The sequence below is a fragment of the Esox lucius genome, chromosome 5 (genome assembly GCF_011004845.1).
Source record: "Esox lucius isolate fEsoLuc1 chromosome 5, fEsoLuc1.pri, whole genome shotgun sequence".
Taxonomy (NCBI): domain Eukaryota; kingdom Metazoa; phylum Chordata; class Actinopteri; order Esociformes; family Esocidae; genus Esox; species Esox lucius.
This window is the reverse complement of record NC_047573.1, coordinates 19,974,398-20,046,486: the sequence shown is the minus strand read 5'-3', so window position 1 is coordinate 20,046,486 and position 72,089 is coordinate 19,974,398. Positions and strand designations below refer to the sequence as shown.

At 42.4% G+C, this 72,089-nt stretch overlaps 1 protein-coding gene across 2 annotated transcripts; it reads right to left on the bottom strand.

The window, feature by feature from the left end:
* Positions 1-34,684: 34,684 nt before the first annotated feature.
* Positions 34,685-57,602, bottom strand: LOC105021166 (sodium- and chloride-dependent GABA transporter 2). 2 transcript variants are annotated; one of them, XM_010888650.3, is made up of 14 exons: positions 57,364-57,602; positions 51,201-51,335; positions 45,865-46,005; positions 45,316-45,406; positions 43,569-43,701; positions 41,273-41,407; positions 40,988-41,091; positions 38,812-38,936; positions 37,783-37,895; positions 37,548-37,685; positions 37,279-37,381; positions 37,000-37,100; positions 35,052-35,222; positions 34,685-34,893 (listed from the first exon to the last, which is right to left on the bottom strand). In XM_010888650.3, the coding sequence occupies exons 1-14, from the start codon at positions 57,545-57,547 to the stop codon at positions 34,774-34,776; spliced, it is 1,794 nt and encodes a 597-aa protein (XP_010886952.1). In that variant the 5' UTR covers positions 57,548-57,602; the 3' UTR covers positions 34,685-34,773. The 2 variants fall into 2 exon arrangements, with proteins under 2 accessions (XP_010886952.1, XP_019901845.1); XM_020046286.2 differs by lacking the exon at positions 57,364-57,602 and adding an exon at positions 52,188-52,273.
* Positions 57,603-72,089: the final 14,487 nt, after the last annotated feature.

Here is a 72,089-nt window from a genome sequence, read left to right as displayed (position 1 = left end):
AGAAGTCCATAGAAGTAAGGAGTGCTAAAGCTGGAAAACAGAGCCATCTGTCACTCACTAATTTCATTCTCTCCATTTTCTCCACATTTAATGGGGTTTTAGAGGGCGCTGAGGATGCACTGGAATGCAAAAAGGGATGAAAAGAAGGTTCTTCCTCACGGCAGGGGTCCTCCAAAAGGATACACACATAAACTAAAGTAGAGAGGGGAGAGGAACCTCTTCCCACACACACAACACACACACAACACACACAACACACAACACACACACAACGCACACACAACACACACACACAACACACACACAACGCACACACAACACACACAACACACACACACAACACACACAACACACACACAACACACACACAACACACACACACAACACACACACAAGCAGACATAAAAAGCTGTGCATGGGAGAGAAAAACAAAGACGCAAACACGAACACACACAGAAACACATACACACACGCACACACACGCACACAGACACAGGCACAAACTAAATCAAGCATGCAAACACAAACACACAAACACACACACACACACACCAATAGAAATAGCTCCTGCATACTGAGGTTGTGGGTTGGAATTAAAACCCAGTGAACGAAAGAGGAGAAAGAAAAAAATATCAATACTAAAATGAAAGAGGCAGAAAAGAAAGAACAAGGTTACGGGATGGGAGGAGCATGGGTGATGAGAAAAGTGGACAAGAATGAAGTGGATGAAAGTGGAAGGACCTTAGTGTTTGACCGAAGGCCATAATGGAGATCTACATGTGTCAGAACCGTGGACAGAAGCGGTACATTTTCTCTAGAACTAATGGCCTGTAGTGTGATGGCCTGTAATGTGATGGCCTGCACTGTGATGGCCTGTACTGTGACGGCCTGTACTGTGATGGCCTGTGCTGTGATGGCCTGTACTGTGATGGCCTGCACTGTGATGGCCTGTACTGTGATGGCCTGCACTGTGATGGCCTGCAATGTGATGGCCTGTACTGTGATGGCCTGTGCTGTGATGGCCTGTACTGTGATGGCCTGTACTGTGATGGCCTGTACTGTGATGACCTGCACTGTGATGGCCTGTACTGTGATGGCACTGTGCATAAATGCCTGTGTATCACTCTCATCTCCATCACACTGTAAATCTATCCCATCTGCGGTTCTGCTCCATGCCTTTGGCCCATTTAGCGGGCTCAGCTTTTGTCTAACGCGGGTTTGGTGTGCGCGTTCTCCCGAGCGGGCCCGGTCGGCGTGTCCTTTCTCCGGGTTGGTGCGAGGCTACGCGCGAGGATGTAAGCTAGCGTGAGTGAGCGAATAATGTTGTTGATGTGTGAGTGAGCCCTGCGCGCCCATGGGCCAGCAGGCTTTTGTGGGGCCTGCTGAAAGGCTCTGTGAAAGGAGCCGCCAGTCTGGTTCCCCCAGCTGAGGGGAGTGAGTTTAGGGGGTCAGCGCGGTCAGGCTGGAGATAAATGTGCCCCATTGTCTGCATTAAGGAGATGCTCTCAGTAGGGAGTCTATAAACCTCGGTGGCTACACTAACACCCGGAGATCTGGAGCTTCCCCCGGGGGGGACCCAGAAGAACCCTCAGCCAGGGAACGGGCCCCAGGTTGACGGAACAACAGGACAGGAGAGCACCCCTAGGCTGGATGGGCTGGTGTAGCGTTGGGGGAACGTGTAGCGGTCGACCTCCTCGGCCACATCCACCGATCCCCTTCTCCTTGGTTCTCCTCCCCTGGACAAGCGGGCCGTAGTGACGGTTCAACCAACAGGCACCTCAGATTGTAACAGTCCCCGAGCCCCTCCCCCAGAAAAGCCCCTGAACACCCCCTGAACACCCCCGGAACACCGACCGTCACAGAATGAGGCCTTTGTTCCAAGGGAACTGGCAAAAGCTTCTCTTTTCCCTTACCGAGGTGATTTGAGGAGGATCGGGGGGGTGGGGTTTAATGAGGTATGTGTCTGCATGTGTGTTGGTGTCCACGCGCATGTGTGTGTGTGTGTGTGTGTGTGTGGGTCTACATGGGGCTTTGAGCTTCGTGGAATGTCCCTTCTCTCGAGACACGAGATGGGCAAACATGAAATCAAAGTGGAAAAGCCCCACAAAGGGGTGCCAGGGGGACGATTAGGGAAGGGGGTACCCCGTCCCCCGGTCCTCCCAGCCGAGCGTCCCCTCATCTCTGGCCCCCAGAAAGCGCCGGGCCTCGCAGCCGCATGAAAAGGGCCCCTATGAGGACTTGGCTGTTCCGCCTGCCTCGGATTAAGGGCCCAAACACACAGGCTGCCAAGCGCGGTACATGCATCTTTTATTTTATCACTCACTCTCTCCATCACAAGCTCGGGGGGGATGGAGGCTTTATCTGGGCATCTATTGTTACTTACAAGCTCAGGGAATTCTCTTTGGCTACAAATGTGTTCATCACATGTATACATATGAACGGGGAGAAACACACGCGCATCCACATCCACCCGAAACACGCGCGCAAAATCGAAGTATTCACAGGCCGTATTCGTGGTCTGGCATTTGCGACCCACGTTTCGCATTCGGAGCACTCGTTGACATTGTCCTCCGTCACAGCAACCACATGAACTGGTCTGCATCTCCTGGATAGCCTCACGGATGCATCTTTCCAGGGGCGTGGTCCTACAATGAACCTCAGGGAGTTCTGACGTCTTGAATGGCTTTTCAGTTTCTTATGGGTCATACATACAGTGGGCGTCATTATGGTCAGCCCCCGCCCGCACACGCGCGCACACACATGCAGGTGCGCAAATACGCACACACTCTCAGCTGTAGCCCGTCCCTGAACGTCTGAAAATAAAGGGATGTCACGCTCCAGATAGGATCGTGTTTTTTTCCAAAGGTAATGATGGCTTCCATGAAGGCTGTCTGCTGCAGGGCATTACGAGAGAGACTGATTCCATAGGTAATACCTGCTTGGTAATACAGACCTTATGAGCAGTGAGGAGAATGCTGGATGGATTGTGCAGTTAGAGCAAGTTAAAAGGAAGGACAGCCAAATCATTACCTTCACTTGGGCTTTTCTCCATGTTGCAAAGAGTGAGACGGAGAGAGAGGAAGCGAGCGAGAGCGTGCATGTGTGTGTGTGTGTGTGTGTGTGCATGGAAAATGAGGCGCTCCTGCTCTGCTGTGTTCCCGCGGTGTGAGTCGCAGCTCAGGGCGCTGATGGGACCCTCCAAAAGGAGTCCGCTGGGGGATTCCGAGGAGCGGCCAAGGTGGCGTCTGCACCCTGAATCTCACCCCCCCCCATAAACGACCATGAAATAATCCTGCCGGCTCTCCAGGAGGGCAAAGGAGCCGGCTTTAAGGTGGCGAGCGGTTTAGACCACAGCGGTCTTTAATGTTCAGAATCAACAACACCGTGCTGACTGTTACAGTGTGTATATGTATATATATAAACACACACCGTGGTCCGACTGCCGCAGTCCCCACCTGGCCTGCGCCTCTGGCTCTGCCAGACGTTTTCCCACCATCACCACCATGAGGTCACTGATGTGGTCATTACACCGTCCCGACATTTGCTGCTCCCCTCTGCCGTTGCCCTTCGGACCCATCCGGGGGGCGCGCTGGGGGGGCGGGGGGGTGGGGGGGGGGGGGTGGGGGGGGGGGGTTGTAGGGGTCACCTTGCACTCCGTGAGACTGATTACCTGTTTATTCCGCAGCACTAACCACGGTGGAGCCAGGGGAAAGACGCCCTGTTGAAAAGACCTTTGTGTTTACTCCACGTTGCCCGTGATGTCACCGTCTGGAGTCGGCGTGATTAATGTCGGAACGCTTTCCAGCCCGCTCGTGGTCCACCCGGGCCGTGCCACAGCACCGTGCTCAACCCTGGAACACGCATTCAGCCTCTGGAGTGAGTGGAGACAAGAATAATCGGAAGAGAGGAGAGGAGAGATGCAAAGGTGGGACGACAGCGAGAAAGAATGGTAGAAACGAGAGAACGGTGAGAGAACGGGAGAAAGAGAAAGGAGGGAGAGAAATACAGGATGAGAGAGGTATCAGTTTAAATACATAAATGTGAGGTAGTAATTAGGAGAGAAGTCACGTTCTAATCAGCGCCAGTTCCTCGGGCCAGATGACCTGCTCCTGTCTGAGGAACATTGTCGGGGGTTCTGTTCCCAGTTGTTACAGTAGGTAATATCACAGAGACCTCATGATGTACTCTTTGGTAATGGTATGACTCATGTATAGGGGGTGTTTGTGTGTGTGTGTGTGTGTGTGCGCCTTTCTGTTTCCGTGTGTGTGTTGACATGGTAGTGAGTAGTTTTTAATGAACTCTTCCAGCTCCAGACCTCACTCAGCTCTTTGGCACCAGGCAACTTACTCCTTCTCTGTCTCTTTCTCACTCTCTTTCTCTCTCACTTTCTGTCTCTCTTTGTCTCTCTTTGTCTTTCCTTTAAATGAATGCTAACCGACATCCAGAGAGCAGTTCATTTTAAAGATTGCTAAAGGATTTCCTCTCTCTTGACGGTTGACAGGATGAGATAGTCATGCTTAGGCCTCATTACGGTGTCAGGGGAGGGAGAGATTTAACTTTTTTTTGTTGGGCTAAGCGAGCGAAGGGGAGAGGCCCGGGCTCAGGGAACATGCTGTCAGGTTGGGAACAGAGACAGAGAGAAAGAGAGGGAGGGAGGAAAAGAAAAACACCTGGAGAAAAGGAAAAAGGAAGAATTAAAGAGAGGAAGAAAGAAAGCTCTAGAAAGAGACAAAGGGTGCAAGAGGATATTTGTTCTGTGATTAGAAAAGCGTGCTCCCTGCTCCTACACTATTTCTTCCCCTAATTAGCAGCCGTTATCAAGAGCAGCAGAGGCCTCTGTTCTTATAGCTGAACAGACCGGCTTTAATTTCATTCTACTTCTGGCTGGAACAGTTTGCAGAAGTGTTGTGCTACTGCAGGGATCTCGTATTGGAAAGCCCTGGATTTACTACTCTGTGTTCAAACATTCACCATTTTTGACTTTTATCTCAGTGGCTATTGGCTTTCACAGCTGTATGGAATTGATATAGCAGTTGTGTAAGATGTTTCTCAGCTCTTTTTCTCTCTTTCTCTTTTTTCTCGCTCCCTCCCTATAGTTCCCGCTCTCTCCTATCCATTGCCTGCCATCTTAGCGAGTGTCCTGATTGTGTCTTCTCCCAACTCTAAGACATCTCCGCCATACCAAATCTCTAAGAAGCGTGAGGCGAGAGGGAAAGAATTTGGCTTAGTCCTGGAATGGCGTGGAGCGAGCCTTTTCTGAGTTTCCTTCAACATTTCATTTTGCGGAGTGCCGTAGTAGATTTACTGTAATCTGCCAGATCAAAGGCAATGAGCTCAATCCTATTCCCATAATCCCGTTTGATGGTGACTTTTGCGTATGTAATAACATGGGGGGAATCAGTTTGAGTTGGTGGGCTGTTTTTCACTGTCTCATTGCTTGCAGTATGTTGACGCATTCATTACTTGATTCATCATTCAGTATTTTTATTCCACTTTAATGGTTTATAAATTGTCCTCCCACTACTTTAGTTCCCACTACTGGTGTTGATGAACCCTGACCGGATCGGATTCCAGTTGTTGATAAATAAGTAAATCACAATTTATAACCAAGGAACTGCTTCTATCCAAACTACAATGCATCTTAAATTGTTTACCACATTTGAGAGAGATTTACTAATCCATTCCTCAGATCCAAACCATGTATGAATTGATTATTTTTCCCTTTTAGCATCAACACATCTGAATAGGCCTGAAATATTTCTAAGCACAATTCTGAGCTAACTGAAAGGACATCTAAAATCAACCCATTGGCAGGCAAGGCACGTCTTATCGTGAACATTCCAGGACTGAAAATAATGCTATTGTATCTGAAAAATGCTGATTTCACCTAACATCCGGTTACTCTTAGCCAGAAGGGGCACTTTGATTCCCTGAAGTTAAAAACAACTGAAGACAGTCAATTAACATTGAGGGTCCTTTCTGGGCATTGTAGGATCACCATACAGTACCCACAGAACACCCACACCATACAGTACCCACAGAACACCCACACCATACAGTACCCACAGAACACCCACACCATACAGTACCCACAGAACACCCACACCATACAGTACCCACAGAACACCCACACCATACAGTACCCACAGAACACCCACACCATACAGTACCCACAGAACACCCACACCATACAGTACCCACAGAGCACCCACACCATACAGTACCTCCATAGCCCCACACCATACAGTACCTCCATAGCCCCACACCATACAGTACCTCCATAGCCCCACACCATACAGTACCTCCATAGCCCCACACCATACAGTACCTCCATAGCCCCACACCATACAGTACCTCCATAGCCCCACACCAATTCCTACAAAGGTTTCTTAGAGTTTCTTCCTTCCTATTCCATTGCATTCCAGTAAAGAGCATGTGACAGATTATAGTGGAGTCGCACAATTTTCATATCATGGAAAATGTCATTATTTTCTATCATTCAAATCAAAAAGGGACATCTTCATACATTCTATATTCATTACACATTAAGTGAAATATTTCAAGCCTTTTTTCTTTCAATCTTGATGATTACAGTATCTCAAAACATTAGAATAAAATATTTACAATACAGAAATGTCAACCTGAGAAGTACGTTCACTGTGTTTCTGCTGTCAGCTTAGTACCCGAGGAATTTAACAAAAAACCAGGGGATTGAAGGAGGGAAGGTTATAGTGTGGTGATGTCAAAGGTCTCCATTCTAAACTTACTGTAATGCGGGATGTGTCACTTTTAAAGAACTCCCCCTTCTGTTCCCGTCAGCTTGGATACAGTAAATCTTGCTCGCTCGTTCTCGCTCCCTCTCTCTGACCTCAAAGCACGCCGAGTGCAGATAATACCAAATGGAGTAGATTCCAGCTGCCTTTCTATCCCATTCCTTTTGTTTGTTTCTGCGTTTCACACAGACGGCTGCATCTCTCATCGTCTGTCGCTCTTGTGTTCTCTGTTTGTCTTGTTCTGGGATCGATCTCTACTTGTCTCCTTCTGACATCTCTTCATCTTTCTTTAGACTCATTCTCTCTCTCTCTTTCTCTCTCTCTCTCTTTCTCTTTCTCTCCCTCTCTCTCTCTCTCCTCTCTCTCCCTCTCTCTCTCTCCCCTCTCTCATTTTCTCTTTCTCTCTCTCTCACTCTCTCTCTCTCTCTCTCTCCTCTCTCTCTCCCTCTCTCTCTCTCCCCTCTCTCATTTTCTCTTTCTCTCTCTCTCTCACTCTCTCTCTCTCTCCCCCTCTCTCTCTCTCTCTCTTTCCCTCTCTCACTTTCCTCTCCCCTTTCCTGTTCCAAGCTACATTCCTGCCTTCTTCTCACAGACACTGTTAAATGCGTGACATTGATCCAGAGATCATATAGGCCTTGAGTTTATCTCCCAGATAAAGTATAGTCCCATGTCATTAAGAGATAAACTCTAGATCATGTAACAAAAACTGCAAACAGCAAACTTTGCTGACTGCCTCCTGTGTCTGCAACATGTTTGTTCACACACACCTCTCAGCTTGGGTCCTATCTGACCAACAACATATTGCAAATATGAACCTACTTCTAACTTCAAACAAAAAGAGAAACTGTCAGCTATACTAGTCTACATTCTGCTCATTGCATTTCTTTTTTTCACCAGACAATTTTGTACAATAATAATAATTCTCTCTTTGAAAATAAAAGCCATTCCCCCTCTTCACACAGAAATGGGAACCAGCCTCATGGCCCATGTCTGATGAATTTGGGGATTTGTGGTTTCTCTGCCTTGATTTCAACATGTTTTCTTTCTTCTCTCCATTCTTCTCCTCTCCTTTTTAATCCGGTCTGTCCAAACCCGAGGGATCTTTCGGTGGAATACATAACTTGGTAGTTACACAGCCCATCTAATACGGCTCATTATTTAATCCTTTCTATTTGTGCTCTGGTTAGAATTCCCTAACTGGTCATGTACAGTGATGGAGGTCTTTGGTTGTTGATGCAAGAGAAGTAACCTGTGGAGTAGAGACCCCCTAGTGGTGACATCCGTTCCTGCAGCTGTACTTCATTGTTTGCTTTTAATTTAGCCACCATGTACTCCTCCCCTGAAAACGGCAAATATGTAGATGGAAATCCATCAAGTCTTGTCAGTGCTAGTAGCATTGCACTCCTCACTGTGCGTAATAGAGGAAAATATTCTATTAAAAAATCACCCTTTTAAATGTTTTGTTCTTACAATAGTGTTAAAATGTGCATTTACACATATGGACCTTTTTGTCTCATGTACTATTCCTGACTATATTCCATTATTAAGATAGTGTTTCACAAGTTGGTCAGAAAAGGTGGTTTGAATACTGCAAGTAACCTTAATGAAAAATGTCCTTTTCTGTTTTAAAAGCAATGAACGAAGACAGAGATTATGTACTTGTGAAATACAGAAGAATGATGGCAAGAAGAGCTGCTTTCTTTAGGTGGGGCCAGACATAAGTCTAAACATGAATATTTATGCAGGATCCTGTTCATATGAGGTGCAGCATACTGCATACTGGGACACAGACAGTGTTAGAAATCAGCCGTTCCGTATTGTGGTTGAAATAAAGATTACGTACCCGGTCATCAAGGAAGAGATTCATTCAGTTATTTATTGCAGGTCTTACAAACTCGAGCTCATCTCACTCAATCTCAAATAAACTTCCGGTCGTACCTCAGCTTTACAGACATCCAAACAGAATACACATCCCAGTACTGTAAGCCTATTGGTTAATTACTGTTGTGCTTTGAATTAACGTGACCTCCTGTGTACGGATAAACAGATGGTCTTTTGTTATTTAAACTTAACAAGCATACAGTTCAACAACAGTATAGATGGAGTGTTGTCTTTTCATCTGAGGTGCGGTATAGTGTATACGGGGACAGAGACAGTATAGATGGAGTGTTGTCTGTTCATATGAGGTGCAATATAGTGTATACGGGGACAGAGACAGTATAGATGGAGTGTTGTCTGTTCATAAGAGGTGCGGTACAGTGTATACGGGGACAGAGACAGTATAGATGGAGTGTTGTCTGTTCATATGAGGTGCAATATAGTGTATACGGGGACGAAGACAGTTTAGATGGAGAGTTGTCTGTTTATATGAGGTGCGGTATAGTGTATACGGGGACAGAGACATTATAGATGGAGTGTTGTCTGTTTATATGGGGCCCGTGAAGCCATAGAAGCCACGAAGAGTGAATGAAATTAGAAAAGCAGGGATATATGGAGGGATAGATGGATGGAGAGAGAGATAAAGGGATTATAGAAGGAGGTTGGGGAAGGTGAGGGAATGATTCCATAACTACTTTATCCTAGACCTGCATCCTCATCCTCTGAAGTAGTTGTCCTTGACTCCTAATTGTGTTGTTTGCTGAACTATTCAAGGATTCTGGTACATTCCGTTTCTAAAGGTATATTGTCGCTACTAAAATCTGTCTTCTCCTCAGGTCGTGTTTTTAAATGTAACATTGCCTCAGGCCGTGGCTTTCAATCTGTCATTGTCTCAGCGTGTCTTTTTGAATGAATGTCCTCATCAGGGGGTGTTTAAAAAGTACCGGGTGACGGAGATTCTCAGTTGCGTGTATTCATGGACACCAGGTTATGATGTTTAACCAATCAGATCACATGATTATTATAAAAACAATTTATTTTCAATTTCTTCCCACTGTTTTCGCAGTAATTTGCAGATGTCTGAATGTATAATGACAGAAACAGTGCCCCTCTGTTGTAGGACGCGTAGCCCATGTAACTGATGCTGTCTGGCCATCTAGAGTATCACATCTAGTCGTCCATACTTCTTAATTGATTATTGTCCTTTAGAATTTACAATTCTTTTAGATATTTTTTGATGTTGCTGTTTACCATTGAGCTGAGCAGGTTGGCAACATGAAGAGGAGGATGGTATTGACCTTCCTCTAGTAATGTATTTTCACGTGACTTTAGCATGGACCACAGGAAGAGTAGCCGCAACAAGAGCATTAGCTAATGCTCAACAAGAACTCGTATCGATTCAATTTGAACTAGGTTGTAGGGAGTTGCACCCTAATATTCGCAGATATATAATATAAGCTATATTGAGGGTAAATGGAGCAGTTTAACACCAGCCAACCATCCATAAACTCCAGTTCCTTCATTGGGTCTGAGTACAAACTATAGTGGAGAACCATAGTGTTAGACGATGTATTAGGCCGAGATTTGATTATGTTGATACTGGAATGGTGCTGAAACAGGAGGCAGCTCTTTGTTTTCTTTCTGGCTTGTGGTAACTACGTGGTTTTAAATCAACATGCCCAGTTGTTTAGTTGTCTGAAAATCGGGCTTGGCTTTCTGTGTAGGACATGTTACATGTCAGTTATAAGCAATATTCTTTATGCACTTCACCAGATAGATTTGCTCTCTGGTTTTCGGTAAAAAAAATTTGCAGTTTAAACTACCCACTGTGTGAATGTTGCCTTCTTCTTGTGTTAACTTATAAAGTTTATAAAACAAAATAAATAATCACAACTCAGGTTGTAACATTACTTTTTTGCTGGCTTGGATCTCAGGTGTTTGTAAACCCCCCCATGCCACTGATCAGCATGTCCACTGTCTGTGAGTCCTCCTCTGACCTCTGAATACACTGAAAAGGGCAGCCTGAATCATCAAACAGAACATTCGATACCAATAGCAGAAGTCTCTCCTCATGCCTCCCTGTCTGGTTAACAGTTTCTTCACACCCTGCCCTCCATACTGAGGGTTGGGACACTCCATCACGGCACAGCGTGTTTGCACACCAATCAAGTTTCTTCTGAGCTGCCGCCATTTTGTTTCGCCCTTTAGCTTTACCAGTATATTTAGCATTTTCTCACGTTGGTTTTGGCCGGTTTTGTTATTTCGGCCGCTGTTAATCGGGCTAGCGTCTAGTTGGGGGACAAAAACGAAGAGAAGAAGTCACTTAAAAGCCACTTAGATTACTATTGTTGATGCCTGGCTGGCCTTGTCACAGGAGACAGGGCTGATTGATGGGTGGGGGAGGGAGGGGGCGGATGGAGTGGTGAAGCGTGTTAGGGTGGAGATAGGGTGTGCCCTCTTACATCAGTGTTTTGGTGCATTCTTTTGGGTGTGTGTGTGGACACAAATGTATCTGTGTGTTTATATGTGAGTGTGTGTTCATGAGGCTTGTGGCCTGTCAGTAGAAAGGAATGATTAATGGGCCAGTCCAACATCGGGGATCAACACACTGGGCCACAAAGCCTGAACATGCTACTCCTCCCTCCATCCGTTCCTCTTTCGCTCCTCTCTCTATAACAGACTTGTTTTTACACCTGCTCTCGCCTTTGGTTGACTCTGCCAAAAAGTGTCTCTCTATCTCTCTCTTTTTCTCCGTCTCTCTCTCTCTCTCTCTCTCTGCGATCCGTGCATCTGTACTGTGGTGAAACGGGGCGGTAGCGGGGAGAATCGGCCCTAATGAAAGCCCAAAAGGAAAGGGGGCTCGAGGGGCGAGGGCAACAGAGCAAAAGTATACAAATGTTTATGTTTGACTTGACAAATCAAGACGTGAGGTAATTGATGATTGATGAGGATTGAGTTGTCAGGGGCGGGGCATGGTGTGTTTGTGTGCGTCTGTGTGTGTGTGTTTGTGTGTGTGTGCACGTGCGCGTCTGTCGGTCTGTGTGTGATCTTAAGGCCGTTCTGTGGTGCAAAGGAAGCCCGAGGGGTCGGAGATCCAGAGCAGATATGGTGTCGACGGTTTGAATGATTGTACTCTCTGAAGACCCCATGAGCTCAGAGCTCCAGGTGTCCTCCTGGGCTGGGCGACTGAGCGGTTGGAGGGGGGTTCAGGGATGTGGGGTTTAGGTGACTGGAGCTGGGTGTGACGAGGGGTCGCTTTCACTGACTGTCCGGTCAGCAGACCTGCCGTGGCAGGTGTCTGGTGTGTTGTAGGAGGGGACAGGGGCGGGTGTCCTGATTGGCTGCTCAGCTGTCTCCTCTAGCCAACTGTCCTGGCACACTGCCACAGGTGGAAACATACGTGTGTGTGTGTGTGTGTGTATTTGTGTTTGGAAACGAGGCTGTGTGATTAATGAGAGCTTCAATTTTCAGAGACAACCATTGCAGGGTGTGACGAAGAAACGCTGTAGACCTTCGTGATTTCTCTCAACATACACACGCGCACACACGCGCTCACACACACGCGCGCGCACACACACACAATCATACACACAGTTCCAGTAAACCAGTACTGACAGTAAAACACCTGTCTTCTGCGTCAATAACAGCTTCAGCTTCATGGTTCTGTGTCTTTGTAAAGACTGCTTTAATACGATTTGCTGAGACCCAGCTTGGTGATTTGTGCCGATAACAGCAGTACAAATGGAGAGAGACCGTTTCGAGGAGTTCATACCAGCCTTCTCCTTCCATCCAGTTCATAAAGTTCCAGCAGAAGAATTAGACCCACTGTGATGGCTATTATTAGTGGTGTAAAACCTAGCCTATGCAAACCAACTCTGACAGGACAAATGAAAGTCATCAAAAGCACATTTGCTTTATCTCTTCCTATTTCTTTAGCTCATTCTCTTCTCTGTTATCTTTGTTTCTCTCTCTCGTCTCTCTGTTTATCTCTCTGTTTCTCTTGTTCTCTCTCTCTTCCTCTCTCTCTCTCTCTTCTGTCTGTATTAGGAAGAAGAGGATTAAAAGTTCTAAAATGCTCTGAAGAGGAAATTGAGAAGCACAGAATTAGTGGACGAGAATATGATCGCCGCTACATGGGGTTTTTACCAAGTTCTTCTGTAGAGCGTCACATCACTGCAGATGTACTCGGCAAAATAACTTTTCCTTCAGATAGAAAGAACCTGCTTTGTCCATTTCCTATCCAAATGAATCATCACATTCTCATGTATAATTTAGAGGGACTGCATCGCAACTGTGTTGACGTTTATAGCCACAGAAGGGGAACAACCATTCACCACCTAGCAACCTCTCGTCTTAAATGTTTTCCTTGCAAAGGGCAAACCTAACTGTTAATGGCCATCGTGTGTTATGAAGTCACTCACTACGTAAACCAACCCGAGAGATGTAAATATAACACATGCTCTCATCTTTGGATAGATGGTATAGGGACACTGTAAGCACTGCACACACACACACGTGCGCACACGTGCACACGCGCACCCACACACACAGACTTCACACAAATAGAAGTGAACACATGCATGAATTCCTGCTCTGCAGTTCTGATGCATTTCGCGTGTCATTCCAATGTGGTGTGGGTGGAGCGACTTCACCAGGCTCCAGACTGGTCTCAACCAGCACCACCAGACCTGGGCCCTGCCTACCTGCCATCTCTGGAAGGCTAAAAGAGACAACTGGGGGAGGTGAGGCTAGCATTGGCGTCATGTGGATATTCCTGGGTACAATGGCAGCCTGTAGGGCTGCTCTGATCTCCTGCTCAACTCTAATGGCCTGGCGTTAGGATTGAGCCTGGACACAGGCAGCTACAGAGGGCTGGGATAGGTCAGCCACAATAGGGAAGGGGAAAAGATAGCAGCTAGCATGGCCTCTTTAGGAAGCATTGTATCCCCTGTTACCCAGGAGAGGGTGGGAAGGAAAATCACACACTGTGTAGAGGATACCTTCCATGATACTCCACCAAACACACCCCCGGTGTGTGTAGTTGAATAGACGCCTGTAAGTCTACGGAGAGAGCAGCAGTAGTGACAGCTGTTGGTCCACTGGGTCTGCAGCGACCATCTCTGCTCTGGTTCTGGCAAATTAGGACAGACAGATGGACAGATAAATAGACAGACAGGCAGGCAGGCAGGCAAAGAGACAGACAGGCAGTGCCCCCTGCCTGTACACTAATCTGACCTAATGCCTTCTCAGGAACTTGATAGTCACTCATGTTACAGGGATACCCTGACAGACAGGCAGACAAACAGAGGATGTTTCACAAAGTATCCCCTATTCTAAACAGTAGTCCACTACCTTTGACCGGAGCCTTATGGCCCAGTTCACTATGTAGGGTATAGGGAACCATTTGGGATGCAGAATTAAAGGATGTATCCCATCCCCCTCCTCAGAGGATCTTGCAGGCCCTTGCGACTGGACGTTCTCCATTTGATCCCTTTTGTTGTTGACCCATTCATCAGGTGTAGTGGTGTACTACTAAGCACACATGGACCCCTCCCACTAACCACCTACAGACCCCTCCCACTACCCACCTACAGAACCCTCCCAATAACCATGTATGGACGTCTCCCACAAACCACCTTCAGACCCCACCCACTAACCACGCATGGACCCCTCCCACTAACTACCTACAGACTTATTCTCTCTATCCCCTAAACCTAACTCTTCACTCTAACCGTATGTCTCTAACTTTATGACTTCTGTCTTAAGTCAAATTGTAACTACTAAGCTAAAAATAGACATTTCACTTGATGGGAGCAAAATGTCCCCAGGGCTTAATGTTCCTTGATTTTTATGTTGAGATATTAAAACCACACACACACACACACACTGAAACAGTTCATGGCATGGAAAGTGTAAGGAGTTCTCCTATACAGCAGATATGTTTTCAGCTGCTCTCATGGTATACATGCTTCAATGTGCCATCGGGTGGGTAACATTTATGTCAGTGAAATAATTATGGTCTTGAAAGTGTATACATCTAAATAAATCTATAGGAAAATGTAATGGTGCGTATCAGATAAATTAAAGGATGCTTTGGAATAATGCAAGGACATTCAAAAGATGTAAAAGAGATGCATGCAAGCATATTATATTTACATAAACTTTAAAAGCTGTCAGTCCTTGTAACGAGAAGGTCACCCATTGAAAGCAGATGGGAATATGAGCTAGCCACATCTGAAATACAGATATATAACTTTGTTATATATAGAAAGGATAGAAAGGATAGAACAAACATGTGTGCAGAAATACACACACACACACACACACACACACACATAGAGAAACACATCCGTAGCACCAAGCTGTCCCACTGTGATAAGCTTGTTGCATTTTCATCAGCACTCTGCTGCTCTGCTCTGATTGAACCATTATCATAAGAAAGACTTCCTACAGCCAGGACACCTCCCTATGGACGCTGATTCATGTTCAAAGTTGGGATTAGTTCATTTCAACCCTCAAATCTCCTCAAACACGGCCGAGGAACAAATATTCAACAGATAGATAATTACCACAGCCTTGGTGGAGCGGAGGGGAGGAGGAGATGTGAAGATATTTTGATACATGCGTTGTGCGCACGTGTTTTTTTTGCGTGTACATGTGTGCGTGCTTCTTTCCATCTTACATGAACGCTCCTCTCTCTCTGCACTTTTTTAAACGGCTAATCACAGCTCCCAGTCATAGCTGGCTGAAAACAGAGGGGGGTAGTAAAACCATGTGTTGACAGAGAAAGAATTCTCAGGATCTGTGGAGGAAATAGAGTCCGTCCAAACCTTTTGTTTTGTCACTGTAATAATATTTCTCTGCATACCTGGGAAGTGTTTATGTGCCATGGACGGCAGACGCTTTGATCCACAGGCAATATACAGTCATGGGTGCCTGTAGAGCCATAGCTAACGAGGGGAAACGCTGATTTGATTCAGGGGGCCCATGGCTTGGCAGGGCCCAATGATTGTAATAATATAAATGTTGTCTATAAGTGAGGGGGCCCAAGGATAAAACTTTTTAGGTGGATCGGGATTCCTGGTGATTGCATGCACACTTTAGACGTATGGCAGCTTCCTGGACTCTCATCTCAGAGAAAAGGGGAGGAGCTACAAACAAGCAGCAAAAGCTGATAGACCACAATAATTTTTCTCCCAGGTGGGGAAAAATGGCCTCCCCTGAAAATACAACCTCTTGATCTGTTTTGTCGTTGGTTTAAAATCCCTCGCTATGACCTTGATCACTTTGTTTGAAGAAGAAACGGTTTATGCAAATCTAACAGATCCAAGCTAAGCCAAATGCCATGCTGGAGTTAGAAGAAGGAATAGATGAGACGAAGAGGATGTGTATGGAATGGGACTGAAGATGAAACAGCACTTCGCTAATCAACACGCCACTGTTGCAAAGACCCATTTCTCCCTTCATCCCTCACTCCCTTCTTCTATTCTGCCCTCAATGAAATGAAAGGGCCTGTATCATGTCAAATCCACAAAGCAGCCCAATTCTCAGGTAGGTAAATTAGAGATTATGTTAATGTAATCCCAAATTACACCCTATCCCCCATGACATGCACTGCTTTCCACAAGGTCTCACACAGTTTGGTCAACTAGGAATTGGCTACCATTTGGGATACAGCCCTGTCACATTTCCCAGGGGTTTAATTTCCCTCACACAGGAGGCGCTTTAGCTAATCAGACTTCTCATTTCGTCTCTTCACAACTTCAAAGTTCATCATATTTTAGACAAAGATCATCTTTACCGACTGTAACTACTTCAGATTTTTTGCCAGGATGAGCAGATAAATCAGTAAAGCTACTTTAATCCCTACATGACTGCATGACATGTACATTCATTGTGCTTTACACTTGTGGTGTCTGTTAGTTTAGCCAAGCACAAGAGACCTATAATTGAGTGAAAGTAATATGCAATAAGTCACTAGTGAATAGAAACTTTGTTTAACAAGTTACATTTCACAGAGAAGGTTAAGACTATGTGAAAGCTTAGAGACTCCATGTGAAAGTTGTGGCTTTGACTCCGGGGAATCAAAGCCACAATGTAACATGCTCTACCAACTGGAAGTACTTACACAAGGTCTCATCACTGTCCGGTATAACAGTAAGGGCTAAGCGTGATCTATTCGCCCTGTTACATATCTGTAGTGTAGTGTTTTGAGCCAAAACAAACATCTTCCCTGTGGTGTACTGCAGTGGTGTTTCACTCCTTCCCATAACCAGCCCCCCCCCCACCCCCCACCCCCACCCACAGCATGCTGGGTTGTGCTCCCTTCCCTGGTTCATTGATTCCAGAGGTTATTAACACATAATCAAGGAAGTAATCACCTTATTAGAAGCCTATTCCTGCTGTTCCAGGGCCAACCCTCTCCTGTCCCAAATCATACCCTGTTCCATATTTAGTGCTTTACTTCAGACCAATGCTCATGAGACTCTGGACAAAACGAGTGCACTATACTGTATGCAGGTAACAGGGCACCATTTGGGACACCCTCCTTATGGTTCTGTCAACCTCATGTTCTTGAATGAGAAAATCACCGTATTACTCTGAGGAAGGATAATTGGTTATATTAACAAATTGTTGGAAGAGGGCTAACTACGACGCTGCAATTAACACAAGAGGGCAGGGGCATGTGATTATCGTTGATTGGTGAAAATGACAATTTAATAAATCCTAGAAATGTTTTGTTCATTAACACAGCATAATCTGCGGGTGATATTATTAATGACGAGTTAATTTCGTAAAAAGGAAATTAATGGAATCCAGTATTATTGTTTAACTGTTATTAAAAGTGGTAGGCTCATGTTTGGTTAACATATTGTCATGTACAGGATTCATATTGACGGTAGTGTGATTCATTAGGAAGAAATATTCCTAGCACTTCAGTGTTTGAAATCATACCATACCAGTACAGTAATATTAATGTCAACCACACATGCAGACACACACACACACACACACACACAAACAACTATCGCCCTTGCCATTGTCTGACCCTCCTTGAGCTGACTTTAAGCAGCTATTGAACAGACCTGGAGAAGAAACAGCCCAGTGCACATGAACAACCTAACCGTTCCCTCTCTCCTCATTGAGGTAAGCCCAGAGGCTTTGAGTTCCCTTTGTATGTCGCTGCACTTTGACACAATGGCCACAAAGAGAGCTCCGTCTCCACCTATCATGCAGCCCGAGAGAAAGGCCGGACCGGGCATTCAACCCACCATTAACCCCTGAGCAAGGCTTTTAGTGGTCAAAGAATGGAGGAGCTACACCATTAGCTCGCTATAGTAAACCCCTCCACCTCCACCTCCCTCTCTACAAGCCCCCTCCAACTGGCCAGTCCCATTATCCTTTTGTCCCATTGTCCACGGAGTGATGGATTCCGCTTACGTAACACAGGAGAAGACAGAGAAATGGAGAGAAGGATTGCAGAAGGGCCCGGGGATCGATGCTTGACTGGCAACTTGGCTTCCCAACCTGCAGGGCTATATTTATAACAAGGCGACTCGGGCCTGGCCTGAAAACAACTCAATGCTGAAAAAGCCATGCCCTAACAAAAGGCCAAGTCGGACTACCGATACATAATCATAATGATAAAGGAAGTCCCGGCGCCTTCCCTCCGGCGCTTTAACTTGACCCGGGGTCTGTGGTGAATGAGAGCTGATGGAGGAGAGGACCAGTGAAAGGGAAGGGAGGCCAGGGTTGGTTAACAGAGAGCAGGCCCCCGAATGAGATCAGGGGCAATGCGGACCACAGTGGTCAGGGTCTGCTAAGGAAGGCTTTGAAGCACGGGGACATTAGAAATGCTAAATACTGATGCCGGACCAGCTGATCACCATAGCCTGCAGCAATCAATAAGTGAATGGAGACCAGGTGGTGACTGCGCAATTTAAAGACTGGAGAAACTGGAGGGAGCGAGGGAGGGAGGGAGAGAGGGAGAGAGGGAGAGAGGGAGAGAAGGAACAAGCGAGCGAGGATGAGAACAGACGAAGGAGAACGATGGAGCTAAAACACAGTAGTGGAAAAAAAACTGAAAGCAAGAGTATAAATGATTGGACTGCTCTACACAAGCAAGGATCAGTGACTAGATTAAGTACAGGAGGTGAATAAAGGATCGTAGCATAGATGCCTGCGTAGTGGAGCCCTGAGGCAGGACATGTATTTAAGATGCCTCTCATGCCTCTCAGTTAAGTTTAATGCTATGTTATGGAGATGCACTGAATCAACTCCTCCTTTGTAACGCTTTGGTTTTTAGTTTTAACTCCACTGTGCTCTACCTTTTCCTTCATCCCCCTTTCTTTCATCCCCTTTGCTTTCCTCTTCACTTTATTTTTCTTCTCCTCCGCTCCAATGATGTCAATTTTCAAAGGGATCGTCTCGTTGCTGGAAAATACTTCCTTAAGTGTTTCTGTACGTTTAAAACCATGGTGCATGGGGTACATTTCCTGTTTGTGTTTGTGCTTTATGTTGTTGCTGTATTTAATTGTGGAGGTAGAAGAATCCGCAGGCAGGATGTGCTGTGCTGGGAAATTCATTTTGGATCAGGTTAATGCCACCATACAAACCTTTTTCTTTTCTTAGTGTTGCAGGCCTAAAAATGACCAGACGTAAACCAGATGACGGATCCAATGAGATTAAATGAAAAAACTAAGCAATGTAGAAGACATTGTCAAATGCACCTTAGAATCATTTACATTCTATCACTTTAGCTAGAATTAGGTTGACAAATTAAAAATGAAACAAAGGAACAGAGTCAATTAGCCTTTTTCTTCCTTCACTGGATCCTCTCTCCCACAAGGTCCAACCCCCATCCTCTTCTACTCCCCAAGGGTGATCCCAGTGTCTCTTACTGGCCAGTAGGGCTACCACAGATTGGAATTATTTTATTTTCACAGTTCATATGTTTTGTGTGGTAAATTGTAAATTGGCTAATTCTTTGTGGATTGTTGTATTTTGTACCAATCAAGCTTTCTTAAATATTGTCTTATTTGCACCATGACATTTCTGTCAGATATTACGTGTGCATTGTATTTAATGATCCTATGAAACAGACAGAACCAAATCATGACCGTCAAAAAAAAGAAAAAGATACAAAGCAGTAGTTCTCAAACTGGGGACTACAAACCCCTGCACTCCATTTCCTTCAGGTTACCTTTTTATGTAGAAAATACATACAAAATCCAAATAATTTGCATTAACGACATGGGAAGCAATAAGGGTTAACTGCCTTGCTTCTATTTCACTTTGGTTATTGGACACAGGTTTTAAATTGCCCCAAATATGCCCCGGTAATGTGCCTTGATTACATAGATTGGCTTATCCAACATCCAACATCAAATTTAAAAAAGGTTCAATCATCCTTCAAGATTTAAAACTGCAAGTTTTCTCTTTGTCTCAAATCAAATTGTTCATAATGCTGGAAATTTGCTTGTTCTGCCAATAGGTGGGCATTTATTATGTTCCTATGCAGTGTTCAAAATGTCCTTCGTTCACTGAAGACATAATGCAACTCCTTGTATGCTAATTGTATGTAACTTGAGTTGGGCTGTGATTATAAGGGGGTCCCCGAGGTATTTGCTATTACAAAAGGGGCCCAAGCCCTAAGAAGTTTCAGAACCACTGGTTTACATCTCAGTGTGGTTGCGTCACCAAATCAAGCTCTTAACAAGGGCCCTGCATTTTGGTCCAGCACGGTCCAGGTTGAGGGAGGGATGCCCAAGGGGGTTTACTGTGTCATATCGTTCCCTCGCAATAACTTGATGAGTCCTGTTAACCGAGGTTGTTAGTCGAAGGACCTTTCCCCTCCGAGCGCGTTGATCCGGCTGGCCTCCTCATTAGGCAAATGTATGTTGTGAAGCAGCCCGGCTCGGCATCTATCGATGTCCCAATCGTCAGTTATTCCTGGCCTGTGGGAAGGTATAGGATGTTACGAAACTGGCAGAAAATGTGAACAACAGGGACATTTTGGGTTCCTGAAAGGTGAACGTCCATGCATGTTCCACCAGCTTGCTACTAACACTAACAGAACATTCAGAGAGAATCTCCACGGGTGCATAATCCAACCCTGATGGGATAACAAGTCTCTCTGCAAGGCCCGCTGTTTCGAATTTGGCAACTACAAATTCTGAGTGGCACTGTGCGGCCGGTGGAGGGGTGACACGGGGTGAGGTTTAGGTGAAGGTGAGGCCGAGTAATTGAGGAGCCCTAGACAGATGAATCACCCCCTCCACACTCAAACAAGCCTTTGTGTTTGGGAGCCTTCTACGAGCTTCTCGTGTGGGATAATGAGTGACTAACACACCACATCGTGATATACAACCAGCCGGAGAGAAGTGGTTCCTTTGTATTTCGTGTACTTGCCTGTTAGGGTTTTATTCCCCTTTAATGGCTCTCATTTCGGGTTTTTTTCCCATCTGACAACCGTACAGCACTTAAATTCTATGACATTTAACATTGAATTTTGCTCCCCTTTCATTTTGGATGAGTGCAAATTGTTTGCTCCTTTTTATTACCATTTTATGATGGCTAGAAGTTTCCAGTGACTGACGCGTCAAGGCAAGCCATGGCAGATTGATGGGGTTCTAGAACCCGAGGAAAACCACAGGATTCTAAGGTTTATACCTGCCGCTAACATCTGTTCACATCCCCAACTTGTCCACATTATTATCAACATGTGTAAAAGGGCCAGAACAGAACCAGGTATAAACAGGGCGTCTATGGTGTCCCTAGGTGACTGTTAAACTGATGTTTGGTTTAAAGCTTATGAACATTCTGAATACATCTATCACATGAATTGCAGTGCAACTTGCTTCTGTTAAGGAACATCTGTGCCTTGCCCCTAGGCTTAAGGAGCTATTGCATTTAACCATAAACATATAATTTTTTGTTATAGGCATGAGGGGTTGGGGCAGTGAGGGTTCCAACAATTTGAGTTTCCCTAAAACAAACGTGTATTGAGAAAAATGTATCCAGCGAGAGATGGAGCGCCTCAAATAGCCAATGGTCTCCAGAATGTTTGATTTATAGCATGTGAAACTGCTTTTTCTCCGTTCTGCTCTAGGAAAAGCAAGGAACAAAACAAAGCAAAAAAACGCTACAGAGTAAGTCCAGGGTGCCTTAATCAATCTCCCATTATCTTCTCTTTACTGTGGATGTAGCATACCGAAGCATACTCAAGGACAGGGGAAGGCAACCCGGGTCATGGAAGGATGCAGGCTCTTCATGTTTTTCATTTAACTGACCTGGAATTCCAGGTGGGTTGAATTAAGGAAATCACTGAACTGGTCCATTACCCCAATTGGTCAGGTGTGGTGCTGAGTTAGAACGAAATTCTGCAAGACCTGCTGCCCCCCATACCCCCCCCACAGCCCCCCAGGAGCCACCCCACCGCCTCCCCACAGCCCCCCCCCAGCCCCCCCCCAGCTACAAGTTTGCCTTCCCCTACGATTAGCTAGAAGTCATACCTCAACGCATTTTCTGTCTTCAATTCCCCTTTTCCGCCTGCTGAGTTGAAAATAGCACTACGAAGTGAAATGTCATGGACCGCATCATCCAGGGCTCCGGCGGAGTTCATTACCCTATACAGGGTTAGCCACCATGGTCCTGGGGAGCCTCGGACACTGGGGGTTTTTCATTTACCTGACATGGAAGACCAGATGTTTTACATTTAGCCAATCACTGGACTGAGTGGCTCACCTGGTCAGGTGTGGAGACTACTTGGACCAGAATGCATCAGTAAGGCCAGGAACAGGACGGCCTACCCTACGACATATGGTACATGCTGGTAAATGAAAGCATTTCCTCCTGCTGAAGGAACCCAGAGGTTTTACACTACTAAAACATGAGATAATAGTATTTTATCTTCTAATAGGATCTGGACCCCCCCTCCCACCCCATCCAACTGTCTGCCCTCACACTGTTCATTATCTAATTGAGGCACTGGCTTGTGGTGAAAGTTGGCCCGTAGAAGGACAGAGGACAACCGCCCTTCTCTGCCATGCCAGGGTCATTTGCTACACCCTGAAATGTTCTATTGAGATGAAGGCCCCCTCCCAACCTTCCTCCCTTCCTGCCTTCCTCCCACTATCATGTCTCCCCCGAACCCTTCCCTTCACTCTCTTATAGACAATGCATTTTTACAACAAGTAGTTAGGAGTTAATGACTGATTTGATGGGCCACTGAAAGGCGGTGTGAGCTCATTGTCAGGACTTGGTGGAAAAAGAGAAAGTGAGTTCTTGGTTGAGCTCTGAAGAGGTCATTAGGGATTAGAATTCTTCTGACCTCTCAGTGAAGAAAGAGAAAAAAAGGGGATTGCCTTTTTTATTTTGCTTACATTGTAATTCAAATGCAGTTGTCTTTTAGAAGGGGGGATTGTAAGTATTTGCATGAATTGTTTTATTTTAAATACAATTTCAACTGCTATGAATGTGTGTACTGGGGCATTGAGAAGCAAAGGCCCACAACATTGTGTATTTATAATGTGTTGTGATGGTGTACCGTGTTACACAGCTATACTGCAGCTTTACAGAGCCAAACAAACCTATGCATTGCAACCATAAAGATGGAAGTTTCATGCACAAAAAATTGGAACATCATCACTGAATCGTCATTTTAAGAGACAATTGTTTGACACAACAGCCATAGCAAGCCAACGAGTATAGGAGCCCATGTCAATTAGCATTGAACAACTTTAGCTCTCAAGCTCAATAGGCATCTTGGGGTAACTAAATGAATAACTATTTCTTTGCTTATTGTATTCTAGAAATTCACATTATTTTCAAAGGAGCAGAGAGAATGTGAGTGCAGTGACCTCTCTATGGTGGTCACAACCTTGCCTTGGTGGGCCACAGCTGGCACCTCCACATGATCTGGAAGGAATCAGGGGGACAGACATGACAGACTCCGACCCAAACGAGCCCTCTGCCATCCCTCCACCTGCCGCCTCTGGAACCACCACCCTGATACCGGAGACGTCCTGCTGAGAAAAGCCATGGCAACCCTGGAACCTCTCATTGATTGGCCAATCTGTTGCAAATTAGACATAGGCATTAGACAGCTTCATCAACACAGCCATTAGCATATAAAGAGGAACAGACGATGCGTCCTGAATGTCACCCTAGTTCATACATTGTTCACTTTCACTGGTCGACAGCAGTGCACTTCGCAGGGAATATGGTGACATTTGAAACACTGCCAGAGATAAGACATTTGGGGACATCCTAAAGTGCCCCGGGGCTCTCTGTAACGATTGCTGAGGGCCCACCAGGGTCTCCGAACACACAGGCAGCCAACGAGGTGCACAGACCCCAGCCTGTCCTGTCAGCCATTTATTAGTCTCTACCTGCAGGCTATTCGGAGGCAGTAAGGGGGTGAGAGAGGGTTGAAGTTGAGTGAGGCAAGGACAGGGGGCACAGCTGGGAAACAATGCCCTAGGCCTGATCGGAATTAGGTCAGGTCAACTCTACCCGCAATCCCATAACTTCACATCGGCACTCCAGCTCGACCCTAACCCTGGCCAAATCTTAATCCCAATCTTAACTTCATCATGCCTGTCATAATCTCCATCAGCGTCATCAGCGTGGTCATCCCCCGTATTTGCACTGTAGAAAATATCCCAACAACACACGTAAAGTCAATATTCACATACGAGACCAGCTTAATGTTTAACCACTGTATACGATCAACCCGAGGTCAAACAACATCCAGTCAATACATACCACTGGACATCCATGAGATCAATGCCTGTCTTGATTTTAATGAGAATGGACATCATTAAAAGGTTGTTTGTGTTAACGAGATGTACATCTCGAGGTCCCAGTGCATTCAAAATGTGCTCAATATATCTACTCTACGTGAATCTGATTGCTTGTTGTTATTGATCCAGTCGGTTGGGAGCAGAAGAACTTTGGAGAAATCAGAGGCTCCCGATCCTGTCGATATTGATTCAATCTAATGAGTTCTAACCAACCAGATAAAGTATTTAAATAGCCCCATAGGGCAAGAGACTTTCTCCTGTGTCTGTAGTGTGAGGCAGCTTGACGCCTCCCCGGCCAGGACTCAAATCTGGACCATTGTGGCCACACTGCACTGCAGGGGGAATTCTGAACCCTGCTAGACCTTATACTGCTTCCATCATCCCATGGTGTAAGGTGATAATCATACTGTTACCCTCTCTGTGTCTGTCTGTATGCACTGTGTCAGGGCATTTTTACTATTCAGAGGGGCAAACTGCTCATGAAGAAAACCTTAAGAATCAAGAACAACATTCCAGAACAAAGTGCCTTTGAGGGCAGGGACACTGAGAGAAGACAGAGAGAGAGACAGAGAGAGAGAGAGAGAGAGAGAGAGAGAGAGAGAGAGAGAGAGAGAGTAACGGGTGCACCGAAGTGCTTTAGACATTTCAAAGGCTTTGTCTCAGTGAAGCCCTGAGGTAACCAATCCTCAGGAACCAATGATGAGGGTCATTGGCTCAGGAAGTAAACAAGGCCCGCCAAACAGAAGGAAGTGTTTAAGTCAGTGGAGGATGGTACAGATGGATAAAAGAAGAGGGTTGTGGGAGTGGAGGGGCGTTAATCAAGTAATGAGGATGTCCGTTGGAGCGATATGAAGGAGGAAGGGCAGAGGAAGAGGAGGAAGGGGAAAGAGCGGGGGGGGGGGGGGGCGGAGGATGGGAAAGCTGAAGGACAGATAATTGATAACATATTACATTGTCATTAGTCTCAGGTGCAAGCTGAGCTACTCACCAGGATGTTGAAATCAAGGGCTAATTGCACCATGGTTACTAAACCCTGACTGACTGACTGGCTGTCTGACTGACTGGCTGACTGAGTGAGGCGCTTTGTTACTCAAGGGCTCCATCCCAAATAGCATCATACTGTATGCCCAATCTAGTAAACTACCTTTGACAAGTGCCCATAGGGTTCTGTTTAACAGTAGTACCCAATGAGATGAAATAGAGTGCAATTTGTGACAGCAGCCAGGTTTTCATCTCCAAACAGACCGGTCATTAGGCAAGTCATTAGAATCCAATTGGAAGGACACAGAGAAAAAGACAGGCAGCATCTGACAGTGGCCTTTGGCCATTTTTGTCAAAGTTCATTGGGTAGATAAAAATCAACGAAAACATTGAGTAGCTTTGCATGTTTAACCAGGATGCTACTAGAACACAAGCAGAAATAAAAACAAACAAAACATCCACGACAGACACATACACACACACACATGCGCGTTGAGCGCACGCCCACTCCACATATGTCCCAGCACTTAGAGAGCAAGGTGCAAAACAATGGATCATGAAGTGTCTTCGGCTGTTAGGAGGAAACAGCAAATCACTGGGGACATACAGGGGAGAAGGATCAATATGAAAGAGGACTTTAAGAGGGAAAGAGAGGGAGAGATTGTAGAGGAATAGAGAATATATTTTAGGTGCTAGTGGGTGCTGAGATCTCATTCTTTGGGGAATGAATAATCTTGAATTCTGGACTCTGAGGTAGTGCATGAAACATACTCATATTCTACACGGTGGGCTACGTTGGTTTGTGTTAAGGTAAGTATATGCACAAGGACGGCCACTATTCTCTGGAGCAAGTTGATCTACTTACCAGGATGTTAAAATCCTGAGCTAACTGCAATGTTCGAAACTGATGAATTACCGACAGACTTGACTAACATGCTATTCGGCCGCTGTATTCTCCCTTTTCTTTGTTTTTCAGCGCCCTTCATAAAGCCCCAACATCCCCAGTCCCTCTCTCCTCTCCGTCCACTGAGGAAACCAGGAAGGCTCCAGATGGTATAACACTTGTCAGCTTGACTCCGTGACCCCAGATGCTGTCCAGATGCGGGTCAGTGGCGAGGTGCTGGTCTCTGTTCAACTGACTTATGGCCCATCGTAAAAATCCTCAATGGAAAGAGAGGCGAGGGCCAACTCTAGACCCCACCTAGCAGAATGGGACGCATGGGCATGAAATCACCAAAAGATTGAATTCCACAGTTTAAGATTGAATTCCAGAGTCCTGAAGTTCTGCCGTTTCTTCTTGGTTTGTGGTTGGTCTGTTTTTTATATCACCAGCGATAAACTCAGCACGTTCGTTTGAGACAAGCCATGTCGCAAGGTGTTTTTTCTCCATGCGTGGTTAGGAAGTTAATTAACAATTGCCGTGCACTAACACAGCTCTCGGAAACATCAAAAAAGTGTGAAATATTGACTAGTGGAGATTGGATTGGCTTTATACAGACACCAAAACGGACCCCAGTGACGCCTAAATCCTTTGGATCATCAATGTAGACTATCCTGTTATTGTGTATCTCTGCAGATAGGGCTGATACAACAAACTCCACTGTGTGCTAAATGAATCAAATAAACTATTTTAGTACAGCACAAAAGTGATCATACGCATGTATGATCAAGCATAAAGGACTGAGCTGTTTACATGGACGCTTAATGTGCAGTTTGGACTCAAGTCAGATTCGGCTTGTTTTAAGACATGTAACACGGTTTTGTTTTTCTTTCCGTAATTAACCACCGTGGCTTCAATGGTCCCCAAGCGGCAGGTGACTGGGCTAATAGAAATCAAATATGTTTTAACGGCCGACAGCGCCAATGGCAGACTATATTATTTACCCCTTCAGACCCGTACCGGAACACCACCTCACCGTCAGGGCCCTTTCTCTGAGAAACAGCCGTAAAAGCCAACGAACCATAAAAATATGTTTGCCATATGGCCTTTGATTGTTAAGGGGGAAATAGAAGGAGTGATGGTGGAGAAGACATAAAGGGGTGTGGAGGTAAGAGGGTAAGTGGGACCCCCCGAATTCCCCTGACTCCGCGAGGGGCCACTCTGGGGTTCCTGTGATTGGCGGCGGTGTGAACGTTATCCAGACGGTGTGTGATTTAGTGCACTGACCATGCAGCGGCAACAGTTCCCGGTGAGGAGGAGACCTCCTCACGCCCGTCTCCGAGAGCTCGGCCAACGGACAGGGTCACGGCAACCAATAGCTTGGTACCACAGAAATCCACAGCTCAGACAAAGTCCACTACACGCATTCTATCTAATACGACTGCCTGTCGTGATTCCGTTTCGATGTGCCGTACAGCGATTAACCAGTCTCGGGGGCCCATACCCAAACCAGTCTCTGACTGCTGTCTAGCGATGCCTGCGAATGTGACGTGTGGTTTATGCTGAAACGTAAGAACATGTGATGTTATGCCCGTGGGCATTCAGGTGCGTTTGTCTCAATGTGGGTGTTTTTTTGTGGGTGTGATTTTTGCCATATACAGTATCTCACAAAAGTGAATATAACACAACCATTAATGTCTAAACCGAAGGGAGTACACCACTAAGTGAAAATGTCCAAATTTGGCACAAAGTGTCAATATTTTGTATGGCCACCATCATTTTCCAGCACTGCCTTAACCCTCATGGGCATGGAGTTCACCAGAGCTTCACAGGTTGCCACTGGAGTCCTCTTCCACTCCTCTATGAAGAGATCACAGATCTGGTGGATGTTAGAGACCTTGCGCTCCTCCACCTTCCGTTTGAGGATGCTCCACAGATGCTCAATAGGGTTAAGGTCTGGAGACATGCTTGGCCAGTCCATCACCTTTACCCTTAGCTTCTTTAGCAAGGCAGTGGTCATCTTGGAGGTGTGTTTGGGGTCGTTATTATGTTGGAATACTGCCCTGCTGCACAGTCTCCGAAGGGAGGGGATCATAATCTGCTTCAGTATGTCACAGTACATGTTGGCATTCATGTTTCCCTCAATGAACTGTAGCTCCCCAGTGCCGACAGCACTCATGCAGCCCCAGACCATGACACTCCCACCACCATCAATCAATCAATCAATCAAATGTTATTTGTAAAGCGCCTTACAACAGCCAAAAGTTGCACAAGGCGCTTTCCATTAAAAGCTTCAGTAGACAACAGAATATAAAAAATATTAAAACATATAAAAATATAAGATAAATAAAGAAAAATGTATATACACATACCACTGCATACACATATACACACACATACACATACATACACACACATACACATAAAATATATAAAATGAGCAGTCGAGTCAGAGATGACTGTAGGCAAGACATACTTGTCTTTGTACTCCTCACCTGGTTTCCACCACACATGCTTCACACCATCTGAACCAAATAAGTTTATCTTGGTTTCATCAGATCACAGGACATGGTTCCAGTAATCCATGTCCTTAGTCTGCTTGTCTTCCGCAAACTGTTTGCGGGCTTTCTTGTGCATCAACTTTAGAAGAGGCTTCCTTCTGGGAAGACAGCCATGCAGACCAATTTGATGCAGTGTCTGGCATATGGTCAGAGCACTAACAGGATGACCCCCCACCCCTTCAACCTCTGCAGCAATGCTGGTAGCACTCATATGTCTATTTCCCAAAGACAACCTCTGGATATGACACTGAGCACATGCACTCAACTTCTTTGGTCGACCATGGCGAGGCCTGTTCTGAGTGGAACCTGTCCTGTTAAACCTCTGTATGGTCTTGGCCAATGTGCTGCAGCTCAGTTTTAGGGTCTTGGCAGTCTTCTTATAGCCTAGGCCATCTTTATGTAGAGCAACAATAATTTTTTTCAGATCCTCAGAGTTCTTTGCCATGAGGTGCCATGTTGAACTTCCAGTGACCAGAATGAGGGAGTGTGAGAGCAACGACACCAAATCGAACACACCTGCTCCCCATTCACACCTGAGACCTTGTAACACTAACGAGTCACATGACACCGGGGAGGGAAAATGGCTAATTAATGGTTGTGTGTTGAGTTATTTTTATGGGACAGCAAATTTACACTGTTATGCAAGCTGTACACTCACTACTTTACATTGTAGCAAAGTGTCATTTCTTCAGTGTTGTCACATGAAATGATATAATCAAATATTTGCAAAAATGTGAAGGATGTACTCACTTTTGTGAGATACTGTATTTTCATAGTGTACATGCGTGTGGGCCTCACCTCATTCACATGGCGCTTTATGTTGGAAGAAATGTTCCACAGCTTCTCAAGGATGTGGTGTCTGTAGAGTAGGTAATGAATGTACTAGTGGGAAGGTTCATTAACACTAACCATTAAAGCCAACGGTATCCCATGATCAACCCAGGGTGTGTTGTAAATAGCATCCTATTCCCTATGCACTACGTCTGGCCACAGCTGATTTGGGCTTACATGTAGAGAATGGCGTGCTGTTCGGGATGTATTCCCAGCCTGCCTGGACAATCCTTATGACCATTAGAGAATAAGAGAAAACCATTAAGACAAGATTACTGCGTTTGTCTTTGTTCTGCTTATCACTCTCTATGCCGTGTAGATTAATGGTCATTGGCTTTAATTTGTTTTCTTTTTCAGTCATCTGCCGTAAATTCCAAAAGGCTTTTTATGCTGATAATTAGGTTTACTAATCAGAGTTATAATAGCCTTTGGGGTTGTGTCCCAAATGGCACGCTATTAGTTGTATCAAGAAGAACCCTATTGGTCTTGGTCAGACGAAGTAAACTACTTTACCTAGGGAGAGATATGGAAGTAAAATTCCAGCTTAGGTCCAGTTTCTTTCTATCTCAGACTTTGTGTGCGGCTGTAATGAGGTCGGTTGCCATTTCTCGTATCGAGCCTTTTTAGCTCTGTATGGGCGTTTTAGCAGTTTGAATAAATCCCTTGAATCTGAGCCTGTCTGTCCTACAGTGCCCTCTACAGAGTTGTAAGACATTGGACTTTTTTTATTAAAACACAAGATGGAAAACGACCTTACAGTGAAACTACTAGTTGTGATTTCACCAACTGGCCACATAGTGGCAGTATAACTTAATGTATAATAGGAAAGAACTTGCTCCTTCTACTATACTATTGGGTTCTGCAAGTTAATTGCCCTCAACTGGTTTCCACAATCTGACTTTTTTCCTGATTCACTAACATACCGTGGATATGAAAAGTCTACATGCCAGGTTCTTGTGATGTAAAAGAATGAGACAAAGATAAATATTGTCAGAAATATTTCCACCTTTAATGTGACCTATAACATGAACAATTCAATTGAAAAACAAACTGAAATCATTGAAAAACGGAATAATATCACAATTACCTGGTTGCATAAGTGTGCACTCCCTTAAACTAATATTTTGTTGAAACACCTTTTGATTTTATTACAACATTCCGTCTTTTTGGGTAGGAGTCTATTAGCATGGCATATCTTGATGTGGCAATATTTGCACACTCTTCCTTGCAAAAGCACTCCAAATCTTTCAGATTGCGAGGACAACGGCTGTGCACAGCCCTCTTCAGATAACCCCACAGATGTTCAATTGGATTCAGGTCTGGACTCTGGCTGGCCCATTCTAAAACGTTAATCTTCTTCTGGTGAAGCCATGCTTTTGTGGATTTAGATGTGTGCTTTGGGTCATTGTCCTGCAGAAAGGTGAACTTCCTCTTCAGCTTTCTAACGGACGCCTATAGGTTTTGTGCCAAAATTGCCTGGAACTGTTCATAATTCCCTCCACCCTGACCGTTGGCCAAGAACCCTGCCCCGGTTCCAGCTGAAGAAAAACAGCCCCAAAGCATGATGGTGCCACCACCATGCTTCACTGTGGATATGGTGTTCTTTGGGTGATGTGCAGTGTTGTTTTTGTGCCAAACATACATTTTGGAATTATGGACAAGAAGTTCAACCTTCGTTTCATCAGACCATAACACATTTTCCCACAGGCTTTTGGGAGACTTGATGTTTGTTTTTGCAAACTTCACTCGGGATTGCATATTTTTCTTTATGAGGTAGGGTGGCAAGGCACGGTCTTGCCACCCTATCCCATTCTTATGAAAAATATGGGAGATTGTTGTCACATGTAGCACACAGCTAGTACCATCCATCCATCATCTTCCGCTTATCCGGGGCTGGGTCGCGGGGGCAGCAGTCTAAGCAGGGATGCCCAGACTTCCCTCTCCCCAGACACTTCCTCTAGCTCTTCCGGGGGGACACCGAGGCGTTCCAAGGCCAGCCGGGAGACATAGTCCCTCCAGCGTGTCCTAGGTCTTCCCCGGGGTCTCCTCCCGGTGGGACGGGCCCGGAACACCTTCCCAGGAAGGCGTTCCGGAGGCATCCGAAACAGATGCCCAAGCCACCTCAGCTGACCCCTCACAATGTGGAGGAGCAGCAGCTCTACTCTGAGCTCCTCCCGGGTGACCGAGCTTCTCACCCTATCTCTAAGGGATCGCCCGGCCACCCTGCGGAGAAAGCTCATTTCGGCCGCCTGTATCCGGGATCTTGTCTTTTCGGTCATGACACAAAGCTCATGACCATAGGTGAGAGTAGGAATGTAGATTGACTGGTAAATCGAGAGCTTCGCCTTGCGGCTCAGCTCTTTCTTCACCACGACAGACCGATACATCGACTTTACTGCAGAAGCTGCACCGATCCGTCTGTCAATATCCCGTTCCATCCTTCCCTCACTCGTGAACAAGACCCCTAGATACTTAAACTCCTCCACTTGAGGCAGGCACTCTCCACCAACCTGAAGTGGGCAAGCACCCTTTTCCGACTGAGGACCATGGCCTCGGATTTGGAGGTACTGATTCTCTAGTACTTGCCAGAAATTCCTGCAGCTCCTTTAATGTTAATATAGGCCTCTTGAAAGCATCCCTGACCAGTTTTCTTCTCGTCTTTTCATAAATTTTGAAGGGACATCCAGTTCTTTGTAATGTCTCTGTTGTGCAATATTTCTCCACTTGATGATGACTGTCTTCACTGTGTTCCATGGTATATCTAATGCTTTTTATTTTTATTATTTTGTACCCTTCTCCTGACTGATATCTTTCAACAATGAGATCCCTCTGATGCTTTGGAAGCTCTCTGCGGACCATGGCTTTTGCTCTGAGATGCAACTAAGAAAATGTCAGGAAAATCCTACTAGAACAGCTGAACTTTATTTGTGATTAATCAGGGTCACTGTAAATGATGACAGGTGTGTAATGACTTCTATTTAACATGAGTTTGAAGATTGGTTAATTCTGAACACAGCCACATCCCCAGTTATAAGAGGATGTGCACACTTAAGCAACCAGGTTATTATTTTACATCTTTCCCCATCTTTGAATATTTCAGTTTCTTTTTCAATTGAATTGTTCACATTATAGGTTACATTAAAAGTGGAAAAAGTTCTGACATGATTTATCTTTGTCTCATTCTTTTAAATTACAAAAGCATGGCATTTTAAAAATGGGTGTGTAGACTGTTTATATCCACTATAAAAGGAGTGGATAAAAACCAGAAGTGGTTTGACCCTCCAGGGCAGGAATGAGCTATTATATAACCAAGCCTGTATGGGAAATTGATATAGATTACACCTAAATGAGTTGATGATTTCGTAAAGATCAAGAGTTACACAACTTCTCCTGGCCTCTTCCTTCAGAAGTATTAGGGAGACATCTATAACTAGCTTAGCTGGCTCAAGATGTTCTTTTGTAAGTGATAGTGTAACATCGAAAAGGTTTGCAAGCAAACAAAAACATTGTTTCTTTGCAAATATATCAGGTTTTATAGATTGCAATTTTATCTCAAGGCGATATTATAACACATTGACTTTGTAAGTGTACTATGATAATGTAAATCTAAACCTACAGTACCCTCCATTTTTGTTTGCAACTTTAATAAAGATGAGCAAATAAGAGTTGGTGCTGTTTATCAGCTTGTTATTGATCTTACACTCACATTATAAGAGAACTTTAGCCTTTAATTTATAAAAATAATGTTTAAAGGATCTTTACGCAGTAGATACCATATTAAAATATCTAATAATAACCCTTAACTCTACACCTCTACGGTCCAATCCTTATCGTCTTTTATAAACTTCTTCTTAGCTTCTCATTGATGAAGGGCTTTTTTCTAGCTTTGCAAGACTTCAGCCCTGCCACTAGGAGCCTGTTTTGAACCGTCCTCGTCGTGCACTTCATCCCAGCTGCTGTTTGCCATTCTTTTTAATGGTCATCCTATGGTTGTTGAATGACATTTAAATGAGTTGATGGTCATCTCGGTCAGTGGACAGTCGATTTTGCCCTCTGCCAGTCTCTAGCTTTGTTGTACCCAGTGTCTGCTGCTTGACCTTGTTCTTATGAACCACCATCTTTGAAATGTTCAGGATGAAAGCAAACTGACGCTCACTGTATCCCTCTGCCAGTAAAGCCAGAATTGAACTTTCTTTTCCTCGCTCACAGCTTTTCTTTTCAACTCATTTGTCACGGTGAATAGTTCTTTTTTCATTCAAATTACCTTTGAGGTACAACTTGTATTGTTTTTGCCATCCAGCTGGTCCTATTGCAAAAGGATAGTGATGACCACAGTGGTGTTTTTTTATACTCACCTAATCAGTACCTCATTAAGTAAAATGAGGTGTGCCTGTGTTGGAATTTAACAGACACTGGAATGGAATGGCTGTCATACATGTATAGATGCTGATTTAAGAAATAATATTATATATATATATATATATATATATATATATATATATAATATTCTATATATATATATATATAGAATATTCTATATATATATATATATATATATACACACACACACACACACACACACACACACACACACATACATACAGTGGGGTGAACAAGTATTTGATACACTGCCGATTGTGCAGATTTTCCCACTTACAAAGCATGTAGAAGTCTGTAATTTCTATCATGGGTACACTTCAACTGTGAGTTTTCCCACTACCTATGATAAAAATAACAGACTTCTACATGCTTTGTATATATATATATATATATATATATATATATATATATATAATCAAATGAATTCAGCCAAATAGATGTATGATAGTTCATGCTACATTATAACCCTGTTGTTGTAATCTTTTTATAGGACTGGGTAACAAATTCCAACTCATGTTGCATCAATTCACATGTTCCTTCGGGAAGAGGAGGTGTATACGTCACAGTAAACAAGAGTAAATATTCAATACCGAATGAGCCCGAACTATGCCTTTAATTAGAGGGGATAAATGAAAAACTAAAGAAATGGAACTGGCTTTGAGGCCCAGTACTGCATTTGAGGGCTATAGGTTATTGCTGTATAGCATTTCATTTTCAGCAATACGGTCCAGTGCAGAACGTCTTGCTATCTCTTTTCTCATCACAGGAAGGTCATCTGCAGGCTGACAGATCACTTGGAGGCGCTGAGGAATCAGAGGGGCATCAATATGTATCTATAATCAATTTACATCAAAATTATTCTTCAAAAATCTCAGAATGGCTAAACAAATTACTGAATTTAGCAACAATAACTATTTACACAAGTGTATAATTAAAACAGATATTAAATGCCACTACTGACATGCCAGAAAGGCCCTTTGCCTCTGTACAGTTTGTAGACCATCGTGATGGGGATGAGAGAGAGGGAAGACATGGATAGGAACCAGCCCAGCCCATAGGCCCACCCTGGATACACATAGGTGTTGTTGAACTTCAGAGGGCTGTACTTCAGCAGCGAGAACACAAAGGTTGCCTGAGTGGTCATGAAAAGTAAAGATATTAATACATAACTTGACTGTGTATATGTGACTGTCCCATGGACAGACTGAGTTGACATTATTACAACATCATATAAGGGAGAAATGTAGGATACACAAATGTGATTGGATGATGTACAGACTGTGTAGGGGTCTGAGGACCACTGGTTGGCTATATGACTATTGACCGCCTCTGTATTCTGGCTTAGAAGGCTATGTAAATACTTCTCCCACAGAGGAAACTGAAAGGTAACATTTACAGAAGCTAACATCTTGCTATTAAAGATGTTCTTCACTGACTTTCCCACTTTATAATTTTGTTCACAGATCTGAAGTGCACAATATCTAACACCTGGATGAAAAGACAGATGTCAGGAATATATTGTTTCAATCTTGTCTCTTATATCTCATTTTAAAGCATGTAAAAATCATATGGTACTGGAAGCAACTACAACTACACTGATCAGCCATAGCATTATGACCTCTGACAGGTGAAGTGAATAACACTGATAAACTCATTATCATGGCCCCTGTCAGTGGGTGGGATATATTAGGCAGCAAGTGAACATTCTGTCCTCAAAGTTGATGTGTTAGAAGCAGGAAAAATGGGCAAGCATAAGGATCTGATCGACTTTGACCAGCAAGTGAACATTCTGTCCTCAAAGTTGATGTGTTAGAAGCAGGACAAATGGGCTAGTGTAAGGATCTGAGCAACTTTGACAAGTCCCAACTGTGATGGCTAGATGACTGGGTCAGAGCATCTCCAAAACTGCAGCCCCTGTGGGGTGTTCCCGGTCTGCAGTGGTCAGTACCTATCAAAAGTGGTCCAAAGAAGGACAAGGAAGGTGAACCGGCGATGGTAATGGGCAGCCAAGGCTCATTGATCCACATGGGAAGCGAAGGCCGGCCCGTGTGGTCAGATCCAACAGACAAGCTACTGCAACTCAAATGGCTGAAAAAGTTAATGTTGGTACTGATAGAAAGGTGTTAGAACTCACAGTGCATCACAGTTTGTTGCATATGGGGCTGAGTAGCTGCAGACCAGTCAGGGGGCCCATGCACCCTGGGCACGTGAACATCAGAACTGGACCACAGAGCAAAGGAAGAAGGTGGCCTGGTTGGATGAATCACGTTACCTTTTACATCATGTGGATGGCTGGGTGGGTGTGCATCACATACCTGGAGAACACATGGCACCAGGATGCACTATGGGAAGAAGGCAAGCTGGTAGAGGCAGTGTGATGCTTTGGGCAATGTGCTGCTAGGACCATAGGTCCGGCCATTCATGTGGATGTTACTTTGACACATACCACCTTCCTAAGCATTGTTGCAGACCATGTGCACCCTTTCATGGCAACAGTATTCCCTGATGGCATCGGTGTCTTTCAGCAGGGTAATGCGCTCTGTCGCAAAGCAAAAATGGTTCAAGAATGGTTTGAGGAACACAACAATGAGCTCAAAGTGATGACTCGGCTTCCAAATTCCCTAGATCACAATCCAATCGAGCATCTGTTGTGCTGGACAAACAGGTCCAATTCCATGGAGGCACCACCTCGCAACTTTCAGGACTTAAAGGATCTGTTGCTAACGTCTTTGTGCCGGATACCACAGCACACCTTCAGAGGTATAATGGAGTCCATGCCTCGATGGGTCAGGGCTGTTTTGGTGGCAAAAGGGGACCTACGCAATATTAGTCAAGTAGTCATAATGTTATGGCTGATCGGTTTACATGTACCTGAAAGTAGGTTACAATGGGGCTTGACTTTAACTCACTGTGCCAATAGAAGGGGTGATGTATAGCCAACAATATTTCAGCAGAGACGAGGGCTTGTAGCCAATCATATCCTCAATGTTATCACAGAACCGTTCAGCACCTGGAACAGAGACAGTGAGTATTAAAAAGCAGTACACTAAAAAGAAAGTTAAACCATACCTATCAGCTACTTAAAAAAAACACTCAAACCCCAACATTCATTCAAATTTCTCGGAATTGTTAAAGCTTGTTCAGGACCACAGCGTTTATGCGTTTAAGTGCACTTCTGACATGCTTACCATATATCCATCCAATACTGAGTGACTGACATATGGAGAGGAGAAGCAGAGTGGTACCACTGCACACATAATGATCAAATAGTTGAATGATGTATAGGCCGCCCTGCGTAGAAAGAGACATTCATTACAACTACTTAATTTAGTTAATTCACCACTCCACATTTTGATTGTGATAATATGCGTGCTTCCATTGGAGATAAACCCCATTATCAAATCTCAATGTTATGACCGCAAGTGTTCATGGGAGACCGGCGACGTTGACCCCTCACCTCTGTGACCATAACGAGTCCGGTCAGGTAGAATAAACAGCAGAAGAGGAGCAGCAGTATCTCCCGCCGGCGGCCCTTTCTGATGACGTTGGGGAAAACGTCCGTTACCGAGGTAATAAGGCTCTCGATGCCCACAAACTGGGGGACGAGAGAGAGGGCGATACGTGTCGGCGGGGAAAGAGGAGGGAACAACGAGGCAGGAAAAGGACGTGCAGCAGCAGGTGGAGGCTCTTACCTGGCTGTCCAAGCCCAACAGGATGATCATGACAAAGAAGCAGACAGACCAGAGCTGAGGGCAGGGGAGAAGGGACACTGCCTGGGGATACACTATGAAGACCAGTCCAGGACCTGCAGGGCAACAGCAAGAAAATGGCTACAATATGGAGTTCATTTTTGCCAAATTCTTCAACGGTATGCTGTCAAAAAATGCGGTGAGACAGTGCTTCTTGTTTAGTTAAAAAACGCATGACTTCAGAATACAGACTTCCTGGATTATATTTCCAGTGACCAACCAACTCTTTTTGCAACTGAATGGTTTAAATCAACAAGTATGTTAAAAAGGGAGTGTAGGCAATAATTGGCATTGCAAATCTTTTGCTTGTGAGATGAGAATTAATCAAAGGACCCCTGTGGCTTTTGTCTGTATTAATTTACGTACAAAACTGTCACCAACCAAATTCTTTGGCCAAAAATGTAGAAACTGATCGGTAACACTAAGAGGTGCACACAAGCACAAGAGGAGTTTGAAGTTAGGCATGTCCTGTTGTTTTTCAATTAGGAACTACATACAACTACTAATAATGCATGAAAAATATGAATTAATGGTCAAATATGGGTCTAAAGAAGATATATTTCACCCTATGTTTTCTTAAACCTTTCAGAAATATGAAAGAGGCCTCCACTCTTTTTATATAATTCTGTGATTTACAAATGCTTTATTACTTTGCAGTTCTATTGGACACAGCAACAAAGGTAAATGTAAGTGTTTTTTTCTTTTTTAATTTAACATGTAAATAGGACCTAAAACGCTTTATAAAGAATCCATTATCAGATTATTAAACGAAATTTCAGTTTGCTTAGCACAAACTGCAAACTAAGGCATATTAAAAAAGTAAAGACTGAAGATAACCTCAGGTCTTACATATAAGCTCTCCACTTTCTCTGCCACTAACAATGATTACCAGTTATAGACAATAGTCAGACAGTATTAGGGTGAATCAAAGGAATAACAGGTATTCACATTACTGATCTCTTAGAGCCTCACCTGACTCTGCAACAACAGAGATGTCCACACCCTGTTCTTGAGCCATATAACCAAGTATGGAAAATATAGCAAAACCAGACACAAAGCTAGTCCCACTGTTCAATAAGCACAGGTAGAAGGAATCTCTGGAAGGCAAACAACAGAAAAAGAGGTTTTCAACACAATATATTTCCATCCTCTCATGTGCATAGCAAGGGTCTAAAAGATGTAAATAACTGTTCTAATGCAGGTAACTGCATTGGTAAAAACTACAAAAGTGAATGAAAGAAATATAACTATCCCTCAGAAATACAACATCATCCACAACGAATGTGAAAACGTTTCAAAACAACTGGAGAATTAACCTTCGGTTTCAACGTCACCATAATTCAGTTAAAACCATACCATCAAGGTTTTGGTGTCTCAGTCTTAACTAGACTAATTTGTTTTATCTGAAACATGGTTGTCTAAGAATGAAAATGATGCAGATATTGCTGTTGATGGGTATAATGTATTTAGAGCAAATTGCCACACAAAGGACCTTTCAGTCTCTTTTTTAAGTCTATCTGTATTCATAAGGAATTAGAATGCCTATAGCCTACCATCTGCCAAGAAAGGTATGCTAAATTACCTAATGTACCTATTGGCCACATTAATATTAAATGAAGTGAATATCAACAACAACATTTTAAACTACTTTTAACCAAATCAAAATGTATTGTAGTCGATAAAGGATATCCACAGAGTTAAAGTTTGCATCCTATATTGTTCACTCTATATTTTAATGACATCTGGGACTCTAAACATTATGCATTTTATGTTAATGCTAACACAGTATTATACGCTATGACTCCCTCTCTTGAACAAGCTCATTTCTCCCTCTCCCTCTCATTTCAGATATTATAAAAAGTAGGTTGATACTAAATGCAAACTAAGTACTAAAACTAAGTACATTCTATTTTCTAGGTCACAGAACCTAACTTTCGATAACCCTGAATGGTTATGTAATTGAATGTGTTGCTTCTTACATATACCTTGGGAATTGGTGATATGAAAATCTATCTCTTAAAACACGTTAATGAGTTGGTCTACATCTAAAGATTAGAACTGGTTTCTTTTATAGGAACAAATCATGTCTGTCATGCCAGAAAAGATATTGTGCAAGTAACTTTTATATCGCTCCTAGATTATGGAGATATACTATAAGCATGCCTCAGCCTCAGCTTCTTGTACTTTTATTTCAGAAGCTGATTTGTGGAAGCTGGCAGCAAAACACACTCATGACTGGATAGTGTTGGATACACCGCTATACCACAGGCCTATTCAGAACTGGTTAAAACAGCTTTATAATATTTTGCCCTCCACATTACACTGGAATACCAGTCAGAGTAATCTTAAATTAAATGTTTAAGTCCGTCAAAAACATTTAACATTTCATCAGAATTATATTTGTACAGTCTCTTCTGATTGTTTTTCTTAATGTACGTTCTATTTCCATTTTGTATTTGTTTTCATTGTTTTAATACAGGGTTTAGCTGTAAGAGACATTGGTCTCAGTTGATTTCTTTGTATTAATAAAGTTAAATAAATAAAATGAATACATGCATGCTATTAGGCAAGCTATTTCTAGGCCATACATAATATATCACAAGCTTCATACAGACTGTCCATAGCCATTGAATACTTTTTTTCATCATGGATGTGAGCATTGGTTAAACAGGAGGCAGACAGGTAGACCAAATAGTAGTGTTTTGTTTCAGTATGTTTGGCTATATGGTAGGATAACTACAGAATACATCATGAGACAACACAGACATTGTTTTCCCTGATTGGCCTACTACATAAGGAAAACCATAAAATCAAACACCTTACTTGTAAATAAACAGAAAGAAAAATGTAAAATGTAACAATTTCAATGATTTTACTGCGTTACAAATCATTCAAAGAAACTAACCAATTCTAACAAATGAATTAGGCCCTAATCTATGGATTTCTCCCTTGACTTGGAATGTGTATATACCACAAGTATATGTAAATGTGTTTCGTTATGACAATACAATAGCTGTTATAACATGTTACAATACATTGTGATGTTATATGAAGTGTTACCTAAATGTTCTATTGCCAAATATTATTGTAAGGGTTCTAAATGTCACAGAACATAAATCAAACTCAGAACCTTATACTTGAGACCCACTTATAACAGTTGTTGTTGTATTTGTTGTAGCTTCCAAGTGATGTCAGATATCCCAGGCATATGGCGAAGGAATAGAATACCTGGGTCCCTGCATCCATCCAAACCTTTTGGAGACAAAAAGCATTTCAACTGAAATAAAGAAAATGAATCACGATGGAAATGTAAGATGTGATTGGCAAAGGACTGGTTTCCTGGATGCTGATTAACAGAATCGAGTACTAAGAAGTTTTCAATGTTCTGAATTGTCCAGGAACCTTGCTCACACATGTTTACTGCAGATATTACCTGTGGATCAGCTAGCCGTGTGGGATTGGGGTACATGTAGTAGAAGATGCCATCTATAGCTCCAGGCAGGGTCACACCTCTGACAAGTAGCACCAGAAGCATGGCATAAGGGAATGTGGCCGTAAAGTAAGCCACCTGGAAATTAAGAGCACATAATGCATATAGTAAGATAATGATAAATAACAACACAGTCAAGTCGGGTACAGCCATAGCTCTCAGTTCACTTGTGTTTTGTAGGCAGACAGGACAATGTTTAAGAAAGGATGTTTAAGAAACCATGTTTACAGTTTAAAACAACCCTGCCCATTCTTTTGAATCACCAGTCATATGCAAATAATAACCACAAAAGGAACCAGGCAAGCCTAGTTCAGCCAGCCTGCAAATTAGAAAGGATAAATGTTGTTGTTTGTCCCTGGCTGGTTTCGATCAGCGATTATCTATGTGGCAGTCTGTGTCTTTAACCATTACGCTATTTATACAGCGAGTGTTCAACCTTTACCTCTGCCTTTACATTTTTGCTGAAATAACATGGACAACAGAATGTTTATTAAGAGAACTAAAGTGTACTCTTGTACAAAGATTACTGTAGATGGCTAGCTAATAGCTATAGAGTACCTATGATGAAAACAATGACTCCAATCACTCCATGGCTCATTTCTTTAGAAAACAATAAAAATATGAAAGGGTCACGTAATACAATTACTCTTTTAAATATGTGTCATGGTGTTGCAAATTGCATATTATTGTTGTGTGACGGCTGAAAAGTGCCGAATGGATAAAAGTTTCTGAGAGACAAATATTGGAACGTCTGAGAGGAGAACCAAACCTGGGTCAAGACATTGAAGGACAGGGATAATCCCACAAAACCACAGGGCTTGCTGGGAGCCAGTCCACCTCTGTATAGTCTCCAAATACCACTTTTATCCCAGCCCTTGCATTTTTGCTGCAATTACGTAAGCAACAGAACGTTTATTAACGGAAATAAAGTGTAGTCTTGTACAAAGATTACTGTAAATGGTCGTCCATACAATAACAGTTGAACAGCTAACCACATCACTATGTGAACTACGAGGAAATTGAAAACATTGTCTGAATCTTAAATCTCATACTACAAAGGCTACTACGTACTACCAGTATGTACATCGAGGATGATGGTGAAGTACGTACTGTTTTGTATATAGTAAGCTAGAATGCCAGTACTGGGACTGATTGAGACATACTAACTCATCAGAAAATGGAGTTTCGACATTAGGACATTTTGTCACGCCAAGTTTTAATATTTAGCTAGACACCATTATTCATTGTGTTAAACTGATTAACATTTCTTATTAAGTTTACTTCCACCACAAATAGCATCCATAAACTGTATGGCTTTTATTAGCCAGTAATAGGCCTACTAGTGTCTACTTATTACTAGGAATTTCTGACTGAAGACGAACTAGTGAGACTGAATATGAACACTGCCAAAGCTATTTAATTTCATGGCACAACGTTCATTTTTCTTTCATTCGTGAAATTGATATAATAACTATCAATATAGGTGAAGATAACTGACTATTTCATCAAGTGAAAAGAGAAAATCGTGGAAACCCCTCCTCTTCTACTGCACAAGGAGTTGTGATCTATAGGCTATTACCCCAAAAAGCATACACGGATGCGTACTTCGAGAATCCACCAGAAATAGTTGCAATATATACCGTTTTTTAGGCTTACAATAATGTAGCTACTGAAGGTTGTAGCCAGCAAAGTTTTTGTCAATCCTAATGCGTAATTTGTTATGTCTGCAGCGAGGCTCAAACACCAGTCGCTTGCATGAAAGGCCACATCCCTAACCACTACGCTATTTAACAAGGGGTTGTCAGTCAGTCACTCAGTTAGAGACATTCTCACTTCTTGGCCAGCACCGTTTATGCGGTCCGGCAAATATTATATTAACATATGACCTTCTTTACTGGTTACTGATTAGAAGGCAGCAGACAGGCAGCGGGTAGTTGTGGTTATGACATCTGACTATATACCATTGCTGGGGTGAGTAATCAGAAGAATCGAGACCATTCCTTCTGCGCCGCTGGTTGCTGGGCCAGTGACGAGGGTTGAGAAAATCTATTTTGTCATCGCTATACTGTGCTGCAGTGAGGAATGGGCTATGGGCACCACTGTCCCTCTTTACGCTCCTCTTTTCCTAGTGTGTTTGGTCGGACTTTGTCTGGTTTAAGTTCTGGTACTTTTAGTAAATGTCTTCCATTCTCCCTGTGCATGTGTCCTGCCTCCTCAACGTTACAGTGATCAGGCTCACCTTCCCTGTAGACCTCACTCCTTTCCAGATACAGAAGTAGCATATGACCCAGGTCAATAGAAGACACAAAGCCAGCTCCCAACTTATTTGTCCCAGGGATTCGATTCCATCTGATATTCGTAGAACTCGACGCCTGTGAAGAGTTATGATAGATAATGCTATAAATCACATTTCACACTACTTTAATGCATTGTGATACAGATCAGCCATAACATTATGACCACTGACAGGTGAAGTGAATAACACTGATAATCTCATTATCATGGCACCTGTCAGTGGGTGGGATATATTAGGCAGCAAGTGAACATTCTGTCCTCGAAGTTGATGTGTCAGAAGCAGGAAAAATGGGCTAGTGTAAGGATCTGAGCAACTTTGACAAGTCCCAATTGTGATGGCTAGATGACTGGGTCAGAGCATCTCCAAAACTGCACCCCCTGTGGGGTGTTCCCGGTCTGCAGTGGTCAGTACCTATCAAAAGTGGTCCAAAGAAGGAAAAGCGGTGAACCGGTCATGATGCAAGCCTCATTGATGCACGTGGGGAACCAAGGCTGGCCCGTGTGGTCAGATCCAACAGACAAGCTACTGCAACTCAAATTGCTGAAAAAGTTAATGTTGGTACTGATAGAAAGGTGTTAGAACACAAAGTGCATTGCAGTTTGTTGCGTATGGGGCTGCGTAGCCACAGACCAGTCAGGGTGCCCATGCTGACCCCTGTCCACTGCCGAGAGCGCCTACAATGGGCACGTGAGCATCAGAACTGAACCACTAAGCATTGTTGCAGACCATGTGCACCTTTTCATGGCAACGGTATACCCTGATGGCATTGGCCTCTTTCAGCAGGGTAATGCTCTCTGTCGCAAAGCAAAAATGCTTCAGGAATGGTTTGAGGAACACAACAATGAGTTCAAAGTGTTGACTTGGCCTCCAAATTCCCCAGATCTAAATCCAATCGAGCATCTGTGGGGTCTGCTGGTCAAACAAGTTCGATCCATGAAGGCCCCACCTCGCAACTTAAAGGACTTAAAGGATCTGCTGCCAACGGGGGACCTACACAATATTAGCCAGGTAGTCATCATTTTATGGCTGATCAGTGTATAGCCAAATGTAGTTTGTGAGACACTATACTTTTCAATTGAGGTAATCATTAAATGTTTGTTACAATAGAATATAGGAGGAGACTGCATGTGAAATTCTGTCTGTATGTACTCAGACTTTAGTGAATTAGAAAAGTCACACTCGTGATCCCTTTTGAACTAAAGTCATTACATTCAGTACATGTATCCCTTTTCAAACAAGGAAGACATTTCCAAAAGAGCCACTTAAGATACGTCATGTTAGAAATGTGTGGCAACTCATAAAACACTACTCTGGCACAGAATAATTGATCTGCTCAAAACTTCATATGCAGCATCTATGGACAATTGTTGGTCAATTGTGACTGAAACAATGACCAATACATATTCAGGTGTAAGTGATCAATGCATATTTTAATATTTTGACAAGGCTACTCCAGCCTAATAAAATCCCAGGATAAACAATGGCATAATAATTTAAAACAGATTTTCTTTTCTTGTTAATCATAAGAAAACATGATAGTTGTTGCAGGAAACCGACTTTAACAATATAAAAAATGTAATCCAACCCTTGGCAAAATGAGTAAATGTTTGCATAAATTGCTCTTAGGCCGATTAAAAGCCTTGTAACATTGATCCAGAAAATTTTTACATTTATTGGAGGACATACTTACTGCCAAAACTCCACAACAGAAGAGGATGTATTCAGGTGAGGAACAGTCAAGTTGCTGGTGGCATTCTTTGTAGTAAATGTGACACAAGCATCTGAAATACATGGACAGCTTGTAGTAGCAGGTAAAAACATGACAACTGGTTGACAAATGTCACACAAACATCTGAAATAAATACAATTCTAGCTGTAGCATGTACAATTTGACAGCTTGTGGATTTCCAACCAAATACCCTGATCCTCTTAATATAATTGTCTCATTACAACACCTTTCAGATGTTTTACGCTATGGGCAATTTTGTTAAACCTTCCTTTCAAACAGGACAGCTAACAAAGCGAAAACTGTAATGTGGGTGTGTATCCATTAGAGGAGTTTCACACAAACCCACTGACTGCTTTTTTAATCTCCCCAGACTTAAAATCCCACGCTTGTTATGTAGGTGCTGCTGACATGATTACTGTAAGCCAGCAGCTTCTGAAATACAAAATATTTGATCAAAATAAGAAACTTGATGCAACCTAGTTTCAGTTAAGCTACCAGTATTGTACATACCTGTGTTCCAGGGATTCTGGCAGTTAGCCCATGGAAGGACAGCAGTGAAAGATGAAAACAGGTAGAAGAATGCCCATGCCAGGACTACAATGTAGGTGATACATCCATATATAGTGATTACCTGAGCAGCATAGCCCATTCCTGACAAAGGCAAGAAATAACCATAGTAACACATCACAAACTTAATTCAGAAGTTGAAGAAGATGTAGAATTTGGGCCGGGGCCGAGTGTCTGCAGGTTTTTGGTTTTTCCTAAAAAATTGGTTCCCAGTTCAGAGCTCAGCAACAGGGTGAGGGTAGAAACTAACCAATTAGTGACCAAATTAATTAAATCAAGTACACGGTGAGAGTGAAAACATGGAGACACTCGGCCCTCCATGGAAACAGTTTGACACCTGTGGCATAAGTAGATAGATTATAGCTAAACTTTAGTTAAAAGGTCCCATAGGCTGATAAAGTAGTTTGTTATATTGAAACCTGTTGTGGCTCGGCCTGAACAAGTTTAAGGATTCTTCATAATTTAATATAGACATTTATACCTGTGTATGTAATTTATATTCTAATAGGCTGTCATTGGAATGTTTATGGTTAACAGTTGTTTCTGTACTGAGCGAATGCAGAGACAAAAGGGTTGATTTAATTGCCTAGCTTGCGTGATCCTTGAGATAACACCCCTGTGTCATAGGAAGAGACCCAAGGATTGATAAGGGGTCTAGTCTAGAGGACTGGTTTTGTTTTTCTTAGGTCAGTTGACCAACCGCAACTACTTGAGTGTTAGGATATAACCAGAGTGAGAGTTTGAGGAAGGGCTCTTGCATTTAACTTTCCTGCTGCCTGCATCTAGGCTCTTACAAACATATTCAATCTCCAGAGAACTTTTTATCTTTGATACTTGTACTGTAATTGTAATACACTCTAAATATATTAAATTCATTGGCCTCTCATTTTTGGTCAAAAGTAGACAGCCCCTAACCCAAACACAATCAGCCCTTAACATTTTTTTTAAAGGTGCCCTATGTAGTATTTTTCAATTAAAATATCTGTTAATAACCCTAATATACCATCAGTTAACGTTAATAAACAGTCACTGTCAGAGGGTCAGGACTAACACTATCCCCAGTGCCATGAATGCAAATAAAATGTAGAAGGCCAGGACATTCATAGGTGTGTACTTCCTTGAAGGTGTGTGAGGTGAAGGCCAATGACAAGTTTTGTTTGGGTTCATGTAGCCTACACCGAATGCTCCAGAAATGAAAATATACAGAAGCAACACGAGCATAAGACAAACAGGGGTACATTTTGCATTTGATGAGAGCTGTAGTTTGTTTGAACAGTGATGCAGAGTTGACTACCTTTCTACTGGACAAGTAGGTTACATCACCTAATTTAGCTAGTTGGCTAGATAGTCAAAGAAACCTATGTGTAAGTTACTAGATTGATGATGACGGAGAAACAATTATACTACGTAGAAAAGCATTCAATGTTATTGTTTATTCTATTTGTATGAGCGCAGATACATTTTAGGAATGTTTCTCCGAAGGCTTTGGTCAAGACAATAAGCTAACTAGCTAATGTGTCCGAGCAGACACTCCTTTCTTGCTGGAAAATAGTGTTACTACCTGATGTTCTCCGCAAAATGTTAAGAAAAACTAACATGCATGGCATCATCGGTCTGTGACCTTCATCACTCACTGGACCAGTTAGCAGCCGAGTGCTAAGCGGTAGGGAATGAGGCGTTACCCCAAGTAAAGGAGTGTACAATGCAGCGGGAGATTGGCCGGTGAATCAGAGCAGTGGGGCGGTATTGCATTCGCTTTACCGCACCGTTGTGACAAAAAGAGAGCTGAGCCGGAAGGCAAAGCTCTCGATATACCGGTCAATTTTCCTTCCTACCCTCACCTATGGTCATGAAGGCTGGGTCATGACCGAAAGAACAAGATCGCGAGTACAAGCGGCTGAAATGGGTTTTCCCAGAAGGGTGGCTGGCTTCTCCCTTAGGGATAGGGTGAGAAGCTCAGCCATCCGTGAGGTAGAGCCGCTGCTCCTTTGAATCGAAAGGAGCCAGTTGAGGTGGTTCGGGCATCTGGTGAGGATGCCCCCAGGACGTCTCCCTAGGGAGGTGTTCCAGACACGTCCAGCTGGGAGGAGACCTCGGGTTAGGCCCAGGACTAGGTGGAGAGATTATATTTCGACACTGGCCTGGGAACGCATCGGGATCCCCCAGTCAGAGCTGGCAAATGTGGCTCGGTAAAGGGAAGTTTGTGGTCCCCTGCTGGAACTGGTGCCCCCGCGACCTGATACCGGATAAACGGATGGAGATGAGAGATGAGAACATGCATTGTGGGTTGTTTGACTAAACCTTATGCATAAGCAAATATTGCACGGAGGAAGCTATTACATTACGTTTTAGCTAGATTTAGCCTTGTGCAGACTGGTCGAAGTGCACATCTTATCATTCCAGCTAGCGCTAGCTAGCACAATTATGATTTCATGTTTGCTAGATAGCCATCAACGAGTCTTAGAAATATGGCATTGCATCTAATGCAATAGATAGCCCAGGTGACGTTTTGTTTGGTTTAGTTGTTTACTTTGTTTATTCTGTGTTCCATAGGTATGCAAAGGGCCCATCAACTTTAACCCCATTTGAAACGAAGGTGTGTTCATTGTTCCAGTTTTGACGTTTGGAGGTGACACTGCTTTAAACTGGTCAGTATGCTGGTAGTTAGTAATGACAGTGTTAGATCCTAATGGAGTTATAGAATCGATATACAACTCACTGCCAATAGGTGGCATTAAGTTGCATAGGGCACCATTCAATTGTCACATCAAAGTCATTCAAATTCAATAATATTTATTTTAAAAAAGCCCTTTTTATACCAGAACTTGTCACATAGTGTATTTGCCAGTTCACTTACCCAAGGGAGAATGAGGATCAAAGTTTGTTAAGTAGCAATGCACCAGTCTGACCAGTGAGTTTCAAGTCTGACACAGACATTTTCTTGATTACATTTGACACTGAAAATGACTGCAGTTTGCCCTGAATTGTGGATAATATCAATGCTGCAAGTGAGCAAAGTTGTTCAAAAGCCCCCTCATTCTAAGTCAAGAGTCCGAGGGGGCAGCTTTTGTGAATTGGACCGACATTTAAGATGGCAATCAAAACTATATTCGGTTTTCATGGGGATTCCGACTAAAGAAAGTGGCAAGGGCAAGTGCTTAAGGTGTAAAAACAATGTGATTGAAGTTCAGCCATGCTGGAGCCAACTGTACAGTCAGCTTATGACCATGTTTGGTGAGAAAAAAAAATCATTTTAGTGTCTATGGAAAAGATGGTTACCAAAGGGCCTTGGCATTAGAAAATAAACCGTTGATCTAGTTGGTCTCTTAGCACTTTGAAATATGTTTTCAAGTGCATGCAAGGGCGTAAGATCAGGGGGGACAACGGGACAAGTCCCACCTAATGTTAGAAGCAGATAAGCGCTGGCTTTATCACATCGGAATTTCCTAAAAACTTGCATTTGATAATAGTGCAAACTTAACTCCAGGCGAACCTAAAGCCTCTTAACTTTCAATCAGTGTCAACAGATTGTTATTAACCATCAAAACGTCAAGACCACTCACTAGTTTTCTTTTCACATGATTGAGATAACCAGTAAATGTGTCTCAGCATGAATAAGGAATTTACCCTTAGGTGCAAGATAAGGTGCAGACAAATGGAAAGTTGTCAAATTTCAAGAAAAAACACAACATTTCGATATACCCACCAGTGCAGAGTGATTTGGCTTCGCCATAATGGTGTTGTATATTATTTTGAAAAGACCATACAACAGAACACATACATCAGGGACACTGACAGGAATGACAGGGCCCGGGACAGAATTTAACAAGAATTTATTAATAGTAAATAAATGACTGTCATAAACATTTTATTGTTTAATGCTTTAATTCATAACTAGGCCACATTCAAATCCCTTTGTTTTCAACACCTGTAATTAATTATGTCACATCTTTTCAATTCATAACCTATACTCAGTCCCAATCAGCCATTACTGAACTGCTACACATATTTAGACCTTATCTTTTAGATTTGTCCTTCTATTTCTGTGCTCCTAGTTTTGGTTGCATGGTGGCAATTTTTTTGGCAAATAGCTACAGTACTGTAGTTAGACAAATGTATTGGTTAAATGTGAAAATGTTTAAGCTCTATCATGTAGGATTTTGTCAGTACAAAAAACAATTACAGCATTTTGCAATTACTCATCCATCAGAAAGCGATTCTGTACCAATGCCCGATAGAGAATCGTTCCGAATAAAAATATGAAAAATGGAATTACCTGTTCCAAAAAAAGCACTAACTCAGAGTTCGACAACATTCTTCTTAGCCTTGCTAATGTTAGCTTATGGTTTCTGGTAGCCAGCTACATAGAGTTGGTCTAAGCCTTCTTTCGTTTTGCTATGTTTGTAGTGTATGCTGTAGTAGACGAGAGGAACCTGAGGTTTGTCGTCCTGGTCTCTAGCCTCTAGCTGCCATTATAGTTTCTTACAGTAAGCAATCTTTGCCCCTTATGGCATAGTCATGCTATATATAATATCATCCAGGTAAAATAAGCCAAGGAGGAAAGCCTGCCTCGCAGAAGGCGATTGGCTGGAACGGGATTGGCTGGGAAGTAGCGGCATGCTCCTAAAATGATAAAATGACATTCCACCGGCAAGTTTTTTATTTTATTCATTTTTTCTTGTGCATCTTTAACAAAGTTATGTTGGCACTGGTGTTTAGGGTATCACCCTGATTGGCTGTTGGTGTTAGGGTATCACTCTGATTGGCTGTAGGTGTTAGGGTATCACTCTGATTAGCTGTAGGTGTTAGGGTATCACTCTGATTGGCTGTAGGTGTTAGGGTATCACTGATTGGCTGTTGGTAAAACAAACACTTTTTACAGAAAAGGGTTTAATCATAATGCTGAATAAAAAAAAAACACGAATCCCTTCATCAATGCTATTCTTCTGTTTAAAAACTGTTAAGCTTCTTGACAGTACGGAATACAACACTGACTGACAAATTAATAATTATATGTAAGCCAACCAAATGCCCCCCCCCAGGCCTGGGCCCGGGACAATATTCACGGTTGTTGTCCCCGTCAGCGTCACTGAATACATCATTGAATTTCATTGGTAAGTAAAGCTGATAATAAAGGCACAGGTACACAATAACTGAGTACCTGTGCTGCAGAAAAGACGTTTGGAGAATGTAATATTTTTGTGGAAAATCTGCACCGCAGTACTCACTGCAGGGATCTTACGAAATGATCACAATGCATGTAATTGAAGTATCCTCACCAACAAACAGCGGGCAGACCTTACTCCAGCAGGTTATGCCCCCCTGGCTGGTGTATTGTCCCAAAGCCATCTCCAGGATGAACAGAGGAATGCCACAGGTCACCAGATACAGGATGTACGGGATGAGAAAGGCACCTGCGGAAAAGGCAGGAGTTACTTACATTTGGCCCATGTTTGACTGTTGCTGGATGGTGGAAGGACATCACATAACATTCTGCAGGTTAGCAAGTTAATAGGATAGTGTGCTTGCGTTGACCTTGGACCTCAGAAAACACAGTGGACCAACACCAGCAGATGACATGGCACCCCAAACCATCACTGACTGTGGAAACTTTACACTGGACTTCAAGCAATGTGGATTCTGTGCCTGTCCTCTCTTCCTCCAGACTCTGGGACCTTGAGTTCCAAAGGAAATGCAAAATCTACTTTCATCAGAGAACTCAGCAGCAGTCCAGTCTATTTTGTCTTAGCTCACACGAGACGCTTCTGACGCTGTGTCTTGTTCAAGAGTGGCTTGACACAAGGAATGCGACAGCTGAAACCCATGTCTTGCATACGTCTGTGCGTGGTGGTTCTTGAAGCACTGACTCCAGCTACAGTCCACTCTTTGTGAATCTCCCCCACATTTTTGAATGGGTTTTGTTTCACAATCCTCTCCAGGGTGCGGTTATCCCTATTGCTTGTACACTTTTTTCTACCACATCTTTTCCTTCCCTTCGCCTCTCTATTAATGTGCTTGGACACAGAGCTCTGTGAACAGCCAGCCTCTTTAGCTATGTGTCTTGTGTCTTGCCCTCCTTGTGCAAGGTGTCAATGGTCGTCTTTTGGACAGCTGTCAAGTCAGCAGTCTTCCCCATGATTGTGTTGCCTACAGAACTAGATTGAGAGACCATTTAAAGGCCTTTGCAGGTGTTCTGGGTTAATTAGCTGATTAGAGTGTGGCACCAGGTGTGCAAAACTTGTAGATTTACGAAGTACAGTACTCACTCCCCTTTGAATTCCGTATTGAGTCTGAAGAACATTCTTCACTTCCGTAAAAGTTAAGTCAAACTCTTCCACTTCTTATGAATTACGCACTAGTAATCATCAAGTACGGACATGGCAGTGAGTTTATTTATTTATATGAATTAGATTAATAAACTGATAAGCATTACACGGACCATTCAACACATTGATATTATTTTCAAGACATCTGAAAGCGCATCATGAAAAAAATTATTTTATTTAAGGATAGTGATCATATGAAGCCATATAATATCACATAGTTGTTTGGCTCTTTTATAAATCATAGTGATAACAGAAATCACCAAAATGGCCCTGATCAAAAGTTGACGTACCTTGAATGTTTGGCCTTGTTACAGACACACAAGGTGACACACATAAGAGAAAATGGCAATTTAAGGTGAATTTTCCACACCTGAGCTTTTTAAATTGCAATTAGTGTCTGTGTTTAAATAGTCCATGAGTTTGTTAGCTCTCACGTGGATGCACTGAGCAGGCAAGATACTGAGCCATGGGGAGAAGAAAAGAACTGTCAAAAGACCTGCGTAACAAGGTAAGGAAACTTTATAAAGATGGAAAAGGAATTAAAAGATATCCAAAGCCTTGCAAATGCTAGTCAGTACTGTTGGATCACTTATTAAGAAGTGGAAAATTCTGGGATCTCTTGATACCAAGCCAAGGTCAGGTAGACCAAGAAAAAGTTCAGCCAAAATTGCCAGAAGAATTGTTCGGGATACAAAGAAAAACACACATGTAACCTCAGTAGAAATACAGGCTGCTCTGGAAAAAGACTGTGTGGTTGTTCCAAGGAGCTCAATATGAAGATACTTGAACAAAAATTAGCTGCATGGTCGAGTTGCCAGAAAGACGCCTTTACTGCGACAATACCACAAAAAAGCTTGGTTACAATATACCCGACAACACCTTCACAGCTTCTGGCATACTATAATTTGTTTTGAAATTTTAATTTGAGTATTTGTTATTATGCTATTGTATTTTTTTCTTTGTAAAGTGCATTTAATTGCTTCTATGTATGAATTGTGCTATATAAATCTTCCTTGTTAATTTGGAGTGACAAGACAAAATTAGAGCTTTATGGTCACAACCACAAGGGTTGTGTTGCGCAAGGGGTCAACAAGGCCTATAGGGAACAGAATACCATCCCCACTGTGAAGCGTGGTGGTGGCTCACTGATGTTTTGGGAGTGTGTGAGCTCTAAAGGCACGGGGGAATCTTGTAAAAATGTATGGCAAGATGAATGCAGCATGTTATCAGAAAATACTGGCATTCTTCTGCATGAAAGCTGCGCATGGGATGTTCTTGGACTTTCCATCATGACAATGACCATAATCACAAGGCCAAGTTGCCCCTCCAGTGGTTACAGCTGAAAAAGGTGAAGGTTCTGGAGTGGCCATCACAGTCTCCTGACCTTAATATGATCGGGCCACTTTGGGGAGTTCTCAAATGTGCGATTCATGCCAGACGACCAAAGACTTTGCATGACCTGGAGGCATTTTGCCAAGAGGAATGGACAGCTATACCACCTGCAAGAATTCAGGGCCTCGTAGACAACTATTACAAAAGACTGCACGCTGTCATTTATGCTAAATACACAGTACATAGTATTAAGAACTAAGTCTATGTAGACATTTAAACAGGGGTCAGTTTTGTTTTCTGATTTATTTTTATTTTTTATTTATCCTTTATTTTACCAGGGGATGTCCCATTGAGATAGTCAAATATCTTTTACAAGGGAGCCCTGGGGCAACAATTACACAAATTACACAGAATCACAGGAACAGTCACAACAACAACATTGATTTACAATACATGTGACATTATTAAAAATAACATAAAGGGGTTATTTAAAACATGCGCATTGTTCAGATTTGGATTGCTTAAGCAATTGTTTAAAATGTTCAAGTGGGATAAAAACAGAAAGATTCAAAACTTTTTGGAGCAAATTCCAACACCAAGGAGCAACAAAACTAAAAGCAGTCTTACCAAATTCAGTTTTTACACTATTTAGAGTCAGAATGTTATTAGAGTGGAGATTGTAAATGGAATGTTTCCTGGTTAACAAACTAATAAGATAGCTGGGTAAAATACCATTGATAGCTTTTTTAATAAAAATGTGCCAATGGAACCATCTACGCAGACCTAAAGAGCTAAAACCAGTCGCCTCATAAAGATGACAGTGATGAGTGAGTGTCTTGGCATTAGTACTAAACCGTAATGCACCATGGTAGACTGATTGTGCCATTCTGTTGTGACTTACAATTGAATGTGAATCCCATAAGAAATAAAAGACGAGGTTTGCGTGCTCACTCATGTTTTCTTTACAAATGGCGCATATATTACCAGTTCTCCAAGGGTATGCAAACTTTTGAGAACAACTACATATTTGACTATTGTCACAAAGATAATTTTGTCAAGTCTCGTATTTGTAACCCAAAATGAAAAGCATTTTTCGTATTTCCTTTTCTATTTAGTCAGTTATAGTCTCGTCAATTGCCAATAAAAAATAGGTAGGCATATTTAACGAATATTTTCGTCACTATTTTTGTTCACATTGATTTTGTTTTGGGAAGGCTAGTTGCTGGTGAAGACGTGCTGCTGCTTGCTACTGTAGCTGCGGTATGCTAAGAAAGGACGTAATATTTGGGTGTTTTACGTGAGCTTGTTCAGACAACATTATTGCTGTGCTTTTTAGCCGTTTTGAGCGCTGCTTGCATATTTTTTTACTCATGCCTATATACTGTCATATATTAAAACGTAGGGTAATGATTAGCAATTTTGAAAGCAGCGTAATGCATGTAAGATACGCAAAGGCCATTGTTGCCAGATTCAGAGATTTTGAGACTATAGCCCCTCTTTTTTTTCTTTTTCTTAAGAAAAGAATGAGAGGATAGGCACGGCTGTTTCGTTGATATTACAATTTCCAACATCTTGGAAGAGTACAGACTGTGTTCTAACGTACGAGTAAGTTACGCACAGGCAGGATTCACAGAGCGGCGAGTAAACATGATTGACGACAGGAATGCGTAGGCTACTCCATTGCTGTACTGAAAAAAGTGCATGTGAAGTGCTCCGGACAACTCCAACACAAGTCAAATGCCCATGAAGTTATCCGTACAAATGAGTAAGCGACAGATCCTGCCCAAGTACTAAGTATGGATGATGACAGATCCTGCGCTAGCACTAACTTTGGATGATGATGCTCAAACAAGGAAAATGTATTCATGACGACAAAAAAATAACGGCGCTAAGCATTTCTAATTAATCGCAAGCGTTAACGTTAACTTTCACTGCCTTAAAAAGATACATGACAGATTTTGTTTTCTGAACCTTTACCATTTGGGTCCAAACATTGCATTCAAAGTATTGATAAACAATAGGGGAGAGCAGGGTATGTTGTCATACTTTTCCCACTGTGTAACATTTACAGGGCACAATACATCACATTGCTATAAATGTCATACCAAATGAGGAATTCTTGGGCACATATTTGGTATTCATTACATCCTCATATCTTATTTCAGTACGGAGTTGTAGACTGTTAAATAGAGAGTGTGCACTTGTGACAATTTGCCCCATCAGTGGGTGAATTGTCACACTATATAGGGTAAGTTGTCACATTGGATTATCAACAAATAAGAACACAACTAATTCATTGTGAATATTGATTTCAAATTCAAGCCAAATTCAATTTCATTAAAGAACTCCAAATGAAAACAATCATGCCTGGAGTATCTGGCAAATCATGCCTGTCAATCAAAACAATAATGCTGGCATAGCAACTACAACTTCACCTGTCTCACGGCCTTGAACATTGTCAGATAGTGGGATGTCTTTCTCTGTCTTTCTCTTAAAATGTCTTACAATCTTTCTTTCTTTCCTTCCTCTCTTTTTATCAGTCCTTCCTTCATTTCTTCTTTACTTCCAAAACACATTTCCTCATTGTAAAGGTTTACTTGCATAAAATCTATAGTGGCAAATATTTACTTATGAAGGGGAAAAATAAGAAACTTGTGCTCACCTCAGATTAGAGTGTTCTTGATCACTTGTGAACAGGAAGTTGTAGTCTTGTAGTCACACAAAGTAGCTATTTTATTTTTGTAAGAGCACCTCTAGTGTTGGGGGTATGAGCAGTGTGACAACTTACCCCTGTGACAACTTAACTCACTCTCCCCTATTATCCTATGAATTTTAGACAAGATTTGGAAATAATATTCAACTACAATCTATTACCATGGAGAAAGGCAAAATTAGCCAAATTAAAAGAGACAAATATTTGTTGATTTTCATGAATGAGAAAACAATAAATTGGCCTATGTACACATTAATCAAGGTTGCCAATATCTTTAGAGATGTTTATAAATTAGTGTCACTCTCCAAGACACACTTCTGGGCAAACTTACAATGTGGAAAATGTGTGCATGATACGTTAGCAGCCTGATGTAATTATCTCCTTAACAAGTTGTCTAAAAAGAGAGAGACATGTAACAAACACATAATGCATATTCTTAAAAACACAAATTATGTGGCTTGGGAAGTACATTCAAAACCTTAAAAATGTGCAATGTGTGTAAATGTATTATTATTATTATTATATTTAAACTGAAAATTATAAACACATTTAATAGCACTTGTTTTTATTAGTATTATTATTTTAAATCTGCTAGTTTGGGTCCTGGATTGGATCCTCTGATTAGCTATAAAGTATGGAACAAAAAACACTTGCATGCTATTATATTTGGTGGGCCACCTGTTGGGAATAGCATTAAGGCACTGCAGGGACTCTTCTATATGATACATTTACCAGCTAAGCACTGTATCCAATTCCATGAAAAGCTACTTTTAATATTCAATCATAGTCATTTAATAAAGCCCTTTTACAAACCCAGCCAATAACCCAACTATTAAGCTATATAATGTTTCAGCACAATGTCTGAGAGGATCCAGGCTCTAAGGTGCAACCTGTTTTCTGATGTACATGGCCACTAAAACCAAATCGTTATTCAGTAACTTACAATAATTTCTAGGGTGCTTGTAATCGATAAAATAGTTGAACACCTCAAGAAGTGAAAATAGCTTTCAAGTCTATATTATTTACACATAATTACAGACCAACAAACAACAAAGAAACTTTGTGACTCACCACCGCCATTTTTGTAACAAAGATAGGGAAACCTCCATACATTTCCGAGTCCAATAATAGCACCAGCCACCGTTAGAATGAATTCAATTTTTTTATCCCACTGGCCACGCTCCATGACCTTCTGTTGGACGTCCTTCTCAGGCCTTGGTAAAGCCTCATGTTTGCCTGTGATGCAAAGAGTCATCCTACATGTGAAAGGGTAGGGTTCTGGGGCCAAGAGGTGATGGCAATGTCTTTTGAGTTCCTGGAGATCTGTCATACAATTGGCTGATGCTGGTGGACCTTTTTTGAATAGCCTTACTGTCAGGTAGCCTAAGGTTTAAAGAGGCGGGCCACAAACTACTGGCTTGCCTGTTTGCATTCCAATGCTGCCAGTGGAGAAATCAGCAGGGAACTATCCAACAACCAGAAAATTACCAGATTTCATACAATGTTTGCAATATTTAAGGCTTTTAAAAATGTGGTCTAAAATGTATTTCTGATTATACTGTGATAGTGACATGGAATGCAATTATCATTTTTCATATCTCATTTGGGGCTGTGTTAGTTGGAGTTTAGGCAATTTTGGATTGTTCCCCAAATATGTAATAAAGTACCTGTATTATATGATCTCACTCCAGTTTTGCCAATACATATTTGAGGTGTTTCTTTTAGAATGTGGCCCACAACGTACATTTCAGACGGTGCTTATAATGATACTGTATTTATAAGCACATTTTGTATCCTCTTAAAAATATGTTATTTCACTAATTTCATAGTTATAATAATCTCCAAAACTGTTAATATAAATGTTTATTACTATTTTGAATGTACTTCTAACAATCTTTTAGGTAGGATCATATCGATGAATATACATGGATTGGATTTGCTCATTGAATTATCCCTTCTCTGCAAATTATCTCATGCATATGGGGTGACGAATGTAAAAGTTCGGTTACAATTTTTTAGCTGATACATTTTCAACATTTAGCTCATTTTCCTCACATTTACCGCATTTTCCTCACATTTGAGACAGCAATTATATATTTATATATATTATATCTAAATGTTAAATCTAAATTTTATATCTAAATCTAAATGTTAAATCTTAATGTTAAATATAAATATAAATGTTAAATATAAATGTAATATCTAAATCTAAATTTTAAATATATATCTGAATGTTAAATATAAATGTTATATTTAAATGTGTCGCCAAGTGTAAAGCTAAATATTATTATGTCCATTAGGATCTGACACTATCATTACTAACTACAAGCATTCTGACCGGTCTGAAGCAGTGTCACCTCCAATTGCTGGAGCAATGAACACAGACATTCATTTTAGATGGGGTTGAAGTTGATGGGCACTTTTCATGGCTACGGAACACAGACTCATCAAAGTAGCCACCTTTTGCAGACATAACAGCTGAACACACTTGTGGCATTCTTTCTGCAATGGAAATCAAATATTGGTCAGAGAGTCTTTGCAACACTGTTGCAGAAGTTTCCACAAATGTGATGCACTTGAAGGTTGCTTTGCTTTCATTCTTCGGCTCAGTTCATCCCAAACCAGCTTGATGGGGATTCATTGTGGAGACTGCTGGCCATTCCATGAAATCTTCAGTTCAATGTTCGTTTCATCATGCATGTTTTTGTATGCGATCGAATAGGTGAAAAGATGGTTCATCAGTGTGTGACACAAATTCTCAAACAGGGAGGATGAAGGAAAGGAAAGATAGGAAAATAATAAAAAAAGAGAAGCAATGGACTGATTAAAACTAAAACCTGAATACACTGAAATCGTTTATCACTCCAGAAAATTTGATTTATATAACATTGGCTGATATTATGCAAGCATTTCATAATACTGTTTTGTAATGTATTATACAAGCATTACAAAACAGTATTATAAAATGCCGTGTTCAGGTAGTTTCAAGATCTGTAATTACAGGTTAAAACATGACTAACAACTTTCAGAGTCATGTATGCCAAAAACATTTTGGGTGGATTTCTGGCAATTCTGGCAAATTACCCTGAGTAGCTGGGCAATCTTTTATTGGGGTGGCCTTTATATGTATATTGTTTTGAATATAATGTCATTGTTTTGACATTATATGACATTTTGGAGCGCAACGGCCAGCCCTCGAAAAAGAGAAGTTATCTTAGCTGAACTGAGGTTAATAAAAAAATTGTTAAATTGTGCTGCACAGAGGCAGACCTGATCTGACATTTATATCTAACAGGCTACTTCTGTATTTATATTATGTTTTTGTCTTAAAAATTATTATTATGACATCTGAACATCCCGGTCATCGCAGTTGAGCAGATAATGTGATGTGAGCTTGTATGGCTACATTGACAGGGCTGAATTTATGTGCCAGTCAAACTCTTAATAGGGCATAGTTAAACTATTATCTTCAAGTGTGAACTATAGGTGTAAGTGGTTAAATAATTATGTTGTGCCCTGCAGGGAACTGAGCTTGATGCATTTCCAAAGTTGAATAAGAAATGTTGAGTTCTATTTATTGAGATACATAGATCAAGTTCCATAAATTCATGAAATGTATGGAGATTCATACATTTGAGTTACATCAGTAAGACCTTAATTTGGTGGGATAATACATTGCACAACGCAGCATGATAAAAGCATCCATACTTTTCCTGTCATAAATCAAATGTCCCTGACATTCCAGTTGCTTTCATAGCAACAAAGATCAATCGATATAGTCACTCAATCACTTTTATCATGATATGGTCCCACAGTTACTTTGTCCCCAGGGGGATTTAACACCTGTTGACAAGATTTAAGCACATGGTGTTTGTCACAGTTACAAAACATTTTATTGTCTGCTATTATGGGAATTTAAAGAATGTTATGAGCACTCTAACACAATAAGTAGAAAAGTATAGGTATGTTATTACTAGGAAGTGTTTCTGTGATAACAAAGTGTGTGAGCTAAATCATATTGTTTATTCTAAGTATAATCAAGTAATTTAGTAAGGACATTGTGTGTCCATGTTTCGGCTCTGCTCACTTACAGGATGTGCCTACAGCAGATAGCTTTGGCTAACTTCTTATGTTGATGCCAAAGTTAGCAACAACATGCATGGAAATGGGACACAGTGGGCTGTACTGAATGTATTAAGTTATAAGCTTAAACTGTAATAGACAGCTCTAGGACTCACTCTGCTGAGAGTGTTATTGACAGCTCCAGGTTTGCAAATCTTGACTAAAGCTTAATTTGTGAAAGGAATCCACAGTCTCTGTGCCTTTCCCATTTAGTGATTTCCAAGACACTGCTCAAAAACCTGACCCATCCTGACCCCTGAATCTTAGTCCTAACTGTGAGAACCCCCCCCCCCCCCTTCTTGAATAGATATTTATTTTTAAATAAGGATGTAATCTTTGGGTGTTTAACGCAAGCTTGTTCAGACAACACCGTGCTTTGATTTTGAGTGTTGTCTACCGTCATTCATCAGTGTCATGGTTGAGGTTGTGATAGGGCACAGACGCAGAGTCGAATAAATGTAGATAATCCATGTTAAATTCAAAACAGGAAGACAAAACAAAACAAAAGCAGCAACCAGTGACATGGGCTGTCCAATACACAGACAAAACCAAAATGAACCACAGGTGTGGCTAAACAAGGAACATAAATAGGGTCCCCAATTGGAGGCAACGATCAACACCTGCGAGGTGGCGGCTCCAGGGCAGGAGAGGGCGCGGCAGTGCGAGGCGGCAGCTCCAGGGCAGGAGAGGGCGCGGCAGTGCGAGGCGGCGACGGGCTCGGGCGGCAACCAGTCCTCGGCGGGTTCTGGTGGCGGCAAAAACAAGGCAGCAGAGGGAACTGATGCTGGCGACCGCCGGGCAGTGCTAGCTGCGGCCCCTGGGCAGCACAGGGAGCTGGCTGCGGCCAATGGGCAACTGCTAATTAATATGCTACAACTTTGTTTCAAACGTCCAATCTAAACAAGTAGCCCATGTGGTCAAGTCCAAATAGGTCTGTATGGAAAGCAATCATTTAAAAAAACAGACTTATGTCCACTTTTTTGGTGGTGTATTGACTGAAATAGTAGGGGTCAGATTACCTATACAACCATGCGGCAGAACTAGAAAAGCTCTATGTGCTCTTGCACCATTTATTTCTTTCCTGGGGAATTGTTAGATCCACTTCAAATAAGATTGGTGTTACAACACCTTACTGTTTTGATAATTGTGTAAATATCTAGGACAAGTAGACTTTCATCAAAAATATATGAGTATATACAGTGGGGCAAAAAAGTATTTAGTCAGCCACCAATTGTATATATTGTTTTGTAGAAATAATAATTGAAACAAATATGTTGACAAAAAACACTTTTTCCAGATGAGATTTACAAAAGATTTAGGTTATCAAAACGCCAAGCAGGGGTAAGCCTAAACAATTTGAAGCAATTTTTGAAGCAATTTGAAGACATTTTTTAATTCTGGTAACACTTTACAGTAAGGGTACATTAATTGACATTAGTTAATGATTTTGTAAATAATAACAAATATGAGTTACAGGGTCTTAAACATGTATACATCTTTGTTAATATTAACTAAGGCAGTTATACATGCAGCTACTAATGTTAGTTATTGTATTAGTTAAAATGTATTAATATTTACTATATTAATTTAATAAGTGATTTTTCATGTTTATTGTTGTTGAAGTAAACATCAATACGTACATTAATTCAATATTGTATTTTACCTAGCTTTTTTCAGACTGTGCGCATTTAACTTACTTGCATATCTTCCAGTGTCACGTCTACCTCTTGAGAACAGGTTGAGAATAGAGGACAAACTTGAATGTACTCATCTTTAAGGTACTCCTATACCTTATGAATGCTTGTGTGCAGATATGGTATAATGACAAAATAGTAAGGAAATATTCATGAAATGCAGTGTTTGCATGACCATTATGGTATATTAGAAACCAAGAGCAATAAATGCATTACCAACATGATAGACGTTGGTAATGCAGGACATTGTCACTTAGGGGTGTACTCCCTTCTGATGCCAGCGGTTTACACATTAAGGAATGTGTGTTGAGTTATTTTGAGGGGACAGCAAATTTACACTGTTATACAAGCTGCACACTACTTTACCTTCTAGCAAAGTGTCATTTCTTCAGTGTTGTCACATGAAAAGATGTAATCAAATATTTGCAAAAATGTGAGGGGTGTACTAATTTTTTTGAGATACTGTATGTATATACTGATATACAATGTATTTTTTAGTTTATTACACATGGTTGTCAGAAAGGGGAAAGGATCAAATTGTTGTGTGTCATCCACTTTGAAATGGTAGAACAAAGCATGAGCCAAGTCAATAAGTGGAGTCCCCTTTAAATCTTCACACAGTTGAGTCATTAGAATCCCATAGTTGAGGTGAAGACAGGAACAGACTTGTACTGACAGATGTTTGTAATTCATCAAAGTTGCAGTTGAAGAATTCAATTCTTTACCTTCTCTAACTTAACTTCTCAGAACAGACACCAATTAGGATTATGCAGAGATAAAGTGGAGAGAGATATGCCCCTAGCTCAAGGTGTTGGTTCCGCCCTCTGCACTTACTGCTACTACATGCCTGGAATTCAACTTTGAAATGATACTTCCTTAAAGTACATTTATCTTTGGACATTTTTTCAAATAAAAGGGTTATTGTTTGGGTTTGAACCTGTTTAGTGAGATTGTTAGCCCCCTGAGCAAAATAAAGAAGTAAATTAAAGAGGGAAATTGTGTCCAGCATGCATTAAATTGTCCCTCCAATATTCTGCAATATTGTATGAGGGCTTTCACATTAGACACAGCCTGCTCCATGTAAACTATACAACGATCACATTACCATCGCTTAAACAATTTCTAACTCAATAATACATTTAAAAAAATACCCTCACAATCTCAGTCAGTCACCAAGCAGATTTCGTGAGTGAATACTGGAGTGGAACACTCATGTATTTATCCACCCCTGCCTGTCCAGTTGGTGGAACTACAACTGATAATGAACAACCTGGGTTGACTTCAAAAACTTCCATGGCTTTAAATTGAAAACCCTGATGTCCTAATCCCAAATTCAGATGTGTGTGTGTATTTATATGTTAGTGTGTACGCGTATATCCGTGCATGTGTTTCCGCCCTGTGGGTTTGTGTCTCCTGAGTGGGTGGAATCGTCCTGTATGGTGAATATGAACACCATAGGGGCCCCTGAATGCAGAAGCGGTTGGCCTTCACAGTCCCCGTTTCGGGGTGTAATAATCACACTGGCTCTAAATGGACTGTCCATGTGTAGGGAAAAGGACGCCTCTGGAGACATTTAAACTCTGTCACATACGTCTATGTGAGATCACCCAGAAAGCATTATAGATCAGCCAAATTAGGGACTTCTAATGTACAGCCATGGATGGTTGGTACGTGGTTGGATACATGCTGCTCTGAATATGAATGTTGCAGGGGAATGCAGGGGTTCCAGTAACCCAGTTTGATATCACGTTAACACTGATGTTCGCCATCCTTTCCTAGGTATGTTGAAGCTAAGCTGGGCATACAGTTCAATGTGTGTTTTGTATGCGTACGGGCCTATATTTCTGCACCAATGCACATAGTTACAATCAGGCACAAATACAGTCTCTGTCTTCATCTCTGATTGTTCTGTCAACCAGGCGGAGGTCCTCATCTGCCTCTTTCACTGCCAATAAAATGCTTACATTTCCAGAGTGAGTTTATGTTTGTGTAATTGAGGTTGATGGATGAAGAGGAGAGGGGTTGGAGTTGATTTACTTCAGGCACTGCATCAGCTCCAGAGTTTCCTTTATGGCTGGGACATGATGGACATTCAAAAGGTCAGAGGTCAGCCTGGGTGACGATGACCTTGAGCACAGTCTTGAGCTTGGTAAACCTTGGGGAGATGGCCTGTGGGGCTGAGGTACTATAAAGGGGGTTAAATAACCAGGATGTTCAATAAGCCTTTCCCCTCAGGATGAATGCCTCTTCCACTGGGGAGAACAAGGAGACCCCATTTATCCCCTTTGACCTCTTGGATCAGTGCTCAGGGGAGAACCAAGCAGAGTGATGAAGCAAAGCTGATTCTAGTAACCTGTTCCTGGGTTACAGGTTCTAACCAAAGTCACTGCAGGCAGGAATCATGTTCTTAAACAACCCACGGGCCTCAGGGATTTATGGACCCTTAGTGAAAAAGGCAGACATTGAGCCAGGGTCACCTTTAAAGAAGACAGCAATATAAAAGCACGAGAACTGGCTGTGTGTGTGTGTGTGTTTTACATCTCACACAGCTGCACCACATTCTTGCTCTTTTCACCCCCTTTCTCCTTCCATATTTTCGGATTAAGAGAGAAAAGGTTAAACGCTAAAAATTAAATCCCTCCTGAGGAGAATCTACTCAAGTGATAGTAAGCAGATGGTGACATGGGCTGAACAGACAGAGACCTAGCCTCCTCTGAAACATAACGCTATTTGCATTTCATTACACTTAATTGGGTCTCTTTCCTGACATCCACATGCAAGCACATGCACACACACACATTTGCCTGTTATTACGTACCCAGGAACCCTCTGAAAGAACTGTGATAGATTAGGGTGGACCTCGTGCTCATATCTCTGTTCATTGTGTCTGAGAAATTAAAAATGATGATCTCCCCATGGAGCCTGAGCAAAAGGGGGCGTGAGGGCCATAATGACACTGGGAGGAGTAGCATGGAAAGGGAGTTGAAGGGGGAGGTTTGGGGACAATGAATGGAAAAGCTAAAGCAATTATTCCAGTCTTGTCCTTCCTCCTAGGGGTATTTCATGAAACCTGTTTTAACGTGTCCGTGGCAGATTGAGTAAAAAATTAACAATGCGTTTGCAAAAGGTAACTATCATTCGGGGGAAATGTTTATTTTCTTTTAAATACCATTGTACTTCTTCCAACAAAAGCGTTCCCATTAAATGACTTTATATTAGACGCTTGTCTTTATAAGATTACAGTGTTTCTGTAAACTTCAGTGTAACACATCATATCCCTGTACTCCAATCTGTTTGAAAAAAATATTCACAGAGGGTGCATCATCAAAAACAGTTGTCCTTAAAAAAGATAATACTTTCAGTTATATCCCTTTGAAATCCTCAAATCTCCATTCACCCCACTTGGACTTTTCATCCTCCAAGTCGTTTAAAACTTAAAACTGGAAAAAGTCTGATTTAACTAGAGCTCCAACCGTATTAGTTCATTCAGAAATAATCATTCCGTCTGATTACCGTGAAACTCATTTCTATTCATCTGGATATTGGATCCTGTGGCCTTGGTTGATGTGTGCATGTTAATGTGCAACTGGAGGTTAGTGTTGGGGTGCACACATTACAGTCACTCCCAGATTGTGGCCAGGATTGGGGTGAAGGGGGTGAAAGGGAAGAGGCGTGGCCAATCAGATTACAGTGACAGGAGTGACAATGTGGAGCCACTGCTACTGCTACTGCTGTCAATCACCTCCCAGAGTTAGGAAGACATGGGCGACCCCTTAGTTTTGGGGTCCCTGATCTCCCTTATTTAAACCTCATTTAGTCCTTCTGTCCGTAAGGGTTTGCCACTGATGCAGTAGGACAAATTCAGATGAAATGATTGTAAAGGGTCATCATTTTGGGTCAAAACATCCTAACGTAACAACTTTATGAATGCCATAAGGAACCTATCACAAGGGCAAGATGAAACTAAATGATATCCATTCGTCTTTGTCACGCTGAGGGGCCCTCCGATCCTGGCTCAACCCTATAATTATATCTGCTATGCATCCACTACAAAGCGCTCCACTGGAAAATATAGGAGATTTGGTTGAAGGGTAATGGAGATCAGAAACACAGATAAGACAGTGGTCTTCAGGACCACAAACACCAGCTCACTCACTCATTCACTCACTCAATCAATCAATGTATCACGTAATCACTCACGCACTCACACTTTCTTCTCTCTTAACACTCGGATATATATTATGCCTAAAAAAACAAACAATGACACGTGGCTTTCTGATTTAGAACCTCCAAAAACCGATCTCTACAAAATTGTATTTGTCTGTTTTTATGATCGAAATACATGACATTTAGGAATGCCGATTTTGTCCAGATGAAGGATTAGCTTTTCAGATGTAATATTGATGAACACAGCCTCTGATGTTCCCCTGTAATTCTGAAAACTCATAACAGTGAACTGCTTGGGCTTGCATGTGTCATTACATTATATCACCACAAGATGATGCCAGCACCAAGGACACCACAATCAGGGCCTGATGCCACAAACTTACACGTAGAACAAACTGCACATTATAAGTGGCTGTCCTGCATGGAAATTGCATCTGAATCAAATCATCCAGAAGTGCACTTATCATTGCGGGTATAGAAGCATTGTCTGGTCTGTTCTAATGACTCTGTCTGGCCTGCAGAACTCCGATGGGTCTGCTAGCTTTGAAATGTAAATAATCTACAACAGGGATATTGAGTCAAATTACAATATATTGCCATTTCAACTAATGCTCTCAGATCTCCATGACCAGGAGATACTGGCATTTCCCCTCATTTTGTTGTGTTGTAGATTCTTACAACTATGTTACTAATTCATAACTGATGACCTGTTGTTTTGCCGTCAATCTACACATAATACCCCATAATGACAAAGCGAAAATGCATTTTTAGAAATGTGCACCTATTTGTTATATTAAAAATGTTTAATGGGTCTGAATACTTTCCGAAAGCACTCAACGTGGAAAAATACTTGTTAATGTCCATTAGACTCAATAATACTTCAAAAGGTACAGATATTTTGTTTATAAAGTTATTGAGTGATTATTCAGTGATTAAGTGATTCAGTCATTCATATATCTGACAGAATCCAATCTGCTGTCAGGTTTAAAAATCCAGACTTACACCTGTTAGAACAGTTACTAGAAAGCCTACAGTTGACCAGTTGACCATCAGAGATGTCCGGTATAGATCAGACCGTGACACATTGTTTTGAGGGAAGCGGTGAGCGCACAACCTCTGGCACTGTCAACCGTCCAGGACAGTACACTTGACAATACACATCCTGACCCACCATCCTCTTCATTTGTCCTCCCTGGTTTTCCTGCTGTCAGTGGACCAGTCCGCCCGCAGGGAAACCCCCCCCCTCCCTGAAAGGCTTTGACCATGGAATCAGGACGGATGGAAATAGGGAGGGGGCATGTGACTGCTCCTGGGGCCAGCAGCCTGGGGAGGATGTTGTAGTAGGGGCCCTCAGCGTTTACAGAAAACAAAGGCGTGTCTCCGGCTGGCACGTTCACTACTGACCCTTAGAGGAATTTTATTGTACAACAAAAAAACACAGAAAGGAAACCGACAGACACCATGCCCTCCATCATATACTCCTCCCTTTCCTCCAATGTGGTTATTTTCGTTGGTTGTGTCCGTGTGTGTGTGTCTGTGTGAGTGTGTGAAATCCTTACAAAAAGGGCTATGGCCTTGTTAGAGGCTACAGTCCTGGAAGTTCGGGGGGTCCCTCCCCAGCCAGGACAAGCATTTCGGTTGTACTATCACGGTCACTACCACAAGTTATGCGTGTCCTAGTCTACGTGTTACGTTCCAAATACAAACACGTTTCAATGTGTCACTGACTGAACGCACATGCAACCTTCCTTTGTCACTCCAGAACGTGGCCTAGTTTCTGGGTTCTCATGTCTTCCCATCCACAGTTCCCACAACACACAGTGTTCCAGAAGGTCTGGATTGTTTGTGTTAGCCCCAACGGTCATTCCATGTAAGGGTTGGATTGTCATTAAGTGTGATTGACGAGGGCTACGTTTCATTTCATGCCTTTTCTTTTTCTCCTCACCAGTTCCAAATGTGGTAACTTTCTCAGTATGTCTGCGTTGTGGAAGGTGTTGTCTTCAGTGTGAACCTGCAAGGTATAACATCCCTGATTAAACCGATGGATTAAACTTTAAAGTAGCGCAGCATTTTAAATGGGTTTGTGCGTGTAATTTAAGTAGATGATTATAATGTATTTCCATAGACAGAGGGACAGAGAGAAAGAGGTCTATTCTGTAAAAACCTTTTTCCTAGTTCTGTTTAGATAGCCTTTCCTGGCCACTCTTACTTCACATGATAAACTTCCTTCCCATGCTCTGTTGTTTCGTTAGCCTTTGTTAGCCATTGAAACCACTTGTGTATTTAATCCTTAACCTCCAGTGTTTATTCTGCCAACCAGCAGTCTCCTTGTGACTGACAGCGGTCACAGCCACTGGGGGTATAAATGAGCCATTTGGTCAACTATTCATGAACACTGGAACAGCGCGGCAGCTATTCAAAAGCAGCGGAACATGGGCTGGCCGGACTCCAGGGTCACACGCCAGTAGTGGAAACCAGGCCAGACTGGATGCTTGGTACAATAACCATGGAAACAGTGAGTTGAACACGGTTGGGGTGAAGGGCCAGGGAGATGGAAGGCTTGAGAGTTGTGTACAGTTTGGCCATGAGAAAAGGAAATGGTTGGACGGAAATTGCACAGCATTTAAATTAACGAACATTATCAACGTTTCACGTGAGGCCAGGTTATGAAGCCTTTCCTGAAGGTGCCTGCTGGACCAGACAGGAATCCTTGTCTTAGACAGCCTGACCAGGTCAGAGGTGAAGCTAACCCGGGTCAGAGGTGAAGCTAACTCAGCGCCATTAGTACTGCCTCAGGACAGGTAAGGGTTCCATTGTTGCCTCAATTTGGGGATCTGAGACACGTGTTGAGCTACACACACGTTGACCGTGTTACATGTTTTAGTTAAAGACCAATTTCCTTGTTGCCAGCAAGTTGCCGGCCAGAAAAGGGCAGGCATTTATAAATACATAGGTAACCTAACATACTGTCTATGTGGTTTTAAACGTTCATGGGAGGGCTGGAGTGTTTCTATGACCCAAAATACCCTCCTCCATATAGAATGGGAATGTCCAATGGAATTATACTGGCTTTAGCTTAATTAACCCATAGAAAACTGAGAAGAGTGTTATTACCCACCTCAATTATCTTGTGCTGTATTCCAGGAACCTTCCTGGCTCTTGTTGGAGGGCTAGAGTGCTGCCGTACGACCACACACCGTCTTCATAACCTACAATTCGAAAGGGAATGACTCCGAAACCTTTTTACTGTCTGGTTTTTTATGAGCCCAGAGTTTTCCACCTTTTTACGAGTTGAAAATGTTTTCAGTAGGCACTAATAACTACATAACTGGCAGAATGTGGAACTGCAGCCTAATGAAGGGCCCAATGAAGAGCCAAACAAAATGCTTTCACTAGTGGAACTAATAGCTGATTACCCAACGTTGGAAAATCTACCCGAATATTTACCCCTGCTGAGAAGTTGGAAATCCGGGAACATGTGATTCTGCTGCTGTTGTATTCATGGTCCATACAGTACATAGATTTTTAAGTCAATCTGGGATTGTTGTAAATTAGCACAAACTGTGAATGGTTTCATTCACTGAAACTATGTTGAAGCAGCAAGGATAACCACCCCTTCCTACATCCAGGCTATGCTCAAACCCATACACCCAAACCACTGCACTCTAGCCTGCCTCCTCCACTCTCTTGGATGCCATAGTCATCTCTGGTTCACAGCCCTTCATATATATATGTGGGTAGGTAGACCTTTGAGCCATTATAGCCCCCTCATAATGAAGCCACATAAAATTGCCCCTCTCTTTCCTAAAGCTATCAGACAGAAGCAGGATGAAGAGACAAACCTAAGTCTACCCTCTGTTTATTTGGCCAGCACCTTCAGACACAAGGGCAGACATGCACACAGAAACACACTACTAAAATGAGCCTGGCCATCATAACTCAAGCAGCTTCCCTTCACATAACTTCAATTCCATTATTTTGGGAATCTCCTGTATTTGTCTGTCTTCATAACACACTGACTTTATTCAAGGGAGCTGCATAATAACTTCCATTCTAAAGCACTGTCCACATTCCTCAGCTTGTGGCTGTAGGTCAAAAGGCTAGTCATTCCTCCGGTGAAAACAGAGCAGCTATTTTGGAAGTGCTCAGTGCTAACCCTCATTAGAGATGTGAATCTATAAGCCTCTAGTGTATATCACACTGGCTGTCCGTGAAGATACTAAGTTCATACATGTAGGGTTGGCCCAGCAAACATCATAAATATCAAAGTCACATTTTAATATCAACATCAAATGCTCCAGAACAAGAAGTCCATTTCACATAAATAGAGATATTTCAGATTTGGAAGAAGAGAGGGTAAGAACACTGACCCATACTGTGCCCAGAATCTCAGAATCCGATTCCTGCTTCCTGGATTCTTTACATGTTCTCCACTGTACTGTGGTCTGTACATGCTTCTTTACCTGCCAGAGTAGGGGGCCTAGTTTGTGGTTGTCTGATTTACTGTGGGGGTCCTGGGATGAAGAGAGGGAGGTGTCACTGTAAACAGCCAGGCCTTTTAACGGACGGCTGCCCAGTGACCACCTGCAGCGCTCAGAATTACACCTCCATATAAAAAACTGTGTCGCTCCCAAGTCTCTGCATCTGCCAAACAGAACTACTTTTATGTAACTGGCTTGTATGCTTGATTAGGTTCTGTGTTCATAAATGCGAGGAAGAGATACAGAGCATGGATCACAACAGGAATGAAGAATTCCACGCTCAATGTTTCACAGACAGATCCGCTGGCCAGATGTCCCCTCCCCTTCTGAAATTCTAAAAACGCTAAAAGTTGCAAAACAAATGCACGATTTACCTCAAGAACCAAAAAAGGAGCCACAACTTATCACAAACATTGTATCATAACAGATCTTTAGTACCATTTACATTCAGGTTGTTACACAAGAGACCATATATGAGGAGGGAAAGCTGTGTTTGTTTGATGCTGCGTTTCATGTCAGTAAGAGATGCATGACGTCCACACTAGGTTTAGCGTTCCACGCTGGCCATAAATACACATGCATGAAGTGCCACAGATCACGATGGCACATACTCTAGTTGTGACCTGCTAGATATCTTACACAGATATCTTGCTGACTGCATACACACACACACACACCCAAACACACAACCACACACACACACAATTTTAATACCTCTGATAACTCTACGCTTGTTAAAACCCACCACAGGGAATTCCTCCCGTGTTTAGATGGGTGTATTTATAGATAGATAGCCTGCCTAGCCTATCATGCCGTGGATGACTGGGATGTTACCAGACCTGACACCAAAGGCCAAGCAACATGCTTGACGCCCTCTGCATTAGAGACATGGTTCTACTCCCATAGAGAAACTCAGCTAGCTACTCTACTCTCCGATTCATCCGTCCTCCATCCATCCATCAGTCCATCCCTCCATCGTTACATCCATTCCACCATCTGAATTACAAGTCCTACTGATTGGAAGAAAGAACAGAAAGGCTGTGGTAGTAATGTTTCTGTTGTGGTCAGAGATTTTGATCTCAAATGTGTAAAGGGTTTTCTGATGGACAGATATGTTTTTCCATGTCACAGCCCTCCTGTGAGGGGTTAACAGTGAGGGGTTAACAGTGAAAGAACTAGACTGATTTTTTTCTTAGAATTCAGTTGGAATCCACAGCTTCTCTTGCTCTTTCTTTGTCATTCCTCCCTTCTCTCTCGTGACCTCTGAGTGAGGAGTACGAAACAGATCTGAACGTAGCCTCCCTCATTCACTTTCCATTCCTTAATTCCTCCC

Coding starts and splice junctions, on each gene's coding strand:
- LOC105021166 (XM_010888650.3), bottom strand. CDS start 57,547: ATGACTCTTTGCATCACAGGCAAACATGAGGCTTTACCAAGGCCTGAG. Junction 41,092..41,272: donor CACGGCTAGCTGATCCACAG/GTAATATCTGCA, acceptor TGTCTCCAAAAG/GTTTGGATGGATGCAGGGAC. Junction 35,223..36,999: donor TCACCCCTTCTATTGGCACA/GTGAGTTAAAGT, acceptor ATGACCACTCAG/GCAACCTTTGTGTTCTCGCT.